This window comes from Oryza glaberrima, chromosome 4 (assembly GCF_000147395.1).
Source record: "Oryza glaberrima chromosome 4, OglaRS2, whole genome shotgun sequence".
Lineage (NCBI taxonomy): Eukaryota > Viridiplantae > Streptophyta > Magnoliopsida > Poales > Poaceae > Oryza > Oryza glaberrima.
Genome location: NC_068329.1, coordinates 6,894,691 through 6,966,313, shown reverse-complemented (window position 1 = coordinate 6,966,313; position 71,623 = coordinate 6,894,691). Strand labels below are relative to the sequence as shown.

At 43.4% G+C, this 71,623-nt stretch overlaps 3 protein-coding genes and 2 long non-coding RNA genes across 27 annotated transcripts; 2 read left to right on the top strand and 3 right to left on the bottom strand.

Moving 5' to 3' along the window:
* The first annotated feature begins 8,026 nt into the window (after positions 1-8,026).
* Positions 8,027-9,900, top strand: LOC127771900 (uncharacterized). The gene is made up of 4 exons (XR_008017231.1): positions 8,027-8,267; positions 8,527-8,738; positions 8,816-8,908; positions 9,127-9,900. It is a non-coding gene; the product is annotated as an uncharacterized LOC127771900 (long non-coding RNA).
* A 13,615-nt stretch (positions 9,901-23,515) lies between these two features.
* LOC127770486 (expansin-A1) lies at positions 23,516-24,838 on the bottom strand. The gene is made up of 2 exons (XM_052296224.1): positions 24,626-24,838; positions 23,516-24,525 (listed from the first exon to the last, which is right to left on the bottom strand). The coding sequence occupies exons 1-2, from the start codon at positions 24,777-24,779 to the stop codon at positions 23,894-23,896; spliced, it is 786 nt and encodes a 261-aa protein (XP_052152184.1). The 5' UTR covers positions 24,780-24,838; the 3' UTR covers positions 23,516-23,893.
* Positions 24,839-29,757: 4,919 nt separating this feature from the next.
* LOC127770487 (uncharacterized) lies at positions 29,758-35,169 on the bottom strand. Of its 22 annotated transcripts, none has more exons than XR_008016999.1 (15): positions 34,737-35,167; positions 34,359-34,630; positions 34,154-34,250; positions 33,902-33,947; positions 33,620-33,756; positions 33,402-33,472; positions 32,791-32,897; positions 32,644-32,695; positions 32,348-32,508; positions 32,020-32,100; positions 31,745-31,854; positions 31,540-31,627; positions 30,709-30,792; positions 30,395-30,520; positions 29,758-30,241 (listed from the first exon to the last, which is right to left on the bottom strand). It is a non-coding gene; the product is annotated as an uncharacterized LOC127770487 (long non-coding RNA). The 22 variants fall into 22 exon arrangements; XR_008016998.1 differs by having other exon boundaries at positions 33,402-33,450; XR_008017001.1 differs by having other exon boundaries at positions 33,402-33,444.
* A 324-nt stretch (positions 35,170-35,493) lies between these two features.
* LOC127770325 (uncharacterized) lies at positions 35,494-37,505 on the top strand. Its single transcript, XM_052295992.1, has 5 exons — positions 35,494-35,728; positions 35,816-35,938; positions 36,053-36,316; positions 36,421-36,585; positions 36,887-37,505. Exons 1-5 carry the CDS (start codon positions 35,609-35,611, stop codon positions 37,169-37,171), a joined length of 957 nt encoding a protein of 318 aa, XP_052151952.1. The 5' UTR covers positions 35,494-35,608; the 3' UTR covers positions 37,172-37,505.
* A 657-nt stretch (positions 37,506-38,162) lies between these two features.
* LOC127770324 (aspartyl protease family protein 1-like) lies at positions 38,163-44,856 on the bottom strand. 2 transcript variants are annotated; one of them, XM_052295991.1, is made up of 10 exons: positions 44,295-44,856; positions 44,066-44,201; positions 41,349-41,572; positions 41,047-41,271; positions 40,488-40,623; positions 40,338-40,411; positions 40,145-40,244; positions 40,001-40,061; positions 38,664-38,735; positions 38,163-38,527 (listed from the first exon to the last, which is right to left on the bottom strand). In XM_052295991.1, the coding sequence occupies exons 1-10, from the start codon at positions 44,636-44,638 to the stop codon at positions 38,358-38,360; spliced, it is 1,542 nt and encodes a 513-aa protein (XP_052151951.1). In that variant the 5' UTR covers positions 44,639-44,856; the 3' UTR covers positions 38,163-38,357. The 2 variants fall into 2 exon arrangements, with proteins under 2 accessions (XP_052151951.1, XP_052151950.1); XM_052295990.1 differs by having other exon boundaries at positions 38,163-38,581; positions 44,295-44,854.
* Positions 44,857-71,623: the final 26,767 nt, after the last annotated feature.

The following is a 71,623-nucleotide window of genomic DNA, read 5'->3' as shown; positions in this document are numbered from 1 at the left end:
CTTGCGTTCGTTGGTCCACCACCGCCGTCGACCGGCCCGAGCCACAATGTCCTCTGCGATGAGCCGGCGCCGGCGACTGGCTAGGGTGCTCGTTGCTGCCGTCAGGACTTGGCCGCTTCCTCCATCGGCACCGCCTCCTGGATTTTGCGGCGCAATTAGAGCCGCTCGCCGCGCTCGCGTCGTGCACCTAGTCGCGCTCGCTGTCTGGAGCCCATCGCCGCGCATGCCTGTTGATTTTGCAAATTGGCCGGGGAAGACAATGAGATTCCAAATGTCTCGCCATCTCGATCACACCCATGTTACATCCATCGATCGCATCGTCATATACTACATCATTAATGCTAATCATCTCTTCAATTCTATCAATGTCCGTCGTCATCGTCATCATCAATTGTCTATTCTGTAACCGTGTCCTAGCTATAGCTAAAGACAAAAGACACGATCGTCCCCTGACGACGCGCTGCCGCCCATCGCCGCCCCCGCAGGTGCTGGGGAGCTTCCAGCCGACCCCCGCCTCACCGCCATGGCCGCCGCCGTGCGCGAAGCTCACTCCTCTTGACCTCCCCTTCCACCTCCATTTCCTCCCCTTCCCCATCCACCTCCGCTCCCCCCTCCCCCATCCTCTCAACCTCTATCACGTCCCAAAACGACCCTAAAATATATCCTTTAAAGTATGCCTAGAATAATTAAAATCCGTGTGAAAGCCTCCAAAAATTAAAATGTGTAAAGTAAAAGTCAAACAAGGCTTAGAGGATTTGTGCATATTTCCTAAAAGCCTAAAATGTGTAAATAAATTTTAGTGGAATTTTCAGAGCACAAATAATAATTAAGAAGAAATAAACAAAGTTGAAAAAGTTTTATAAAAAGAAAAAAAAAACCCTAAAAGTCCCCCTTCCCTCCCTTGGGCCGGCCCGGCCCATCTCCCTCTTCCTCCCCCCCTCTCTCTCTCCTCTCCCCCGCGGCCCATTCGGCCTCCCTCCCCGCGCGCGCCGCTGACGGGCGGGCCCGCCCGCCACCCTCGCTGACGGGTGGGGCCCACCCGTCATCCCCTTCCTCCCGCCGCTCCCGCCGCCTCCCCCGCGCCTTAGCACCGCCGCCGCCGCGAATCCCGCCGCCTCCCGCCGTCCCCGCCTGCAATAAAGTGGGGGGAATCACTCCCCGTGATCCCCTCTCCCTTTCCCCCCACTTTTCCCTCTCTCTCGCGTTCAAACGGGCGGATTTGCCCCCGCAAATCTCGCCGGCGCCATTGATGGCGGCCGGATCTCCCGCGCCTATTCCTTCCCCGCCGGCCGCCCTCTCCCCCTTCCAACCCTACTTAAACCCTCCCCGCACCTCCTTCGCCCGTTTCCACCCTTTGCGCGCTTTCTCCTCGCCGGAATCGGGCTCGCGCCGTCGCTCTCTCTCTCCGCCGTCGCCGCCGAGCTCCGGTCCGCCGCCGCTGTCGCCCCGGACCGTCTTCTGCCCCGGCGTCGCCTCCTCCGGCTTCACCGCATCGCCGCCGTCCCCGTCCACCCCCTCGTCGAGCTCGCCGACCACCGGAGCGCCGCCGTCCCCGTTCACCCGAGAAGCGCCGCCGCCTTCCTCCGCTCCTGTCGCCTTTTCCGTCGTTGCCGTCGACCTAGGGTGAGCCGTGGACCGCCGCCTCGTTTCCCCCTTTCCCTCCCCTCTCTCGGCCGCCGCTCTACCGTGCCTATGGCCGCCGCCGGCGACCATAGGGGCGCAGGCGCGCCGTCTCCCGCCGGCCGCGCCGGCTTGGCCGCCCTCGGGCGCGCCGAGTGGCTGCCGCGTGGGGCCCGGCCGTCAGCCGCCCGCCCCCTTGGGTGCGGCTGACGCGTGGGGCCCACGGCGCCGGCCGGTGTGAGCCCAGGTGCACCCGGTCCACCGTGGACCGTGAAGCTGCCGCGTGGGCCCCACTCCCGTGGACCCGGTCCGCGCGCCCCTCCCCTCGGCTGACGCAATAAATCCCATTTAAAATTAAAATTTAAATGAAGAAATTCGCAAATATTCATTTAAAGAGCATATAAACTTCAAATGGTCATACTTGGCCATTTGAACTCGGAATTGGACCGTTCAAGTCTCTAATTTTTCCTTAAGAAGTCAAGAACCCATTTTTGTGCTTTGTTCCTGCTTGTTATATGGAGTTTATTAGAGTAAAAGCCCTTTTATTTTCCGTTGGTCGTGTAGACGCTGCAGCTTCGGAAGATCCGCTCTACGTGGAGGTTGAAGCCGACGTTTGGGAAAGCGAGCAAGGCAAGTCACATCATCCTTGAACATATTGAATCCCAGTTTATAAAGTTATTTTGATTTAAATTATTGCATTATCGCTTTATTTAAATTCCCGCGTTATCACTATTTTATCTAGCCATGCCTATTTACCTTTGTTATGACCTTATTATTGTAATTGTTATTATTACCTTGTTCACCCTAGGATAAACAAAACCCCAACCAGTGGACATTTGATTCATGGTTCCACTATTATGAATTTAGGTAGATGCTTCGCTGATTAATAGAACAACATTAGGTGGTTTTATAACTCTAGACTTTGGGAATATTCATATCACTTGGACACCATGGAATGGTTGGATTATTGTGGAATTGGATTCACACCTCCCCCTCTATTCAAAACCCTCAAAATGGTTTTAGGCTGGGCTCGGGGTGCATGGTTTTGATGGTAGCACCTCGGCCATATAAGGACCGTTCTTCGGGCCTCTGTTGCAAAGCACTACCGTACTTCCACATGTCTAATGGGTAAGGCTTAGTTTGTGGCTCAGTCTAGTTATAAACAAAAGTACACGGATGGAGATGGACGAAGTCGGGGGTCGATGGACATCTCTAGGGCAAATGAAGGCTACACGAGCTGCGGCCCGGTAGTCGAGATGTCATGGCACAGGGCCGGTGTCCTGCTGCTAGGGGCCTACCTGTCCCGGGGGTTCCGGCCGTAGGTGGGGTTGGGTCGGTACTCTTGTCTATGGCTAGGATGGGTTGGAAACTATGTCACGTCTTCCGTCCGTATGCCGTGGTGGTATGTGGCACGTGGTCCCACGTGAGGAAGAGTGTCTTGTGGGTAAAGATGTACACCTCTGATCAGAGTATAATCTATTCGAATAGCCGCGCCCTCGGTTATGGGCAAGCCGAGCAATGTACCCAAGTTAGTGTTTTAATTCTTAAAACCTGCTTAACAACTAAAATGTGGAATGGTTGGCCTGGGTTGGCTTGGGACGAGCTGGGGCCCAGGGTCGGGTCGCCAGTTCGGTCTAAATCATCGTAGGCCTTGGGTTAAGGTAGGTTCGTGTGGGTTCACGGCCTTGTTTAATAATATTAAATAGTTCTAGGATCGTGTTTTAAATTTAGCTTTGAGCAACTAAGTGTCTTTAAATGCTGTTTACCGCAAAACCCTAACCCCCTATATTATAACTCTATTGTACTCCTTTGCATTTATTCTGTACTTATGGGTGTGTCTTGTTGAATACGGTGGTTGTACTCAGTCTTGCTCAATTTTTCTCAAACCCAGAAGAGGAGCCTCTGGATGATGAAGGCTTTGGTGTTTAGCTCGTGCCTGCCGTTAAGCGCCTGTGGTCGTCGCCCTAGTCTTCCGCTGTTTCCCGTTTGTCTTTGTGTGTGTTGGGCCTCCGCCGCCCATGTAATAAATTAACTATTTACGCTTCCGCTTGATAAACTCTGAAATGTATCAACTTTTGGTGTACCTTGCCTCCTGGGACAAGGAATAATACATGCACGTAAGGAACGCCCGTTGGGTTATTTCCGGTCGTGACAACCTCCCCGCGCGCCACCGGGTGCACCGACGGTCGGGCCGCCCGCGTGCGCCGCTGCACACCGCCCGTCCCTCGCCGCTGCCGTGCGCGCGACGACTGGCCCGCCCCCGCGCACCGTTGGCCACCGGCGCTACCCACCGCCCCTCTCTGCATTGCGTCGTGCGTGCCGTCACCCGTTGACCATGTATGAAAAGAGGAAGAAGGGGTATGACATATGGGTCCAACCATTTTTTTTAGAAAAAAAAGCTGACCGGGTTGCCACGTATACATCACGTAGAACAAAACTGCTCTGCATTGGGTCGAGGGGGGTAATTCGTCTGGTATTGAATGTTTTGGGTGAGTAATGTCTGGTTTTCGGGTCAGGGGGATTTCAGCTGACCGCGATAGTTAGGGGGGTAATTCGTACTTTTTCCAAGGGAGAAACAGAGTGGTGGGCGAAGAGGATTTGACAAACAGAATTAATTATTTCCAAATCATATAGAATTGTTATATGAACATAAATACATGCAGAATAATGAGATATTCAAATCCATTTAATCTAGTCTAATAACATGCCAAATCATAGAATTGTGGTATGAACGTAAATACATGATACGGCATAGATGCAGCGATACTTTATGTAAAAATCAACAAAATGATATGATAAATAAATATTTAGAATAAGAGTATTTGCATCTCACTCTCAAGACATCGGACGGACGAGGGCAGATTCAAGGTACAAGGGTTGGGTTAGGCAGCCTTCAGTACCTTTGTTTAGGACAGGAAATAACATATACCTTTATTTAGGGGAAAAAGTACGAATTACACTCCCGAACTATCGCGGTCGACCGAATTACCCCGTAAACTCGAAAACTAGACATAGCTCACCCTAAACTTTCAATATCGCATGGATTACCCCCCTCAACCCAATCCAGGACGATTTTGTCTTGCGTGGCGTACACGTGGTACTCCAGTCAGCATTTTCTTCTTTTTTTTACTGGTGGGGCCCACCTGTCATATATACTCTTTCACCTCCCCCCCCCCTCTCTCTCTCGGCGTTCTTGCCTTCTCAGCAAAGCAGCGCGCGGCGGCGCCGTGGGACGCGGAGCAGCAGCGTGGCTTTCTCCTCCTCCCCTCTCACTCACTCTCTCTCTCTCTCTCGGGCGCGGGTGTCGGGCGCGGCTGGGCAAGTCCAGCGTTTGAGCTAGCCAACGTAAGCTCGTGTCAGGGCGGCGTTCGTGTAGAACCACACGCGCCGATGAGTGCGCCGCGCGTTCGCTGCAAGATGGAGTAGTTTCTACACATTTCAGAACAAAGCAAACACGTACAATAAGATGGCCGGCTTGTATACTCATTTAGAAGCTGAAAAAATTGTGAGAAATTTACGTGTTTGGTGTGTTCTACCGTTCGAGATCTGCCGATTCTGTTTTCGCATGTATCATTTGTGGCTGCTTGCTAGACGAAACCTCTATCTCGTGTCTTTTCTGCATACAATGGAGGGAGGTTCACTGAACTGGCATGCATACCAACACGCGCCACCGCCTAAAAAATCATGGCTATGATCAAACGAGAAAAAACGAAGACCGAGCCGAGGGACACACGACTAGCTACTAATACCTACTGCCCGTGTGTTATGCTCAAGCTGTGAACAGCATTTGACAATCTTCTGCTTAACTGCTTTCTACCTTTTGGTAGCCATCTATTATCGATCACTTGCAGTGGCGAAGCCAGGATTTAGAGATGGGGGGTGCCATCTACGAGACGTGGTAATTCACTTAAGGTTCAGTGAACAGTGATTTTGTAGTGTTGATGCATGATCGGTAACTCGATATCATACATGTTACAGCGATTAGCTACAAGAGAGAACAAGAACCATATATCATGATTCGCCAATTTAAAATTCAGTAATATTTTTAATATATGGATGATTGAACAGTTTGTTCCATTAATTGGAGTCTTGCAATCACTTCTAAAATGATAAATCAGTTAGCTAAGTCATTTCATAAGTCAGTTATCCTATATCCTATATAGTTAGTCTCATCTGTAACTAATGATATAATTAATAGCTAGATTATAAGTGCTAATCATCCTTGGGAGAAGAGAGGGGAGGAGAGGTCACATAGGGGTTAGGGGGGTGTTGGCCCTCCCTGGCCCCTACGGTGGCTTCGCCACTGATCACTTGCTTTGCTCGACACAGCTCTGAATGGTTCGGCGAGATCGATGGCAACCATGCCTGCTCCTGCTCCTGCAGCGACATGCTTCGTCTTTGCCGCGTCGGGCGTCAGGTGCAGGGCATTCTCTACGCCGATCATCAAGAACGCGCGGTACGTCGTCGCTGATCCCCTGAAGCTGCTGCTACGTCCGGGGAACCCACAGCCGCCTCCGCTCGCCCAGCCGCGCCCGCCACCCGCACCCAACGATGCCCGAGAGAGAGAGAGAGTGAGAGAGAGGGGAAGAGGAGAAAGCGATGCAGCCGCCGGCTCCGCATCCCACGCCGCCGCCGCCTCCGCATCCCACGGCGCCGCCCACCGTCCGCCGCCGCGCGCTGCTTTGCTGAGAAGGCGAGAACGCCAAGAGAAAGGGAAGAGAAGGAGGAGGTGAGAGAGTACATGACAGGTGGGCCCCACCATTAAAAAAAATAAGAAAATGCTGACTGGAGTGCCACGTGTACGCCACGTAAGATAAAACTGCTCTGGATTGGGTTGAGGGGGGTAATTCGTCCGGTATTGAAAGTTTAGGGTGAGTGATGTCTGATTTTCGAGTTTAAGGGGGTAATTCGGTCGACCACGATAGTTCAGATGTGTAATTCGTACTTTTTCCTTTGGCATATAATAATGTGGGGATGTATTATAGTATGTATGGTACCCTAAATGGTTCTGGCTTGAACTGCATCTGTCTTTATAACCTAAATGATGTGGGGATGTATTATAGTCAATGACATGTGGGCCATAGGGAGGAAAATACTCGGAAATTCCATCATTCACATGTGGGCCATAGGGAGGCAAGAGGCGCAAGACACCTGGTAGTTGGGTTCTTCTTCCCAGCATTTGCCTCTTATTTCCATATTTTCCTGATGGGTACCAAGATTGATAGGATTTGTCCAAGGGCTTCAATCCCTTGTTCTCCTTGTTTTGTGCATGAGGTGCTTTATTCCCTTTCTGTTTTTGATAAAGCTAATTATTCCTTTTTTTACTTTTTTTTAGAAAGCCAACTGCATCCATATGAGCTTCAGCAGCTAAGACAATGTATGCAAAATAGTGCAAGGATGCACCAGCTAGGAATTCCCGCATTAGTAAAAGTGCTTGGAAATAAAAGAGTGATCCCGCAAAATGATGCTACAGCTAACCATAGAAAGCACACAGATTGTGATCCTGACTACGAACCTGAGCTTGATGAAACCATTGATGGATAATTGTGTGCTACTAACAACGCTAAGGTGCTAGTTCCATCAATCCTGTGATGATGGTCATGTGTCTTCTTTGCTAAGGCAATATAATACAATCCAAGCCTTTTTGATTGATCTATGTTTGCATTTGTGTTCAGGAAGCATGTAGTAGCAAGAAAAGGCATGCTGACATGGCTCCTGGTGGCTTCAAGGCGCGTAAAAAGACAGCGCTTGCAGTTCGGCCAGTGAATGGAGTCCTTACAAGGGGAAGAAAAAGTTTGCTACCAAGTGAAGTCCCTCGTGCTGGCCCAGCTGATGAAAGTGTTGGCAACTGTGACAAGCACACTCATCCACTTCATGCAGGCAAGTTTTTATGACAACTATAAATTGTTACTTACCATCTGTATGTTTGCTCATGTTAAATGATAGCACATTCTGACTATATCACTATTTCTAGGTGATGGCTTGGAGGAACAAAACATCCATGTTGCCAGCAGAGGTGATGGTATAGACCAGGGTCATGGGGGCAATCAGGTGGCCAGTGGAGGTGATGTTGATGGTATAGCTCAGGGTCATGGGGACAATCAGGTGGCCAGTGGAGGTGAGGTTGATGGTTTAGCCCAGGGTCATGGGGAAAATCAGGTGGGCAGCGGGGGTGATGGTATAGCCCAAACTCATGGGGACAACCTGATGGCCTGTGAAGATGACGGTACTGCCCAGCTTGAAGGTGAAGCTGAAATGGATACAGAGAGTGAAGGCATGTTATTTCACCCTAATCCTCTTAGCCATGTTGTTTCAGTTCAATATAGTTTATTGTATTATTAAATGTGAAATCAAGGTTTCTTTCAGCTCACTAACTATAATTATTTGTACATGTACACCCAGAAGAGGAACCATGGATCAGGGGGAATAATAAAGGAGCAGCTCTGCAGAGGTTGTCCCGATCTCGGCGTGGGAAGCTGCCCGTGGTCATCAAAGAAGGGGACATAAGGCCGCTACAGCCTGTCGTTGCTGCAAAGTTTGCAACTGAATGCAACATTATAGTGAGGAACCATGTGCCTGTGTTTCCCAAATGGAAGGACTACAAGAATTAGTCTGCGATCTGTAGAATGTTTAGGATGAAATTAGCTGTAAGTTCCTATCCAATGCCATTGCAGCTTTAATGCCTACTGATCTATTAATTTATAGACATTCAGAATCATTGTTATTGTAATCCTTATTTACTGCTATCCACCTAAGTACTTCTACAATAGCTGCAACCTTACTATTCTCTTATGTCCCCTTACCAATCTGTTCTTTAATTTGAATAGGCTAGAGGTGCTCCCTTGACATTAACCAATAGGCTAGAGCTTCTTCCTTGCTAATTCTTGTGTTTTTTGATTTGAATAGGCAAAGTTTGATATCGACATAAGAGCTACTCATGTTAAATTTGCTTGTGTCGAAATGATGAAGAAAGCAGTTCGCCAACATCGCTATCACCTGAAGAGGATTTTCTTTAATCCTTTCCCGCTCCATTTGGTGACAAAAAGTTCTCCTATCAAAAGTACGACTGATAAACAGTGGAGTGAACTTGTCAAATCATGGGCATCTGAAAAAAAATGGTATGTTTTGTGCTAAAAGTCTGCCTCCTATATGCTAACTTAGATGCATATTTAACATGATGTTGTTTATGGTGTAGAGAAACTCTGAACTGAACAAAACCAACCGAAGCAAGGTCAAGTACCATCATACAACTGGCTCACGCAGCTACAAGGTGCATTTGGAAAATTTGGTAAGTTACTGCATCTTGCACATATGTCTTGAGAATTATGCTGCATGGTTTCTATTAAAGATTCCATAAGCACATGTAAGTTGCTACAGAAGGGAAAAAATGTAGGATACAAATTGGGTCTAATGGGATGAGTAGTTTTGCCTAGTTAATGTAATGACATTTTGCTTCTATAGGATCTTTACTGTAATACATATTAGTTAATAGTGACCATTCTACAGGGAGACAAGTACAAAGACCAGGAACTTGATGCAGTGGATATGTTCAAGGAGTGCCACTACAGTAAAAAGAAAGGCTACACACCAGATGTCCAGCTTGCTATTATAAGTTAAGTTTTCACAAATAAAGCCCAACCTTAATTTTTGTTGCTGCATCTCATGAACCATGTATTTTTTCTTGCACTACTAGGATGAAATGGAAAACAAGCTGTCTGAACATGCAGAAGATGAAGAGGCCCCTTCCATGACCGAGGTAGTTGCTGGTGTTCTTGCTGAGAAGACCAAGAAACCCACATTTCTGCAGACTGTGGGGATTCAGAGCAGAAAGAAAGGCACACTTAAAGAGCAACTAGCTGCAGAGAAGTTGGCAAAGGATGACCTCAAATCACAAGTGCAAGAGTTGGCGAAGAAGCTACAAGAATCTGAGCAAGCAAGGGTGGCGGAACAACAGGATATGGCATGGAAGCAAGCTGAGACTAATGCAGAGCTTGACCTTCTGTTGAGTAAGATTGGACACCACTAGCCAACTGGGTAAGATGGTCTAGGTCCCTTGGCCACATTGTTGCTTTTTTATTGAATCATTTCTGCTGCTGTTGCTACTGCTGCTGCTGCTTCGCTATGGTGCTGTAGTGGGCAAAGTGACATTTCTGCTCTTGTTGCTGCTGAGCTAGTTATTAGCTCCTTTTGTTGTGATGAAAACTTTGATGCTGGAGTGGCCAATGCCTTGGACATGTGCTGTAGTGGGCAAAGTGACATTTCTGCTCTTGCTGCTGCTGAGATAGTTATTAGCTCCTTTTGTTGTGATGAAAACTTTGATGCTGGAGTGGCCAATGCCTTGGACATGTGCTGGAGTGGCTATTAACTACTGTCATTTGCTTGCGGACACGCTTAATTATGTTGTATGAGATGTGACGACACTTATAATTTGGTGATCTGTACCATTTTTCTTATGGCTACATGTGTTAAGTAATGATGATAAGAACTGGTGTTAATCAATGATAATGACAGATGAAATATTTGTATTTTGCTAAATCTAACAGTAGCCTAATTACAGCTGGGCTGAAATCTAGAAGCAGCCCAATTTGAACTGGGCTGAAATCTCGAAGTAGTCCAATTTGAACCGAGCTGTACTACCACTAAAAGGCAAAACTCGACCAAAAAAAAGGCCTTAGAAAGGCCAACAAAACAATAGATGGGCCAAAACAAAAAACTAAGTTGGGCTATTAATGGGCTGAAAGCTCCTGGAAACCCGAATTGGGCCACATATCAACTAGTCTAAACCCTACATGGCACCGATGACACGTCAGCTTCAACCTTGGCGAACACATGGCAATACGTGGCGAAGCAAATCCGTGATAGAAAATTATCCTACGTGGCAGCCATCCATGACGGATAATTCCGTCACAGCTCACCGGGCTCAGCCCGGCCCAGAGTGAGCTGATTGGTCCAACTGTATGAGTTAGACCCAACACCGTTTCTGGCCATGGGCATCACAGACGGTATCAGAGCCGACTCTTGCAACCCTTGTAGCTATACATGTATATGTGTACGTACACGGGCATATGGTGTATATGGGATGATCCCGAAGTGATTGTATGGCATGATGGATGTGCGCCGAAATCGTACATATATACGTGATGCTAACAGAGGACCATTCTTGGTCAGTTTGAAAAGCCCAGGTATAGATGGAGTTCAACGGGGACGTCAAATCTTCGAGTGTGGGTGTATGTAGCGCCCCGCAATAATTAGAGAAAAAGAGAAAGAAGAGAGAGAGAGAAAAAAAAAAAGAAAAAGAGCAAAGCTAGATAGCAGCCCAGCCCATGCAGCCCAGTAGCTAGCCGGCCCAATAGCAAAAACCAGCCCAAGCATGCAAGCAGCAGTGCAGCTAGAAGTGCAGAGAGAGAGAGAGAGCGCAAAGCAGTAGCAGCGGTACTGTAGCTAGAACAAACCCACCTCGCCAATTCAACCTGAGGGAGACCAGCTTAAATAGGAAGGCAGCCCAGTCACTATTCCTGAATTTTTGCGTTAAAGCGAGGACGAAAAATACAGTGAGTTGCAGTGTTAGGTGTGGTCCAACTGTATGAGATGGACCCAATACCATTTTTAGGCTCTGAGCGTCATAGCAACTAACCACTACTGCAAAAAAAACAAAATATAGAGAGTTATATAGTTGGAGAAGTGGAGGTATGAAGGGGTTGTAATTGGTTGAGAAATGGAGGTAGGTCCCTCCGTTCCAGAATATAGAGAGTTTTATAGTTAACGGAATATAGAGTTTTATAGTTCGAGAATTGGAGGTATGAAGGGTTGTGATTGGTTGAGAAATGGAGGTAGGTCCCTCCGTCCTAGAATATAGAGAGTTCTATAGTTGGAGATCTGGAGCTATGAAGTGGTTATGATTGGTCAAGAAGTGGAGGTAGGTGGGAAAAGTAAATTCTACTGCACGAAAAGCGGAATATAGAGAGTTATATAGTTGGAGAAGTGGAGGTATGAAGGGGTTGTGATTGGTTGAGAGGTGGAGGTAGGTCTCTCCTTCATAGAATATAGAGAATTTTATATTTGGAGAAGTGGAGGTATGAAGGGGTTGTGAATGGTTGAGAAGTAAAGGTAGGTAGGAAAAGTGAATTTTAGAGGGTTGTGATTGGTTGGTGGAGAAGTTATATTTTCGGACAAATCCTAAGTGCTAAAAGTTATTATATTTTGGGACGGAGGGAGTATAGAGCTTGTGATTAGTTAAGCACTCTGGTACTCCCTCCGTCCCAGAACCAGAATATAGAAAGTTTTATACACTGGTGGAGAAACCATCTTTCGTCGGTCGGGCTAATTCCACAATAGTCCCAGTTGCAACAAAAACCGGGACTAAAGATGATCTTTAGTCCCGGTTAAAAAGGGTAACGGGCATATTTGATCTTTAGTCCCGGTTAGTAACACCAACCGGGACTAAAGATCATCTATAGTCCCGGTTCAAATGCTGCCAGGGCCTGTCAGGCCCCCCCGGGATCTTTAGTCCCGGTTAATAACACCAACCGGGACTAAAGATCGTAACTTTAGTCCCGGTTACCAACCGGAACTAAAGATCCCGGCGATCTTTAGCCCCGGTTCATAACACCAACCGGGACAAAAGTCCCACCCCTATATATATGACTTCTTCCTCCTCCAGCTCGAGGAAGCTTCAAAATTTCTTCAAAAAAGAGGGGAGGTCATGCCAAAATTTCTAGTGAATTTATTTTGGTGATTATATACAAATCGGAGGTGCCTAAAAGGTTAGCAACTTCATCCTCCAATGTTTTTTTTTTCATATTACATTTGGAGCTATGTTTTGCACACTTTTTTGTCTCCAAAATTTTGTTGTTAGTTGATGAGAGAGAAAATTTGTGTGGAGAAGAAAGAATATATAGAAATTTAGTTTATTTGCTAAAGAAGGTTTTATAAAATAGTTGAGAAGGAAAATATAGTGAAAGTTAATCTTGATTAATAGAAAACAAAGTAAAATGAAAAATTAAAATAAGTACAACACATTAATATTAGTTTAAAACTTTATAAATAGTAAATATATAATTATTCGGTGTAATATTTCATAATATTTGTATGAATAATGATATGTCATTATTGTGTGACTGTTGAAAGAGTTTGTAATTATTTTATAATTATTGTATGACTGTCATTATTGTACGAATAATTATGTGTGTACGATTTTTTTTCATGTCATGTAGATGGATCGGCAATGGATGTACGCTAACCGGCGGTCCAAAGAGTTTATTGACGGCGTGCATTATTTTTTGAGAGTGGCCGAAGCTAACAGGCAAAAGGGTTTTATTTGTTGTCCATGCAATAAGTGTAAGAATCAGAAGGAGTATTCTGCATCCAGGACTATTCATTTCCACTTGTTTGAGTCAGGGTTCATGCCAAGCTATAATTGTTGGACATCCCACGGAGAGCAAGGTGTTGAAATGGAAAAAGATGAAGTGGAAGACGACAATATTCCGGACTTTGCTCAGTACGCTGGATTTGAAGGAAATCAAACGGGCGAGGAGGAAAGGGATGCTGATGGTAACAACGTTGCGGATGATCTTGGTTAGATGTTGCAGGACGCCAAGGAGGATTGCGAAAGTGAAAAGGAGGCCCATAAATTGGACAAGATGTTAGAGGACCACAGAACGTCGTTGTACCCAGGTTGCGAGCAGGGGCACAAAAAGTTTGATACCACTCTGGAGTTCTTGCAATGGAAGGCAAAAAATGGTGTTAGTGACAAGGCATTTGGCGATTTATTGAAACTCGTCAACAACATTCTTCCGGAGGGAAACAAGTTGCCCGAGACAATGTACGAGGCTAAGAAGATAGTCTGCCCTCTAGGACTGGAAGTTCAGAAGATTCACGCATGTCCGAATGATTGTATCCTATATTGCGGTAAGGAGTACGAAAACCTAGAAGCATGCCCTGTTTGCAAAGCACTACGATACAAGATTAGACGAGATGATCTAGGAGAAGTTGACAGGCAACTAACGAAGAAGAGAATTCCTGCTAAGGTGATGTGGTATTTCCCTATAATACCACGGCTAAGGCGTTTGTTCAGGAACAAGGGGAATGCTAGAATGATGCGATGGCACGCTGAAGAGCGTCAATAGGACGGGATGCTGAGACACCCCACCGATGGTTCGTAGTGGCGAAACATCGATAGAAAATTTAAAGACTTTGGAAAGGACGCACGAAACATACGGTTTGGTTTAAGTACGGATGGCATGAATCCTTTTGAAGAGATGAGCAGCGGCCATAGCACTTGGCCCGTTACGATGTGTATCTACAACCTCCCCCCGTGGCTATGCATGAAGAGGAAGTACATAATGATGCCGATTATAATTCAAGGCCCCAAGCAACCTGGTAATGACATCAATGTGTACCTAAGACCATTGGTCGAAGATCTTAAACTGTTGTGGAAGAAGGAAGGTGTCCCCGTGTGGGATGAGGACAAACAGGAGGAGTTTAAACTACGAGCGCTGCTGTTCGTAACCATCAACGATTGGCCTGCACTTAACAACCTATCCGGGCAGTCTAACAAGGGGTACAAGGCTTGCACTCACTGTATGGATGAAACAGAAAGTACGTATCTTAAGCACTGTAGGAAGGTTGTGTACATGGGTCATCGTCGATTCCTTGCAGCAAACCACCCGATACAGAAGAAAGGCAAGCACTTTGAACATAAGGCGGACCACCGTACAAAGCCTAAACATCGCAGCGAGAAAACAGTGTTTGCTATGGTTAAAGATCTTAAAGTAGTGTTTGGAAAAGGGCTTAGCAGCCAGCCTATAGAGAGCGAAGATGGTCACGCGGCGATGTGGAAAAAGAACTCTATATTTGGGAGTTACCCTATTGGGAATTCTTGGACGTCCGCCACGCAATCAACATGATGCACCTTACTAAGAATCTTTGCGTAAACCTTCTTGGCTTCCTAGGTGTATATGGAAAGTCAAAAGATACACTGGAAGCACGTAATGATCTGAAGCATATGGAACAACGCGGTGACCTTCACCCGGAACCAAAGGAGAAAGGAAGCCATTACTTGAGTCCAGCCAGCTACACTCTTAGCAAGGCAGAGAAGGAAAGTATGTTTGAATGCTTGGAGAGCATCAAGGTACCGTTTGGATACTCCACGAATATAAAGCGAATAATAAGCACGAAGGAGAAGAAGTTCACAAATCTAAAGTTTCATGACTGTCACGTGTTGATGACACAGCTGCTACCAGTTGTAATAAGGGATATCCTCCCAGACAATGTCCGGGCAACAATAACAAAGCTATGTGCTTTCATGAACACAATTTCGCAGAAGGTCATCGATCCTGATAGATTAGAAGCCCTGCAGAATGATGTGGTGCAATGTCTTGACAGCTTTGAGTTGATATTTCCACCTTCATTTTTCAATATAATGACGCATCTGCTTTGTCACCTTGTCAAAGAGATCGGTATTCTCGGTCCTGTGTACCTACACAACATGTTTCCTTTCGAGAGGTACATGGGCATTCTGAAGAAGTATGTTCGTAACCGTGCTTGTCCAGAGGCAAGCATCACCAAGGGGTATGGAACAGAGGAGGTCATTGAATTCTGCGTAAAATTTATCGAAGACCTTCGCCTAATCGGGGTACCTGAATCACGCCATGAAGGGAGACTACGGGGAAAGGGGACTCTCGGAAGGAAAGCAATAATGACAGTAGACAACAATTTATTCTGTAAAGCCCATTTCATGGTGCTGCAACAATCTTCATTGGTGGCTCCCTACATCGAGGAGCACTTGGCTCTAGTTCGCGCCAGAAACATCGGTAAGTCTGATGCATGGATTACAAGGCATCACATTAATACTTTCTCCACGTGGCTGCGACAACATCTCATGGGTAACTAGACGAATAACCAACAACTGGCCTTCCTGGCGAGGGGACCATCTGGCTCGATCGCGACATTCCAGGGATATGAAATCAATGGGTACACATTCTACACGAGGGCCCAAGACATGAAGAGCACAAATCAGATCAGTGCTGTTCGTATCGATGCCATGGGACACGATGGTACAACTGGCACGTATTACGGTGCCATCGAGGACATATGGGAACTTGACTATGGACCTCTCAAGGTCCCTCTGTTCTGGTGCCAATGGGTTAGGTTGACTGGTGGAGGCGTAACGATTGATGACAGTGGGATGACAACAGTTGACCTTAACAAGGTTGGATACTCGGACGAATCTTTTGTCCTTGCCAATGATGTAACCCAAGTTTTTTACGTCAAGGACATGTCTAGCAAAGGAAAAAAGGGCAAATGGCCTGACGAGCCGAAGCGCCACGTGGTTCTCCCAGGAAAAAGAAAAATCGTCGGAGTAGAGGACAAGACTGACGAGGATTACAATCAGTTTGATGGGCAACCCCCTTTCACGGTGATGATTGACCCTAGCATCCTCCTATCAAATGAAGACACCCCTTACTCACGTAGCGATCACAAGGAAGGAACAATAGTGAGGAGAAAGTACGTGCGGTCAACCGTCACCGCCGATGTATTGCCATATTTGTTCTGTACACGATGTAAACTATGTTGGATGTACTGAATATCCATACAAATCAATTGTTGTATGGCATATGTTAAATATGTATGATTATTAGAATTTTTATCAAATTGAAATCATCCATATGCTAGTTATATATGATTATTATATTTTTTTTAATTATGTATGATTATTAGAATTTTAATCAAATTGAAATCATCCATATGCTAGTTATATATGATTATTAGAATTTTTAAAGGTTTTAAATCATGCACGTGGCATTTACATATGTTAATCATAATTTTCAACAATTTAATATCATGATATGCTAGTTATATATGATTATTAGATTTTTTTATTAAAATCATGCATGTGGTATTTACATATGTTAATTAGAATTTTCAACAATTTAATATCATGATATGCTAATTATATATGATTATTAGATTTTGTATTAATTTTAAATCATGCATGTGCTATTTACATATGTTAATTAGAATTTTTAACAATTTAATATCATGATATGCTAATTATATATGATATTAGATTTTGTATTAATTTTAAATCATGCATGTGCTATTTACATATGTTAATTAGAATTTTCAACAATTTAAGATCATGCATATGCTAATTATATATGATTATTAGAATTTTTAACAATTTTAAATCATTCATGTGCTTATTATATATTATCCACGCATTCTACTACGTACAACAAAAACTTTTCGAAGGTTTTATCATTAATTGTTCGACTTTAAATAATTGTAATGCATTAATTACTATTTTAGAAACACATATGCAATGAAATTCAAGACACAGCTTCTATTATCTTTAGTCCCAGTTCCTAACCCTAACCGGGTTTAAAAAGAATTTGGAAATAGCGGAAAAAGATCTTTAGTCTCGGTTGGTGAGAACAACCGGGAGTAAAAATATCTTTACTCCCGGTTGGTAACAACAACCGGGACTAAAGACGGTTGTTGTTACCAACCAGGAGTAAAGATATTTTTATTCCCGGTTGTTCTCACCAACCGAGACTTAAAGATCCGGGGGTATATATATTCTCGGTGCGCCCTCGTCTTCTCCACCAACACTTAGACGTTTTTCGATCTTGGCTTCTCCTTTGCTGCCACCGTGCCTAGGGCAACCCCGCGCCGACACCGCCGTCGTCTCTCGCCGTCGCTTGGCGGTCCTCGCCGCCTCCGCCGCAGATGCTGCCACCGCATCACTTGGGTGAGAGCCGCCGCTGACTCTCTTTCTCTCGATCTCGACCTTGATCTCTCTCTCTCTCCACGGCCGACGACCGACTTTGACGCGGCCGCCGCCGCCGACGACGCCGTCGCCACTACCACGAACGCCGCCCCCGCCTCGAGCTCGCCACGCCGCCGGGCCGCTACGTCACGCCGCCGCGACGCCACGCCGTCGCCCCTGCCACTCCGCCGCCACCGCCTCGAGCTCGCCACGCCGCGGCCGCCGCGCCCCCACGCCGCTGGGCCCCAACACCGCCGCCGCCGCGCCCGCACGCCACCGGGCCGGCCCACGGCGCCCCGACGCCACCGCCGCACCGCCACGCCACTGCCGTGCGCGCCCAACATTGCCGAACGTGATTGAAACGTGACCGAACGTGAACGAACGTGAACGATACGTGGACGACCTTTGAACGAACGCTGAACGAACGTAACGAAACGTTAATGAACGTGGACGAAACGTTAACGAACGCGAACGAACGAAACGTTAACGAACACGAACGAACGTAACGAAACATTAACGAACGCGAACGAACGTGCACGAAACGTTAACGAACGCGAACGAACGTGAACGAAATGTTAACGAACGTGAATGAAACGCTTACGAATGCGAATGAGCGTGAACGAAACGATTACGAAACGTGAACGAACGTGCACGAAACGCTTACGAACGTGAATGCACTTGTACTAAAAGTGTGAGAACGAACGCGTTTATACTAATACGATTTACTGGTAATATATATATATGATTATATATGTAACTTGGCCCGTTTAGACTAATACATTTTCCTGGTAATGTTGCAGAGAAGACGTCGTCGTCGTCCCTCAAGACGAAGTGGTAGCTAGTGATCGAAGGAATTCGTGCAGGCAAGTGATGTAAAGAAGTGATTGTTAGATATTTAATATAAGATTGTTAGACTTAGCATATATGATTATTACAATTTTAATATAAGATTGTTATCGATTTAATATAAGATTAGTAGCGATTTAATATAAGATTGTTATACTTAGCATATATGACTATTACAATTTTAATATAAGATTATTAGAGATTAAATATAAGATTGTTAGAGATTTAATATAAGATTGTTAGACTTAGCATATATATGTATGATTATTACAATTTTAATATGAGATTAGTAGCCATTTAATATAAGATTATTAGACTTAGCATATATGACTATTACAATTTTAATATAAGATTATTAGAGATTAAATATAAGATTGTTAGAGATTTAATATAAGATTGTTAGACTTAGCATATATATATGATTATTACAATTTTAATATGAGATTAGTAGCCATTTAATATAAGATTATTAGACTTAGCATATATATATATATATATATATATGATTATTACAATTTTAATATAAGATTAGTAGCGATTTAATATGAGATTAGTAGAGATTTAATATAAGATTAGTAGCGATTTAATATAAGATTATTAGAGATTTAATATAAGATTAGCAGAGTTTTAATATTACGGTACGCAAATACATCCTATATACCTAACAAATATTTTTTGTATGCACAGATGGCTGATCGCGATGAGGAACAGATACTATACGATACAATCGCAGAGGGAAGCAGCCAGTACTGGAATGAAGGAGAGGGGAACGAGGATCCAAACCAGTACTTGAACGAGGAGGGGAACGTGGAGAGGGATGTGGAGGGGAACGAGGATGGGAACGATGAGGAGGAGGCTAGTGGAAGTCATCCCTCAGCTGGACAGAAGAGGGCACGCGGACAACAAGGTGCCGCGAAGAAGACAGAGGGTCGTCACATCATAACTGAGGTGGACGAAGACGGCCGACCTAGTGCCCCGGCAGAAGCAGCCAAGAATTTTGTACGCCACAGCGGTTGGGTTGTGAGGGACAACGTGCCTGTTAGCACGGTGTACTGGCGCAGAACAAGGGCACGCGGGGATAATGACAGCTTTGTCCCGGACTCAGAGAAAGAGATGCTGTGGACCACAATGCTCGAGACGTTCACGCTACCCGCGGGTACGGAGAACATAGTGAAACAGTGGACTCTGAAGAAAATGGCAGAACAGTTCCAGAGCTTCAAGGGAGATCTCTACAAGAAATACATCCTGAAGGGACTAACACCGAACTTCGACGTATTCCCAAAGCTAAGGGATCATTGGGACGAGTTCGTTGCTTACAAGACAGGGCAACAAGGGCAAGCGATGATGGCCAGAAACAAAGACAATGCCGCCAAGAAGAAGTACCGTTACCACTTGGGGTCAGGCGGATATAGCGTCGCAATGTCGAACTGGGAGGAGATGGAGGCAAGTTTGATTGAGAGGGGTATCGAACCGGCCACCGCTAAATGGCCGGATAGATCGAAGTTTTGGTACTATGCTCATGGTGGAACGCTTAACCCAGTTGATGGCTCTCTTGTCTTCAGTGATCAGATACGCGAGGCTGCCAGTCGACTAACGAACGTAGTGGTAGCCTCTTCTCAGGGTACATTCCGACCCGACAAAGAGAAGGATGAGCTGTCACTCGCCCTACAGACTCCCGAACATCCAGGACGAACATGAGGGAAAGGCGTGATTCCCTGGAAGATTGGATTTAAGGAGGACATCCACACGTACAGGAGTCGGATGAGGAGCAAGAGAGATACCGAGGCGAAGATTGCAGATCTTGAGTACAGGGTATCGAGCTACGAGCTCAGCATGCAAGAGGAGGTGGCAAGGAAGGTGGATGAACGTATGGCCGCACATCGGTCCCAGGATCCCCAGCCATAAATTCATCCTGCAATGGTCAGCCCATCAGGCAATCGTAGCAGCTGCGCCTCAACGGGGCAGGTCGGATCACAGAGCATGGACGCCATGCAAACCCATGACGAAACCACCTGCCCCATTGATGAGATCATGCAACGGACACCATGTGAGCTGCATATTCCCTTCAAGAACTTATCAATCAAGGTATGCTCGTAGTTTGATGATTTTTGACTTGTACATTCCGCAAGTTGCTGCTTAGGTTGATTACTAATAGATAACCTCTCATCACGTGAAGGTGGCGTCGGGAATGGCCATCCCAACGGACCCTTCCGGGACTTACCACTGCAGGCCGATTCCAGCAGGATACTCGAGGGTCGAAGTTGAGCTGGTGGAAGCCACGTACGAGGACCTCGAGTTGGATTACCCAGGAGGAGACGGTGAGACGCATCTACGAGACACAAGCCACGCCATCATACTATGGCGCAAGCGGTACATCATCCTTCCTGGGCGACAAGCGGCGTCTCGTGCACCATCTCCTCCGGCTCCGCCATCTCCTCCTACACCATCTCCTCCGGTTCCTCCGCCACGTCCTCCTGCACCATCTCCTCCGGCTCCTCCGCCACCTCCTGCTGCACCATCTCCTCCGGCTCCTCCGCCTCCTCCACCTCCACCGTGTCCGCCTGCACCTCCAAGACAAGGTCTCGCCAAGCTCCACCGCCTGCTCGCACAAGGGCAACGAAAAAGGTGAAAGTTGACGCCACCAAAAACAAGGAGCCACCGTACGATTGCAGTCAAGAGGAGCTTGATGCTTATGTGGCAGGAGAGGTGAAGAGGCAACTCAAGCCTCGGAGTCCTGAAAAGAAGATACCTATTGACCCGAGCGTGAAGAACTTCTTCAAGGGAATGTCCACAACAAACAAGGAGGCGTTACAGATATCGGACTATGACCGAACACTTCAGAGAGCCTATCACAAGAAGTCCAAACCAGTCCATTAGCTTGGAGAACAACCAAACCAAGAGGTCGAGCCGTTGGTGACCGGCGAAGATTTTGGCATAATGGAATTCATTGCAGACACCGGTCTAACTGTGGATTAGTTGGTTCGAGGCGCACCAATCTCGAAGGCGGAAGTGACATACAAGTTTGAACTCGGTAAACTGCTTGTCAAACCTGAACAGCTGCAGTCCCTACCGACACAGATGTACAAATTCCATGAACGGTGCATGGAAATGAGCGCCAAGTGTAGAGAGATGTTCGGAGCGAGGATCAGAAACCCCAACTTCTTGCAAGGAGAAGATGTTCTCTGGATCCATTTCAAGGATCTCTTCGATCTGTACCAGTTGGACGCCCTCGACGACTCTCTTCTGAGCGCATGGATTTTGTGAGTATCTTTGAGTTCGATTTGATTCGTTCAATAATTAGCTCCTGGCATATATGTAAGCAATAATACTTTCCTTTCATCGTTGTAGAATGGAGATTCAAAGGGCCCGACGGCGGAGGGTCTACGATACTGGGTTCATCGACCCTCGGAAAATCAACACCGAAATTATCGACAAGTACGAGAAAGACACATAGGACAATCTTATCCATCTCCTAACGCAGCAGCATTTCAAGACGTACATACTGCTGCCGTACAACACAGAGTGAGTTTTTATTGTCGTTCGAACAAATTTCGTTCCCATACATATAGCATGTACATTTTCGATCATATATATCTCATCTCACGCATATTCCAGATTCCACTGGGTCCTGTTATTCTTCGACTTGGACACATGCAGAGTCACTGTGTACGACTCAATGAATAAAGAGGAGAAGATTTTTGACAAGGTCTTCAAACTGATAGACAGGTAATATAATGCCATCTATTCCAAAGTCGCGGGGAATCTATTGCTATTATGTTGATCTCAGGTAATAATTAATCATAGCTTGCAACTGCATATGTAGGGCTTGGGATCGGTTCCGTCAATTGGTCCGCAGGACTTGGAAAGAAAAACTTGAACGGAGGTTTCATTTTCCAGTGAGTACATGCATGATCCAAAATTATATTGAATTGAATCTCTAATTACAATTAATATAAAGAGTATATTAAATCTCTCATCGTTTCTCATGTAGTGTGCAAAGCAGGACCAGGGAACTAACTTATGCGGCTACTACGTATGCGAGTATGCCCACTGCCTATCAAACCAAATATGCACAACACGAGAGCTCGATGTACGTATACATAAACCATTCAAAAGTTCATTGCGTATCGATTTGTTAAGTTGTTTATTAATTTCATATATTGATACGTCATTATTTTTCGAATGATAGCGTATTCACATGAGTGATAATCTCCCACACAAGGATTTTATCATGGCTTTTCAAGAACAACTGATGGAATTCATCAACGAAGAAGTCTTTAATCCCGACGGTGAATTCTACTACGACGGATCGACAATTCATAACGTCGGTCCTTCCTCTTTTGACATAATGCCGGCGTCGAAGTCGTAGCTATATATAGCTACCGAGCAAAAGAATTGTACTATATACGCATGTATATATATATTTATATATGTACACATTTACTTTTGTGTTAATATATATTTTGGTAACATATATATATATATGCACATAAAATGTTAAGTGATTTAAATTATATACACACACACATAACCAACCATGCAGCAAACAGGGCCATGCAAAAAAAAATGGTGCACCGATCTTTAGTCCCGGTTGGTAACACAAACCGGGACTAAAGATGGTTTGGCCGGCCACGTGGCTGATCGATCTTTAGTCCCGGTTGTTAACACGAACCGGGACTAAAGATCGATCTTTAGTCCCGGTTATTTCACTCGGGACTAAAGATAGCTATCTTTAGTCCCGGATTCGTAGTCCCGGTTGGACAACCGGGACTAAAGGGGGGTTACCAACCGGGACTACAAACGGTTTCTCCACCAGTGATAGTTGGAGAAATGGAGGTATGAAGGGGTTGTGATTAGTTGAGAAGTGGAGCTAGGTGGGAAAAGTGAATGATGGAGGGTTGTGATTGGTTGATGGAGAAATTGTTATATTTTGGAACAAATTCTAAGTGCTAAAAATTATTATATTTTGGGATGGAGGGAGTATTAGCTAAACTTTTTTTTGAAAATAGATCAATATGATCTTTTTAAGTAACTTTCGTATAGATTTTTTTTTAAAAAAACACCGTTTAGTATTTTGAAAAACGTGTGCGGAAAAATAGGGAAGTGAGTTGGGCACTCTTGCTACCGAACTCAGCCTAAATGCGGTGATAATGGCTTTATCCTCAACCGGTCAGTACTCAACTAATTCCGCGTGAACAAAGTCGGTGATCGTCATGTTTATAAGAATTATCTTCAACAACGTGAACAAAATGAGGTAGCAAGGAAACAAATAACTAAATAAGTAAAAAATATGTGGGGTCATATTTTTAGCCAATCAGATGGACGAAACTATGGACAGTAATAGTTCAGGAAAGTGAAAACTCCTTGTGTGGTCGTTACAGTAAAGAATGCCGATCATCGATTGGCAAGCACCTCGCAAACTGTACATATATATACCGTTTTAATTCGCATTGAAAAAAGCAGGTGTCCTTAGCTTGCAAATCATATATATAGCTCGCCACACCAAACACTTGCGCGCATGCTCCAAACTTGTGGGCAACCCAAACAGCTACTAGTAATATATCTTTAGTCTTTACACGCCGACGCCGATGATAATATACGCTCGGAATTAAACACATATATGAATGGACCAGTAATAACTCATTAATATTTAATTACTTACGAGAACTGCTGTGAGGTCGAGAAGGTCTGGCCGAACGTCCAGCCCGCCGGGGCGACGTCGAGGAAGGTGAGCGTCTGGCCGTCGCTGCTGGTGACCTTGAACGACAGGCTCTGGCCGTCGAGGTAGGCGTTGGACTGCCAGTTGACGCCCCAATTCCTGGACATGGCCATCCACCCGGTCCTCGACCCCTTGATCGACACCGATTGGATGGAGCCGACGCCGCCGACGTTGGAGACGAGCACCAGCTCGAAGTAATCCCTGCCGTTGATGGTGAACCTCACCCCGCCCTGCTTGGCGCACGGCACCCGCTGGTACATCACCGGCACGATGCCGCCGACGTAGACGCCGATCTTGAGCCACGCCGGCTCGGCCATGTCGAAGTGCTGCCGCGGCGGGTTGCACCACCCGCCGGCGTCGTTGGGGAGCGCGTAGTTCGGCGGGCAGAGGTTGGTCGCCGTGATGGTCACCGACGTGCCGGAGATGCAGAACCGCCTGTCCGCCTGGTAGTCGCACATGATCCGGTAGCACTGCCCGCACGACGCCCCGTCGTTGAACAGCACCGTGCTCAGCGCCGCCGTGTTCGTCCCGTACCCCGTCGAGTACAGGTCCCCGTACCCACACGCCCCACCTGCACACACACACGACGACACGCATGCACATGAACCAACGTCACCGATTGCACGATGGATCCATTCCTAGCTACAGTAGCTAGCTAGCTACGAACTTACCCATCGTTCCTGAAGCGTCACTGCCGCCGTAGAAGGTGGCGAACGCCTTGTTCCAGCCGGACGCCGTGAACGATGCGGCCTCGTTCCAGAGGAGGCATGTCGCCAGCAATGCCAGGAACCGAGCACACGACGTTGCGGCTGACGAGCCGGCCATGTGTGCGCGCGTGTGCTGCCGGTGAATGTGCTGCTAATGGCCAAACTCAGAAGGCAGGTAGTGTCGCTTAAATAGGCAGGAGAGCTGTAGATAACACATGCACGCAAGTAGTAGCTAGTTATTTGGTTCGGTGTGAGGTGTGCTGCATGTGGGCAGCTTCTCGGGAGCTGACACGGACACGAGCGAGGGGTGCGTCCAGATCGGTCGGCGCATGGGAGATTCTATCCAGTCGGGGAGGCACCCATGTTCGCGTCAATAAACTGTTGGTGGCGCCTCTGACGTGTGTCGTCTAGGGGTCGCGCGCGCGCGGGTCGGGTCGATCGATGATGCTGCGTTGCAGGTTCCAAACTGTCGGCGCTCGCTCGATTGATCGATCTGGTCCCGGTGTAGATCTGGCCACGCGCGGTAGTACACTGTGTTTTTGCTGTTCGGCATAGTGAAATTCGGCTGCTTCTGATCGAGTGTTTTCTTTTTTTTCTTTTGGCGGTGATTGTGCGTACGTAACGCAACAAAAGTGCTCCTTTGGGAGTATACGTGATGTGCAGGTAATATATGTTCCGACCACGTCCCGGTATATAAATGCGACGGCTAAATAACTGATACGGGATAATATAGTTAGCTCAAATTATCTCGAGAAGAAATTTATATGTTGTCATGTTGGCATGGCTAGGAGATATATAAACATGTTACATGTCGTTCTGTTAAAACATGTCAAGTAGTATTTCTCTAATTTGTCTGTGGAGAACCTATTACGATTTTTATCTAAATTATTGCACATGTGTGGTTTTGTTTTTGTGTAACGATCAATGTTAAAACTTCGCTCTCCCATGGTCCACAAGGCTTCCATTTAGTTGTGTCGGTCACATATATGATAAGATCCGGTTCTTCCAATCCAGATGAACTTCATCATTGGGAGCTTGGGTCATGGAGCTTTCGCAGGAGTTTGATGCTACATCAATCAACAAGTACAAGATTTAACCCAGTCAAATTAATACGACAGAAAAATGGATTACTGTGTTAAAAAATGGAAAATGACCATCTTTCAGCCTTAATTTCATGCTGCGTGGTCATCTTTATCCTGTAATTATGGAATATTCCAAAGTTTTCATTTTAACCCTTTGAAAAAATATCCCTTCAAAATATTGTTTTAAATAATGGAAGAGGAAAACAGTAGCTCCCGACAACTCATCCCCAACTGTAGTTGAGTTAGAACACTATGGGTCTGTCGAATTTAAATGCCTAAAAAGGTCTAAAATATCAGCTTATAAACTAACTAGGAATTCAAATTATGAACTTATAAAAAACTAGCCAATCCATGAAAAATCAACTTTCCAGACGATAACGATGACTGAAAAACAAGCTTGGCTATTTAATTAATTGTCGTTATTATTCCATCTCATCTTTCACTATCTTTCGCAGGTTACCCAACCGCCATCACAATCTTCCCCATTCATTTCCCTCTCACTCTACTGCAGCCACGTTTTTTTTTTGGATATTTAACTATATAGTTGTCACTCTTACAAAAGCTAACTCTTCAAATAAGTTTAGTCCTACAAATTTGCCACCAGAGAGAAGCCACTTTTTCCACTGTGAAGTGATATGTATGCTTGCTAACAAGCTGGATTTTTTACATTTTGATATTTTTTTTACAAACAGACTTCTAGAAAAACTTAATGCAGAAATAGATCTTTTGGTGCGCCAGCGATGCTGGTGCCATGGTCTTATCGTCCTACGTGACGGTGTCAGTGCCGCTAGCGCCATCACCCTACCACCGTGGCACCTCAGTGGAGCCACCGATCAGACTTGGCACCTAGAGGGACAACGTCAATGAGGCTAAGTACCCCCTCCCCTCACACTGGTGTGCTCCCCACACCACGCGCCATCCCCCTAGGGGCAGGGGAGGTGGGGGGACTTAACCTTCCCCCTCTCCCCCTGCTCACCCATTCGCCCCCCAGCCGAGCTTGAACATTTTTCCTCCCCTCTCTCCCCCTTCTCACATCTCCTTCTCGAATCTACTCAATTCGGAGCCGTTTTTTAGGATTTCTTGGGAAAATCGAAGAGCAAGGTATACTCCTCCATTCCACCATTTTTTTTTAAATTGGTTGAATTTGTAGATCAAAGAGTAACCCTAGAAACCATTTTTTGCCCAAATTTTTTATTTTAAGTTTCGCAATTGCGGATTTGAGGCTTGTAGTGTTACATGTGTGCAATGTGCTTGTAGGATCTTTGATATTTGTGAATATATATATATATATATATATATATATATATATATATATATATATTGTATTGTTAATTTTTAGTTAAGATATGAATGGATGGTTATATTGAAAATTTGATTTAGGTAATTTTTATAGCTATTTATTATATGGATGAGAGACAAATTTAGTGGCATGATAGACTAGTTTGGGTGGTATGATTGACTAATTGTATGTTTAGGACACCATTAAAATTTCTTAGTTACCTAGTACTTGTGCTACTTACCCATCATTGGGAGCTTGGGTCATGGAGTTTTCGCAGGAGTTTCATGCTACCTCAATCATTAAGTACAATAACCCAGTCAAAGTACAAGATGGAAAAATGGATTACCGTGTTTAAAACATGGAAAAGGTGCATATTTCAACTTAATTTTGTGTTGTGTTCATCTTTGTCATCCACTAATTATTGAATATTCCAATATTTTATTTTAAGGATAAAAATGTTTTAAATAATGAAGTAGGAAAACACTAGCTCCCGACAAATCTAAATACCAACATGGCATCCCCAACTGTAGTTGAGTCAGAACACCGTGGATAAGTCCAAAATTCTAGTTAGGAATTTGTATTAAGAACTTAAGATCCTAGCCTAGCACGGAAAATTCAGCTTTCCAAACAATAACCAAGATGGAAAATCAAGCCAACTATTACCTATGATCATTCTTATCTTCTTCCTTCTCATCTTTCCCTATATTTTTGTGGTTTGGTCAAATTAAGTTACACTTTATAAAATATATGAGAAATTATTAGTGTTTTAGGCACAACACAAACAATGTGTTGGTAAAAATCGCACAAGATTTTTTTTTAAAGTCGAATTGGTCCTTTCTTCTATTTCTCGTTGTTGATCAAGATTGAATTTAGGTTTGAAATTTCATAGTGTTGTGATAGAACATTATATGATACTGATTTGTTTCTAAAAAAACACTAATAATATGTGGCAAAAGGAGATTGAACTTTAAAGAGATTATTTTTTATGGGTATATATGTTTTGAAATAGGTTGGGAGTGTGGATGAAGCATAAATTAAGCATGATAGCTTTTTCTTTATTAAATGATTTCCTTTTCCGGTCCTTATTTTTTTGGGTTTTCTAGGTATGGAGATTTTTCTCAAGTGCTGGGCACGTGCTACACACAAGGCGTGGAGAGGGGTCGGATGGATGACTCCCAATATTTCGTAAGAACCTTACATATATCTTTTGTTGGTTTGGAATTTTGTAGATGTTACAATCTCAGGTTGTGCCTATTGCATGTTTTAGGAAGCAATGTTATCTGATCGTCCGATCAATCACGATTAATTGTCCTAATTGGTCCCTTGACTCTAATCAAGGACATTCATTCGATCAGCTCGATCAGAAATCTGATCGTCCGATTAATCATCGATAAGGCGCGATTGATCATCTGATCAGAACACCTATCGATCACTTTTAGAACAAGTCTTAGGTTTTAGCACATGTGAATAATGTGCTACTACTGCTGGTTGCTTTATACTATGATTGCTTTCTAAACATATGAGAGAAACTACTTGGTATCTACATACCAAAACAAATAGAAACAATTGCTTATTTGACCCCATTCTAAAGCCTAACTACCAATCTGATCCTGTATTTTCGAGTATGCTCATTTGACCCTCTTTTTCAAAATTGAACATTCCGTCTAACCCTATTTCTATACACCGTTGGGTTTCATTTAGGGAAAAGAAATGAAATATATTTACTATTTGAACTGACCAAAATACCCTCGAAGAGGGTTGAACCCTATCTATTCGACCCTCCAAAAAATCTACTACCTCCGTCCCAAAAAAAACAACCTCGTACTAGGATGGGACTATTTGCACCTTACATAACACTGTTAACTTATCTTAACGGAATAGTCAAACAACATGTTCGATTTTCAAAAGCAGGGTCAAATAAGCAAACTATGAAAAGCATGGTCAAATTGGTAGTTAATTTTCAAAACAAGTTCAAATAAAACAATTGCCCCCAAACAAACAACTATAGTTCTCCAAAAAAACTTGGCAATATGATAGTCAAAGAATAGATGTTGGACAGTTTCATCATGCATAGAAAACAATATTTGGTACAACCATTTCAATTACTTCTTGCTAAATTATGCTCGGTTAGTACTACCCCTTTAAGCAAATATCACATAAAGATTATCATGTTTACGAAATGCGAAATTTATATTAGGAATAGTACTCCTAGTGATATTCCAGAATATCATCACTGAAAATCTATCAATGAACTTCATAGGCCATAGCCTACTTTTGGAGTTGAGTAGAAAAATATATGCTCTAGCTTACAAGAATGTCCATGTTTTAAGGAAAATCAACAATTACTACTTTTGAATAGTAATTAATTTCAAATATATATGTTTAGTTTCACACATATGACATCATTAGATTTATATTTTGAAAATATTTCATATGAATTTAATTGTATATTTATTCATAGAATATTATGCAATAACTCTATAGTTATTGATAATGTATTATGCCATAGCTTATTAGTAACATTTAGAGTATTGGGAACAAAGGGAGTATTGAATTGACTGCAAATCAGGCACACATATTACTCAAAAAATATTTCACTACTTGACCGGAAATGTTTTGGACGATTCAAATGATGAAACAATAATAATTGAAACATTCCACTCATGTAAATGAAACATCAAGCTTCAACTGATGAAACATCAACATATCCCTACAAATCGAAGTAAGAAAAAATATGTAACACCAAAAGAATTTATGCATAAATATTGTGATATAATACAAAGAAACATGTAAAACATATATGGGATGAAACATGGAAAAAATGACAAAAAAATATGCCAATCCAAATCTAGGTCCTTCTTACTCTCCGATGGCTGGATCTAAGATTCCTTCGATGAACTCGTGCCTATGACGTAGTGACCCGGTGCTCCTTACCTTCGATGATCTTGCCTTCCTCATTGTCGGAGTCCATAGCAACGGCCATCTCCTTCATCGCTCATCTCCTTCATCGCTGGTTCGCCACGATGGGGTCATCCCCCTCCTCCTCTCCACTGGCGACCTCCTAGATGTCTTCTTACTCTGCCCGCCACAACAGTCGTTCTCCCCGTCACTATCGCCACCAGGCGGCCATGGAAACAACAATACCATCATCACCGCAACCTTTTCATGTATGTGGTGTGAGGTTTAGAGAGAGAAGAGAGAGAATGAGGGGATAGAGACCTAGAAAGAGAGAAATAAGGACATATAAGTGAGTGGTGCGGGTATTCGATTTTTTAACCAGGATCGGATGCCCAACCCAGTGTTTTTAAGAAAGTGTTCCAATTTTAAGAACTAGTGAGCGTGCACGTGCAAGGCACGTCCATACATACATACTCTCTCAGGAATTCATCTTGGCTCTAGCTGTTGGGCGCGTGGCTCCAGCGACAAGTTGGAGGCAATAGCAACGGTGATTCACGACCCATGGCGCAGCTCACCCTCTGTCGTTGATCATGATCCATCCTGTTCATAAATAATCGCACAGGTTACTAATGCAATGAACAAAGATATCTAAAGGAACAATAGATTCTTGCAGTGTGTGCTATAGTCCTTCCATAATTTGTCCAGCTCATATGGCCCAAAGCAAAGTATTTGTTCAAAATATATGTAGTTCTGTGAAATTTACTTTGAATAAAATTATGTCTGACTACCTTCAAATGTTTTGCATGCCTCTTGTTCAAGCAAAATTGGGTGACGTAATAAGAAAGTAGGTCTCAAGCACCATAGATGCTTGCCTGCAAAATAGCAATTGACATAATATTGGAATATTTCCTGTGCGAAATTTGTTATCTACGGCCAGTAGCCCTTATGTGAAGAAATATCAGATTGATCTTAAATATAAGAAAAGAAAATTATTGATTTTCAGTTGCTTATCCAGTGTGTAGCAGCATGGCAGTTACTGAGGATGACAATATGCATTGGTTGGCAGGAAACTACAAATGCATTGCAAGCAACCAACACAAGTGCTCAATTCATAGCAAATACTGCCCATACATTGAAATGTTAAGAAAAACAGAGTGGTCTGTTAAACCGGCCTGCATTTGTAATAAAATCATTAATGAACAGCTAAAGTTTGGACTATCATAGTACATGTTGAACAGTATGAAATTCATATTTGACACCACACATTTATATAGGCTCCTAGAACACAATTCATATACCGAATAAATCAATCAAAATAGATTATACATGCAAAAGAAATTGCAATTGGCACTAAATTTAGCTGGGTGGCATAATTTTCACAGTACTATATTCACTAATTCCAAGCATTCATATTTGTACAGGACCATCTATAATTTTGTTTTGAACATGTAACAGCTTCGTGGATTGCAAAAAACAGAAAATGTGCAGCACAAAACCACAAAAAGTTCAATGATTAGGAGTAAATGAGAAAACCAATCTTAAAACGTGAATATAATTACACGGAATGAAGTTGTGTATATTGAAAATGCAAGGAAAACACTGATTAACTTGATCATTACCTTTATGTCTTGTTCTAACTCCATCACTAACAGCATCCCCTTCACTGATCAAAACAGTGGATGAGCACTTCCAAGACCCATAGAAGACCTGCTCCAACAGAGAAGAATATAAGCACAATAGAGCTATGTGTTTTTCCTTCAATTCAGTGAGTCCAGGTTTCATCAGTCAAAAAAAATTAATGCAATGCATCACGTAAATTGCTACCTACAACAGTGTCTCGAATCAAAGCTTTGGCACTGCACAGCAGGCAGCATGCATTTTTATCAGGAAGGCTGAAATTAAGGGAAATAAACAGCTCCAAGCCTCCAACCAATCTGAAAATGCATCATTTAGCATAAGTAGTGATCTATGGCCATTTCATGGTTTGTCAACATGATTTCTTTTGGGCAGCATCATAGGAGGCATAACTCTCTTTGTTCTAAATAAACATGATGTCTATTAATGTATATATCCAGAAATTTTAGGAACAAACATGTTACCTTTCAGTATCACGGTTCCTGAATAGGCTTGGGTAGCACCAAAGCCAGCATAATTTGTGATATCTCTTATGGGCACCCTTCCTATTTAGGAAAAAGAATGAAACATTAATAGCATGCCCAAACAATAGTTACTAATGAAGTAAATAGCAGTGGCACCTGAATAGGCTTGGTAGCACCAAAGCCAGCATAATTTGTGATATCTCTTATGGGCACCCTTCCTATTTAGGAAAAAGGATGAAACATTAATAGCATGCCCAAACAATAGTTACTAATTAAGTAAATAGCAGTGGCAAAGAAAGCAGAATCATTACATAGCAGTGATCCCTACCTGTGACGATTGTAGAGGGAGTGCAGCATACCTCTCTGTCACGCTTTCTCCTATCCTTGGCAGCAGTTAAGTTTGTAACATCGACCATGGCAGGTCGTCCTCTAATGTGTGGCAGGAAAGAGTCAAATCAAACCATTTTGTATCAATAACATGTTGTGGCTCTGTTAAAAAAAACATGTGAAAGCCTTTTTAAGATTAAACAGATAAAAAACTTTTTAAATAGAGAAGCTAAATAAATATAGGCACATTAATCTGGAACTGTAAAAATTGAAAATGATAGATAGGCACTGAATTACTGCATGTTAGTAGAGAAGAAAATGTCCAGGCACTTGTGATGTCCCTGCAATGCTGCAACAGAAAAAAAAAATGTTCAGAGAACAAATTGTCCAGCTAATGATAAATCCCTGCAATAGTTGAACAGGCATAAAATTTCAGATAGTTACCCAGCAGAAAATTAAAAATCAAATCAAGTATGCTCAAGCATCAAGTTCTGTTTTAGTTTGTAAGTAGATGAGAAAATGTCCAGGTACTTGTGATGGTCCCTGCAATGCTGCAACAGACAAAAATGTTCAGATGAAAATGTCTAGCTAATTATGATAAATCCCTGCAATAGTTGAACAGGCAAAAAAGTTCAGATAGGTACGCAGGAGCAAATTACAAATCAAATCAAGTATGCTCATGCATCAAAGTTCTGTTTTACTTTGCAAGTCATATCCACATGAGAATGGTAGCTGTTGTAGGTATATGTGTGCGGATGACTGCAGGTCAATGGGAACAGTAACCTGAGAAAGAATTAGATCACAAACTTTTTTGTTTACAGAAAGAGCAAATTATTCCTCGGGCTTGCTAGGCCGAACCATGATACAGTTATTTACACAACCTACACTATTACCTTCAGCAGTTGACATTGCACGACACAAATGTAAATGGAACATATAAAGGACTGGCAGAGATGCTTCTAATTACACTTAGAATCAGAATATGTGTAGTCTAACACCAAAATTTGAAGGTTACTCATGTCCAATCCTTTTGCTCAGTGCTCAAGGAACTGTACCAGTTGTTTGCTCTCTTCCTTTTAAGGTCAGTGCTCTTTGAATCTGTTACTATACGAAGCGAAGGTATAAGCTGCGATGCCAGCAAGTATAAATACTTGAAGCCATATAACAGAGTAGGTAGGGTAATATCTCAATTCATTTCTCAAATTGGATATTTCCTATAATAAAAATAGGAAATTCGACTAAAACAGACTTATCTCAGAAGTAAGACACATACATGGTCAGCAGGGAGAGCCACTGTGTTGATTGCAATAGATCCACTTGGAGTTGAGAAAGCTCAAGAGTGGTTTATACAGAGACCCCTACTACAACTGCAGCACTTTAGAGATATGTCAATTGATCCCAAAGTCAGACCTACAGGAGATAGAAAAGCAGACGAATCAATTCCATTTAATTTCAGTTCATCCTATGTGTAAAGATACTTCTTAATTTTCAAATAGATTTCAGTAAAAAAAATGACTGCCTATACTACCAAATGCAGGGGAATATTTTGTTTTACCGAGGATTGGAATCAGCTCTTCACAACTTCGCCGCCCTTTTCAACCCTTCAATCCAATTTTCATCAAATCAGTCAAAATTATGAATCCAACCAAATAAAAAAATTGAATACTATATATTGACCGAAAGCACCTAACCTAACCTATTGTGCATTCAAATATAGAGGCAAAGTAAAAGGATATACATTTCATTAGAGAATCTGATAATCTATCAATACCAACATAAACATTCAGAATAACATTTATGTTTATACCTCTAATTTACTCGCACATCCCGACATCAGGCATGATCCGCCTCTGCCCCACCTCTCACCTGGAAGGAAGGTCTATGGCAATCAGGGTGGAGAGCAGCTGAAAACGGCAGCCATCGTGAGGAAGACAGACGAATTGATCCGTGGCATTTAACATCTAAAATAATACAGATTGCATCAACGGGGAATTTTACCCCTTTCCCTCTACCTCTTGCGCCTAATTAGCTTCATTAGTACTACATGATTCGGTGCTAACCACCACAGAGCAAGTTGCGCATCAGCCTGCTTGTCTGGAGGCTCCAAATCTGTCATACACTGGAATATATATAAATAGAAATTTAAAAACATAAAAAATGTTCCACCTTATGTAGCAAAAGAACAAAAGTGAATCATTTGGTAACAAAATCAATTGTCTACTGCTTCTTCAGGCTCCATTTCTCGGAGAGACCACTCAAAACTCAACATGATGTTTTCGGTTATCTGGCGTTTAAAGATTAATGGTATGATTATGTGAACCATGTTAACGAATTATGTTTGAGTGAATGGATGCAAATTAACAGACAAATTAACAGAGAGAGAACCACACCTGAGAGGAGAGGTCGGTGCCGGTGATGATGGCGGCGGCGGCCACGACGCCGTTAGTCAGCATGGGAGAAGGTGCAAGCAACCTGAGGCCACGACGGCTGTGCGCGGCGAAGGAGAATCGGCGACGACGACTGAACGGCGGCGGCGCGGAGGAGATCCTGAGGCAGCGGGGAGAGGGGAGGTGGGCGATGCGAGGGAGAGGGGAGTGCGGCGAGGGGAGGTGGGCGACGCGAGGGAGAGGGGAGAGGGGAGTGCGGCGGGTGAGGCGGGCGGCGGAGGTACGACGTGGGGAGGGCGGCGCGGCGCGACGTGGGGATGGCGGAGGTTAGCGGCGCGCTTTTTTTTCTATTTTTCTTGGTGCGTGGTTACTTTTTAGGATGACAGGTGGGTCCCACGCGTTAAAAGGATTGCAGGATTAAGGATGAACTCGTACCTTTTACATTATATATACACACGTTAAGCTACTTGTTTTATGTGGGGATAAAATCCAGAATCAAGAGCTAAAAGAAATTAAACTGATCCTAATAAATGGAGCAGAAGAGAAATTAATTCTTTCCGTAAAATGGACAACCTCTATAATACTAGTACTCACACCTGTGTGTAGCCATCAACGCGGACTCCCCTGACAGAGTGGCCCCACCCAGGCGCGTACCTCCCTAGTAAAAACGCCGCGCCGGAACCCGTGAGAAAATACCGGCGAAACTCGAAGACCAATTAAATTCGACCGTTGCCGTTCCCCCGTTTAAAAATCACTTGCCCACCGCGATCCCTTCCATCGCCTCCCCATCCATCCGAATTCCAGTCAAACCAACAAACCAATCGAAGACATCACGCGAGGAGAGAAAAAACTAGCCGTTGCGCTACTCCTCCGCCATGGACGCGACGGCGCCGCTGCTCAGCCCCGCCTCCGACGACCGCTTCTGGGACCGCCTCCGCACCCGCGTCGACACCATCCTCGAGGACCGCCGCCTCGTCGCTCCCCCCGCCGCCACGGTGAGCCGCTTTTGCTGTCCCCCGTTTGTTTGTTGGTTTTTCTTCTTGCGTGGGGAGTTGGATCTTGATGTGGCGCGATCTTTGCAGTGCGGGGTGGAATCCGAGCGGGGGAAGCGGCTCAGGGAGGACTCGCTGATGCTGGTGCGTGGCCTCGACTCCGTCGCCGCCTCGCTGGCGCAGCTCTCCGACACCCTCACCGCCGCGCAGAAGGTTCGGGATCCACGCCGCCGGCGTCGCTTGCTTCTTCTCCACTGCAATTCGATGTTGTTGTAGGAGTATTAATTTCTGTGGAGATCTGATGTGCCCGGTGGTATTCTTGCTCAGGGAGTGAATGCGCTCGCCACGTGCTCTTCCCAGGCGAGGGAATGCGAGAGAGGTGATGAGGAGGAGGAGCCGAAAGCCAAGCGGCGCTGCAGCTTGGCTGAGACGGTGAGCTTCGACGGCGAGACTCCGGTAGCCGGAGCAGATTCAGGTGAAGGTTCAGAGAAAGAAGAATTAGCTGCGGATGCGAAACTGCGTCAGGAGAACGGCGGCATTCAGGCCACTTCGGAGGTCGCCAAGAGCACCAATCTGAAGCGTGCCAGAAATGTCAGTTGGGAGATTAACAGCTCCTCCACATGATCTTTTTCCGGTTGGTTTGGGTTATTTCAGAAAGCTGATTTGGATCAATTTTGTGCGAACTGTCTATGCAGCTGGCGGTCTCGATGGCCGGAAGAGCGGCTGCTCTGGCGAGGGAGCTGAAGAACATCAAATCGGAGCTGCACTTCATGCAGGAGAGATGCAGTTTGCTTGAGGAGGAGAACAAGAGGCTCAGAGAGGGGTATGACAATGGAGTTCCCCCTGAAGAAGATGACCTGGTAATTATGGCTTCGTGCTGGCCTCAGTTCTTGATTTGTCAGACCACTTGGGTTTCACATCCAACAATTTCAACAGCCTGAAAAAATTTCAGCATCTTGGATCACATAACTTCTCTTGATTTCTGTTTAATGAGATTTGTTAGTCTGTCACACTACTTGGGCAGCCCCCAGCATTTGGCAGTCAAGATTGAGTAAGACAGGCTGAAAAATTCAGCATCTTGGTTGACATTATTTCTGTTGATTTTTGTTTAATGATACTTTATTTGTTAGTATGTTAACAATTTCCGGACAAAATTTTCAGGTGAGGCTGCAATTGGAGGCTCTGCTCGCGGAAAAATCTCGACTGGCGCAGGAGAACGCCAACCTGTCCAGGGAAAACCAGAGCCTGATTCAGCTGGTGGAGTATCATCAGCTGACCTCCCAGGACCTCGCTGAATCTTACGAGGACGTAATGGAGGGGATGCGGCTGGACTTCTCGTCGCCGCTAGGCAAGATCGACAGCGATGAAGAAGGCGAGCGTGAGAACCGAAGAGTTGCTGTCACTCCATCTGATAAGTTGGAAGCCTTGGGGTCATCTGATGAGTAGATAAATCTGAGGAGAATAAGCTGGGTCTTCTTCAGTGGTGGATTTACTGATGAGTAACAGTATGATCTTCTATTTCTGCTGTTGTATGATGCTTCAATTTGGCCACTCTCGGTGGCCATATTTATGTGATCAATTCCACTTCGTAATGTTGATAATAACAAATGTGTGTTCTGAATCTTATTTCTAAATAAAATTTTAGTCTTTGAAAAGCAGATCCCTCTAACTTAACAGCACATGCAGTTGATTCATTGGCATGTGGATCCCGCTTTGCTATGTCTCACATATCAGTGGCTCAATTTAAATGTAGTTAAGCCAGAGGATCCCTTTCTTATGAAAATTCATCAACAATGTGAATGCCACAAAAGCAGGCATGAGTAATTTACAGATTTTTGAACTTGACATCTCCAAGACACTCTGATATTCTATCTCCTGCCTGACTTTGGTGCTAGTTTTTCATTGTTTATAATTATTTATTCATTTCTTGTTTGTAATTATATACACTTCCTAAGACAAAACTATCTTAACTCAGAAATTTGTTCAACTATAAGAGAATGTTCATGAAAATAAGCCAAAAAAAAAAAGAAAAAAGGGGTCAAATTTCATCCCAAAATACCCCTGAAAATTTTCATTTAACAGGCTTTACAATTCCTGCAGTAAATTCATTTTCTGCCCATTATTCTGCTTTAAAGAAAAGAGCTTCATCGGAGTAATCTGGAACTTCAAATAAGTTAGAACAACAACCTTTTCATTTCTACACATAAATCAGAACCATCAAAATTGGGCGTTAATAGTATACACTTTATGACAATGCGATGAGTATTGATAACGAAAACACAAAGGCTGAAAAGGGAACTTGTACAGTGAGCCATCAACAATTGGCATCACAAATTAATTGCTTTCGACACAATATTGTTGATCCAGACAAAGGAGATAATTTTATAAGGAAAGATAGTATAATTGACAAGGAAAAAACGAAGACCGAAAACGGAACTCGTACAGTGTGAGCCATCAAAAATCGGCATCACAAATTAATTGCTTTTGACACAATATTGTCGATCTAGACAAAGGACGGCATTTACAGGACGTGTATACAGTACTGTTCTCTATGCTGTATTCTCTAGTCAGCTTCTAGTGCATCTACAGTAATCGTGATAACTAATTTACATTCAGGTCATCCCGAAACAAATTAGAAGAGGATCAGATAGGCCAAATTGACCAAAAGAAAACTGAAGACTAAACTATCATACCACATTACTGGGTTGGAATTACTAAGGGGTCTCAACTGTGTAACGCTTGCTGGGTTCCCACCCTTTGTTTCCTCGGGGGAGTAATTCTCAGGTGCTGAAGGGGAGAAACCTGAAGAATTCCGTGAATTGATAGAAAGAGGATTTGAACTATCAGTGTCATAACCTGTGTTGATAAAACATATCAACACCAAATTATGAGTAAGCCTTCAAAGTGACAAAAACAATATAATGATCATTTTACTCACAATTGAATTTCTTCCAACCAAGAATTTTCCTTTCTCGATCGAACACAACACGAAGACCAGTCATGAAATTTTCTGCACGATAGTTATACAATTAGTTGTACTGTATGAACACAATTAAACATGAAAAGTGGTCCAATGAAAACATAATGGAAAAGTACTTCAATTTTAGAAATAATCATGTTCTGCAAGCTACAGACTGCTGAATGTCAATGTACTTGGGGGAAGAAGATATTGGACAAATGAGTGGGGAGGCCAGACCTTCCCATTCCAGATTACATCCAGAAGAACCCCCATGCGGTTCAAAAAGTACAGTTGATTAACACATTTACATGACTACATGGCTATCCAACGATTGAAGAATATACATGTTAGCAGTTAAAAACCATATGTGGTGGCAATGCTAAGAAATAATATATCACCGTACTGTTGTGCATGGTAGGAAATAGCTCTTATGTATTGAACCAATTCCTCAGCCATAATCTTTTCAACAAAGTGGTGGCAAGGCATGAAGTCAATGAAGAACCAATTGCAATGAGTCAATCAGAGTCACACGATAGTTGATGCTGGCGGCATCTTACCGAAGTGTTGGCCCGTATGTTCTAGCTATATGCTGCCTTTAGTGCCTTAGTGGATAAGCGGACTAGTCCTTAGAAAACTGTTGGAAAACTATACTCCTGCATGTTCCAGTTTATTTTTTTTGTGATACAGAATAACAATAGAAGTGTAGCTTATGAAACTGATTCTTAAAAGTGTAATTTTTAAAATTGTTATGTTTTTATAAGAAATCTCAAATGGAAATTTGAACCTTCTTGGTTAGTCAAATTTGGACTAGGAGCTAACCAGGTTTAGACATTAGCAAGTCTGCAGCAGACTAGAGGCTGCTTTAACAAATGGAATAGTGGTATACTAATTACCATAAGAGGTGTTATGCCAAGTTGCCAACTAATAACGTGCTCATGAATTATTATGCCTTACATGAAACAGAGAAGAGATTTAGATGTGTGCATTGAGAACATAGAATGCCAACATTTGTAGAGCAGTATTCCGCAGAAAAAAAAAGGTAGTCATCAGTGAAAAGATGACCCTTGGGTGTCCTTAACTAATGAACAGGAACATCATTCAGTATGGTATTCAAAAGCATGAGAAATTTGGTTCTAGGCAATTTTCAGTTTTTCACATGTCCTACTCAAAAAGGAACAACTGAATTGATTTTAGGATGAAACATAACATTTTTATGTTTCATTCTCGCAGAGGATATGTTCAAATAAGTACTAATATTGTGAAATTTGATTTTTCAACAACAAAAAAATGACTGAATAGTTTGGTCGCAAACTTACGCCCAATTATATTGAGTTTTGCACTCTTGACAATCGCCAAGCAATAAACATACTCATGTTGCTGCAAATTTCAAACAAAACCAATATGGTTACATATAGGGTATACAAACTTACATAAATACAGGTATATGGGGCTCATCGTACCTGAATGGAGATAACCTGCCCTTCATCAATAACGGGAAATACACTTCCACCCACTGTTCTCAAACTTATACTAGGAGTTTGAATCCTATCTTCACTGGAGCTGTATAAGTTAAAGTCAGGATTTGTCATTTAACACAGAATGGCAAGTGTACAAATCAAAAGGTCTGAAAAATATTTTTGTATAGAATAAAACCTCAGATCATAGCAATATTCAAAAGGAATTCTTGAGTCAGCGGCATGGCGATTTGCATGAACTTGTGCGTGGAACTGAAAATGAGAAAAAAGTTATGTGAATCACTCCCATCTCAATGAAAGATCAGACCCTCACAGATTATTTACTTACACTCTGTGTTATATATGTATAAGCTGGGTCTGCCAAGTATGTGAACGACGTTCCTGTGTCGAAAATAGTACTAAATTCCAAGTCCGTGAGGCTATTTCCAACTGTAATCTCACTGATGCTGATCGTATATGTAGGACTGGAGAAAAAGATTTTATCCAGACGTGAGATAATAATGGACAAGAAGATAACATAGTACATAGAGTAAACAAAACCCAGGTATTATAGTCCAAATTGCACAAAATCATACGAGTTTTAGCATGTGGCATAACACCATGTACTATGGTTAAAAATGCTTTAGAAAACCTAATAGTTGACCTGTTAATTCTTTGATTTGTATATATGAGTTCTGGAATCACATATCCAAAGTAACATGTTCTTTGATCCCGCCATATAGGAGCTGCATCAATCGAAGTTAGATTGCTTAAGATTGGTCATGGGTGTGGTTTTTTGAAACTCTAGGACCATAACACTAGAGGTTATCTGCCACTGCCACATGCCAAAATCCCTATGGTTTCGAGCAACTTGAAATTTACTCTAGTAAAAAAAAGAAATTGCTCACTGTTGTGGGTTAACATCTAGTGGTGTCTCCTCTTGATCTGAGCTGCCTTGATCTCCAAAGCTAATTCTCCCAATACCATCACGGCTAAAGCACATTGCGAAGGAATTAGATGTCAGACCTTTTTGTGCTAGAATGCTAGGAATTGATATCATATCTATCCCAAGTCCAAATAGACCGTTTGGAGCAGCAGCATCCAGAAATGATCCTGTCTGAACCTGTCCACATCTGATAAATGTAGAGAAGATTTTATCAAAATGCTGAACACAGTCTCCTTCACCCATTATATGAAATGTAAAAATTACCCAAATAGTATTTGCGCCTTGAGAATTTGAGGAATGGCATCCTCTGTTGACAAGTAGAGCACATCCTCTACTAGAAAACCAGAAGAAGATGTGTCTGCAGAAACATAAACCATCTTGTATGGACACTGTGATGTTGTAGAGCATTCCTTTCTCAGCTCACAAAATTGGCTGTTGCAAGGAACTGCTTGGCTTGTTGATGACATACTAGGGATGTAAAAGGAAGCCTGAAACCCAGGGGCAGCCAGTGAGTAACTGAGCAATATAGTTACCCAAATCTTATCTTGAGAGAGAACATACATGTAGCAAAAGTGCCACTTGGAAGAAAAATAAATTGTAATTTTTCAGAGTACCAACACAATCAATGACAATAGAAAATATTACTTTGCTATAAAAGTTTTAAGTGTGAGAAATAAAAAAACAAGCAGGCAAAACTTTTGTCCAAAAAGGAGATAGACTATGTATGTATGAGAAGTTGAGAACAGAAACAAAGGAAATAAAAACAAAAAAAAATCATAGAAAAAGACAATCAGGTACACTCAAGCTACATATATGCACAACAATTATATCAAGTGGTACAGTTATGGTTGGATAAGGCTCAAGCACTTGAGTCTCGGCCTCTACTAGCTTCCGGCAGAGCTCCTTCCAACACGGTAGGAAGTCTTCAGATCATAAGAAGAAAGTGAGACTAGCAACTTTGTTACATCTAGCCAAGGATGACAATGTCATACTATATAGAGCCACTCCCTAAAAGCTCAATCTAATATTTCCAAATAGGCAACTGATAAGAATGATTGCCCTAATTTCTAAATTTCAAAGTACAATCATAAAAATAACTTGGTAGCCAACCAAGCTTATTCTCATGACTTAATTATGCCAGGCAGCAACGAAGCTTCATGGCTGCTGTCTGGCTGGAGGATTACGAACCAGCCCTACTATAGAGGTATTAAATCCATCAGAGGAAGGCCTGAAGTAGAATGGTTTGAGGTGAAAGAATGCACCGGTTTGGTGATGGAAGGATGTAGAAAACTGGTCCAGGATAAGACTTTAGGCCCTATACAGTGTTTATTCATAACATCAAGGACAGACTATCAGTATTTATACTCATTGGCTACAACAAACACACTAGAGTAACATCCAAATAATGAGCATATTATCATTGTGTTTATTTGTTATATGACAGAATAGTGGCCCATGCACACCAGCTATAGTAACCCACCACAAGTTACAGCAAATAACATCAAGGACCCTTGAATGATATTGTTTAAGAGATATAATGTATACCTTCAAATTTTTCCTGATGTAATATTAAAGCATTTCTACTCTTGGAAGCTAAAACAACTAAACAAGTATTCATTTACTGGAAAATTTGAAATCGTGAAAGTACACACACAACACAGGCTTTTAATCTAGAAGGCAACAGCTGCAACAAATGTACAGGTACTGACATATGTTGCACAAATGTACAAGTTCGATGGCATTCTCACAAACCAACATGTTTCATGCCTTGCGTTCCACTTAGTCTGATTTCTGTCTTGCTAAGTTGACTCACCCTTGCAGGATTAAAGAGAGGCCTTGTGATTAAGTATTCTGTACCCACTTGCTGCGTCAGCCCTTGCATCGTAGTCATCGCAAACATGTACAATGAGACACATATATCTCATTGTAGATGCCCCATTCAAGGGCCAGTTGATGGGGGTGATACAGAAATCAAGCTAATACCGCACAAAACATGTAGGTGTGTGAGAATATCCACTGAACTTGTATTTTGTGAAACATGTGTAAAAATGCTTGCAATTTGTGCAATTCACTCAAAAGAATAGAAAAAGAAATGAAGGTCTATGGCATTGTAGTTATAGCGGACATATTTGGCAACCTTCATGCCCGCTATATACTCTGCAAACTTGACTCTTGATGCTACCGAAAGGATAGAAAAAATGGTTTACAGCCTAAAACAATAAATGTCATGTTTCCTTGGTAAATCTCTATATTACTGTTTATGTGAAAAGCATAGCAGTAAGGTGACCACATTTAGGATCTATGAGAACGGCCAACAAGGCTTTAAATGGGTCATTGTTTAGAACAGTGGGAAGAAGAAAATAAAACAGCAGCAAGAAACAACATTGAAGATTGAACTGAAGTCAACAAGATTTCAGAACGGCTGATCTATGCAGTCAATGTTGTTTTATGCGTTATTGAGACCTGTCGATTCATAAGATTAGATGATCACTCAGATATTGTACTTCAATTTACAATTTTACAGGACAATACATACCATTTAAACACCTAATTAGGACTTCATTATGAAAGGTTACACAATTTCCCACAACATTCGACACTAGTTATAGATTATGACCAAGCCCATGCGTTTTTGACAAATAAATCAAGAGCAAACTAAAGGCCAGAAAGATCAGATATTTTCATCCAACTGAACGGCATAATGCCAGACATCTTAGCGAATCGACATCTCATTCAATTTTTACTAAGCTGTGTAATTAGTAGCAACCATCTTCTGGCACCATAAGTCCATTCCCACATGCAGCATATCACCAAATCATACCGTATATCAGCAAAAATCCTAAAAAGCATTGCACAGTTTAAAAGCCACTGAAGCAACATGAAAATTCTTGCAGCATGGATCGTTGTATAGCTCTGAATTATGCACCAACACCTAAATGAACAAAGGATCTATCGAATTGTCAAGAGAATAGTGCTCTTACCGATCCAGAAGCGGCCGAAGCCGGCGGCGTACACCCATCACACTGGCACGGCAGCCAGAAGAGGTCACTCCCGGTGTCCAGCGCCACCATGAACGTCTGGCCCGGCGTGCCGACCGTCACAAGCGCATAGTGCAAGCTTTTACATATCCACAAAAATGCGACTCTTCACTAAAACTCTCAAGCACCAAACCACTACGAAAAGGGAGTGAGAGACGGGGAGAGGCCTTACAATCCGAGGTTGCTGACCTTGAGGGTGGCGTTTCCCTCAGAAAACGTGAGCGGCGGGGGCTTGTCTCCTCCTCCTCCTCCGCCGTCGCCGCCGGCTGCTGAGAGCGCGCGGCGGCGGTCGTGCCCGTTCAGGGCCGCAATGTAATCGGCGCTGCCGTGCTCCGGCCAACCTCCGGGGAGCACGTGCCCGCGCGCCTCCGCCCACCGCTGCACCGGAGAAGAGAACCGGTGGTGGAATTCCAGCGAAGGCGCCCTCAGGCGACCACCTCCGCCGCCGCCGCCCGCGACGCCGCCAACGACGAGAAGCAAGAGCAAGGGGTGGAGGAGAAGCTGGAAGGATGACATCGGGGTAGTGGCCGCATGTGATCCGGGGCCGAATCGGGGAGAGGAGGCGTCGCGTCCGCGGCGGCGGGTGGTCGGCGGCGTGCGCTACCGGCCGGAGGAGGCGGCGGAGGATTTTGCGGTTTTGTGGGCGCTGTGTCGATGAAATGGTTTTGCTTTTTAATTTTGAGTATTTTTTTTCTTTCGGCTTTGGTTTAGTACGGGAAGCTAGTTATTGGGTGTAGCACTGCACTGTAGGGCTTTCGCTTTTTACTCGTGGGTTGTTAAAGACTAGTTGGGACTTTGGTCTGTCCAGTTTCCATCTTTAATCTGCTGCTTTTTTTCTCTCCTTTCGTTAAAGTGGCACGATGTGCATGTGATATCTGAAATTGGACGGAGAAATGAGAATTACTGTTTTTTTTTTCTTTCGGTTCTGGGAATCAATTCCAATCGCTATCGGTCATAATGACCACAATATAACATTTTGATACCTTGGAAACAAATAAAGTACGGTCTAGTAAGCAGAATATTGCTCCGACGTTCATTCTAAATAATTTTGCGGCTTCATCTTTTCGCTTATACTTATACTCATCAGCTAAAATTCAAATTTTCAACCTTAAATTTAAAGTTGATTTTGTGATTTTTTTTATCAAAGTTTATTTTTCAGTCATTGCTTTTAGATAGCTAAGAACACATATTTTATTAACAAATTATTTTTCGTTTGCAAATATACCATTTGGTTTAATCCATGAATAAGCCAAAATAATAGGGCGGTCCATATTATTGTGAAACCACTACAAAGTTGTGATGAAGATGAAGATTTTCTAAAAGTTGCATGCCGAAAATTGGAGACTACGGTTATGCAACTTTGTAGTGGCGTGCACCACGCAAGGCACCTTTGATCAAGCGTCCTTTAAGCTCCAGCATGTGCCGAGTGCCGACGATCACCACCTGTATTAGGCCATTCTCAACCCAATGACTAGGATAGTGTCCATAGCATTAAATAAGCTGTCACCTAGGATGAAAAATGATGTGGCAAGTGAATAAATGAGAAAAGAGAAGGAAACATGTCTTGCATGAGACATGGTTTCTACACAACATATAAGACATCATGTGATATAAGTAGCATTAAATTTAAGTATGGAATAGTAGTATTTGCATTGAAAGAGTAGTATCTAGTACTAGTTTCTTGATGATGTGGAGCTTATGGAAACTATGTCTAGTGTCTTGGATTGGGAATGGCCTGATCTCCACCACGCCGCTGGGGTGTCACGCCCTGAAAATCGTCTAATTTAATAATTCATCTTTTAAATCATTTTTAGAAATTATTTTAAAAGCCTATGAGTTAAACTCGAATAATCTAGGAAAATTTTCAACATAAAATTGAGCTAGGTAAAATTCCATTAAATACTTTGCTTGTTTATCTATTTTCTAGATTTTTCTGGGAATTATTTAAGCAAGAAAAGTATTTTTAATAAATAAAACATCATGGCACGAATTATTTTAATTGAAAAATTCTTTAAATCCTCCTCTAAGTTGTTGGGCCGTTTCCGGCCCAACTCTCCTCTCAGCCGCGCGTGGCCGAGCGGCCCAGCCGGCCCAAGCCGCCGCCCCGCCCCCCCACCTCTCTAGCCGCCGACATGTGGGGCCCACATGTCGGGGCCTTCCCCTACCTCCAGCCGGCCGGCCGAGCCGAGTCCGAGCGCCGCCGCCTTTCCACCAAATTCGCCTCACCCGGTCGCCCCCGAGTCCGATTGCTTGAGGGGAAATCATCTCCTCCTTATCCTCTCCCTTTCCCCTAAAGTCTCGGAGGCCAATTTTTCCCGGATAAACCAAATCGAGTTCGTTTTGAGTTTATCCATCCAAACTAACTTTAGATTTTTCCGTCTTCGATTCCTCTCGGTTGGAGTACGATCTCTCTAATCCGAGCCTATAAATAGCATCCCCTAGTCGTCCTCTTCCGTTTGCCGCAAGTCCCGAGCTCCCTCGTTGCCCGTAGCGCCGCCGCCGCTTTGCCCTAGCCGCCGCCGCCGCCGGCGACCGTCCAGCCGCGCCGCGCCGCCGCAGTAGCCGTCGCCGTTGCCGTCTGTCGCCACCGTCGGGTGAGCACGGAGGTGAGGAACCTCGGCCGCCCCTTTGCCGCCGTCACCAGCCGCCAGAGAGCCGCCGCCGCCGCCGACCCGAGCCGAGCAGCCGTCGGAGCTCGTCACCGGTCGCCGTTCGTCGTCGTCCGTCGTGTTTTCTTGTACCGGTGAGTTCGCGTCGTCGTTCTCTACGTCTAGATGTCCTTAGATAGCCCGGCCGACCCCTCTAGAGCCGATGGTCGCCTCGCCCGTGCCATGGCCGGCGATGATGACGTCATCATGACGTCATAAATCCCTTTTTCTTAGTTTCTTTATTAGATGAAAATCGATTAAACTTCGGAAATTCATAACTAAATCATCGTAACTCGGATTCGAGTGGTTCAAGTTGCTAAATTTTTCTAAAATCAAGATCTATATGTTAAAAATATCCACATGTACTATTTATGCCTGTTTTTGTACTGTTTTGTTCATTTTGTTCTTTTGCTTTAGTTTTCGACGTTCCGGAGGAGAGCGTTTTCGTTGAGGAAGGTTCGGAAGCGTTTGCAGAAGCTCAAGGCAAGTCACACAGATCCCAAACAACCCTTTGAGCATGTTGAACCTGTTTAAAGCTAATGTTTTATTTCAACTTATGCATTATTTTCGAATGTCATCGGGTGGTGAGCCTTTCCCAATTAATTATGGCCAAAGATGACTTTATTTTCCTATAGGTTATAATTTGATTAGCTTGGACCTTATATATTGGATTGGTTTAGCTAAATGCTATATATATAATTGCTTAGCCCTGCTTAGAAACATTAGCTTATTAATGGGATGAATTATATTACATTGTTAATTATGGTTATATTTAATGGTAGCTCACGATGGTTAATCGTGTATGATAATTAATTGATAATTAAAACCTGATTAAAGGTGGGTTGTGAGCATATGGTTTCGATGGTTGTGCTCATGACAATTAAGGACCGGTTCGCGAGCTACTGTTGTGAAACATTTACCGTGCCAACCACAAGCCAGCGTGGGCAACGGCTTTACCTTTTGTATAGCATGATTCATTACGGGGTGCCAGACTGTGAAGCGGCGAGAAGTCCGTGGGGGTCGCTGGGGAGTCCATTGCCTCTGGTTTTGAGGGGGAGATTATGATCCAGGAACGGTGCACTGTGGTGAGTTGTGTTGTGTAAGGGGTATTGTCACAGTTCCTTTCCGAGGTACCGTGGTGGTACTGAGGCGCATGGTGACATGTTGTGGAGCTGTGTCTTGTGGGTACAGTGGTACATCTCTGATCAGAGTAAAACTATTCGAATAGCCGTGCTCGCGGTTATGGGTGAGTTTAACAATGTTTTTCGTGATTAGTCTCACACCACTCATTAATGATAATATTGTGTTAATTAATTTGACTCCTGGTTTGGAATGGTATATTCCTGGTATGGAGGTTTGATTTGTACAACCGGAGGTTGGTTGTTCAGATAAGGTTGGGCCTATGCAACACAGGTGTGTTGTATAGTGTTTATTTAATACTGATTAATTATTCAACTGTTTTATTATTCTCTAAAATGTTTATTAAATGCTGTTTATGCAAATGAGCTTTACTATGCCATCCTTTGTTATCCTGTGCACTTGTATATTTGCTGTGTGGCTTGTTGAATATGTCATATGCTCATTCTTGCAATATTCATTCATCAGAGGAGGGGTATTTCAGTGAAGGTGATGATCTGGAGGACTAGGCTTTGTCCGGGTTAAGTTGCTTTTGAAGTGGAGTCGCCATAGCTGTTCCAAATTCGTTTTATTTCTGCTGCGTAGAATTTTATTCTTTGAGGGGAACTATCCACCTCTGTAATAATTTACTATTTTGCGAATATTAATTAGCTGTTTAAGAGTACTCTATTATCAATTCGTTATTGTGTGTCTCGGCTGATTCCTGGACGAGGATTTAACACACATGTAAGCGTTTGGAATTTTGGATAGAAATTCCGGACGTGACATGGGGCCACGTGCTGGCGTGGCAAAGGCGTGTGATCCAATACGACAATACATATATGGAGACTTCAATAAGCATCATGAACCTGCTAGTATACGCTATGAAATCGCATATGCAGACGAGCTAACCTTACAAAATGAGATAAGTTATCGATTCCATCTATTCTAATTTTTAAGTAATAGCGAGATTAACAAGCTAGATCATGTCTCTAATTATTTTTAATTTGGAAAAAGTACGAATTACCCCCTGAACAATTACGGTCGATCGAATTACCCCCTAAACCACAAAACCGGACATTCTTCACCCCGAACTTTGCAAACCGGACAAATAACCCCCCCGGCTCAATCTACGGTGGTTTTAATCCTACGTGGCAGTCCAGTCAGCAATTTTTCTAATTAAAAAATGGTGGGCCCTACCTGTTAGTTCTCACCCCTCTGTCTCTTTTCCATTCACTTTCTGTCTCTCTCTCTCTCCTCATCTTCTCAGATGAACGACGGCGGAGGCAGCTGGCGACGGAGGGGAGCCGAGGACTCCGACAGCTACGGCGGTCCCAGCTAGGGGTGTCGGAGCGAGGATAGCGACGTGCCTCTGCCTTCGCTGCGGGCCGAACGAGCCAAGTGACCTTCGCCTCTCCCACCGGCGCCCGACCGAGATCCGCCTCGTCGGCGCTCGCGCGACCTTTGGCTCTAACGCTGCTGCCAGCGCCCGAGCGAGCCCGTCCTCCACCGCCGCTGCCAGCGCCCTAGCGAGTTCTGCCTGCCCCCACCCTCACCCGTCGCCATCTGTGAGGTGGTGTTCGTCGGAGATGCGGCGGCCGTTCACGGCGCTGGAGGGGGAGAGTCGCGGGAGGACCTCCACCGCCGGCCGCGGAGAAGAAGGAAGAAGGAGGGTCGCGAGGGAGCTCAAGACGTGGTGGGTTCGTCGATTGACCGCGGAAACGAAGGCGATGCGGTCAAGGATGAGCGGCACACCAGTGGTTGCTTTGCGAGCCTCCTCGCGGCGGACGTGGAGGCAGGGAAGATGGTCGAAGAGCCTTCGTGTCCTCCTCCTCCGTCTCCGGTGCACGTGACAACAGCACGGCGACGACGCACACCACCATGTTGAGGATGACGAATCACGCCGCGGTCGATCGCAGCATCAGCCATGCCGGCAGCGGCCACCACCACCACCATCGCGGAGTGGGCGGTGGCCGGCGCCAGCGGAAGGCGCGACGGATGTTGGCACGGCTCCTCGTGTGCAACTGGTGCTCCCTCCGCCGGCGCCAGAACATAGCTCCAGTCGTCGTCCTCCACGAACTCGCCCGCTGCCACGTTGCTATCCTCCCCCTGGATGGGCCTCGCCGCCGGCGCTATCTGCTCTGCTCACCACGAGAGGTAGAGAAGGGGAGAGAGAAAAAAAGCAGCAGTGGCAAGTGGGGCCCACCGATTTTATTTGTTTTTGCTGACTGTATCGCCACATGTGTGCCACGTAAGCTTGAAACCGCTCCGGATCAAGTTAGGGGGGGGGTAATTAGTCTGGTTTTAAAAGTTTGGGGTGTCAAATATCTGGTATTACAGTTTAGGGGGGTAATTCGTACTTTTTCCTTTTAATTTCACACACGATTAGATGTATTAGTCCAGCATGTTAGCATGCTCTTCTTGTGTTTGTTGTTGGCACGAAGACCGGCATTATGCCATCCCAGAACAATGGTTATAGGTGATTACTACTAGAGAATTGATCTTTTTGGTCGGCCGAAAACCATAATAACCGCGGTTCTAAAATGAACTGGGACTAAAGATTATCGTTAGCCCCGGTTGAAATGCTCATAACCATTTTATGATACCAACCAGGACTAAAGATCATTTTTAGTCCCAGTTGAAAAAGTGTCCGCCCTCCTAATCTTTTTATTCCTGGTTGGAAACACCAACCGGATTTTCAGTCCCAGTTGAAAAAGTGTCCGCCCTCCTAATATTTTTATTCCCGGTTGGAAATACCAACTGGGACTAAAAATCGACGCATATATATAGTATATAATTCCTTGCACTAATCCTCTAGCAACCACCTTTTCCCTTATCCTCCTCCTCTCTTTTTCTTATCCTCTCCCTTTCCTCTCTCTATTCTTATCCTCTCAAGCAAGCACAGCAGAGTGTGAACGAGCGAGTAGGGCGGACTTGCGGTGATAGAGGGAGGCGCAGCGGGCGGCGGCGGGTGGCTAGCACAAGGAGGTAGGAGGCGGCAACGGCATTGCCGGATTGTTTTTGTTCTTTCTCTTTTTTTTTTGAGAATTTATGATTCATTGCATGGATCTGAGATGTATAATCTGTGATGTATTTGATTTGTGTGTGATGTATAATGTATTTGCGATGTTTTTTTTAGAATCTGTGATGTAATTTTTTTAGAATTTGTGATGTATTTAGAGATGATCCTTTTGTTCTGTGATGATCGATTTGGGGATTTCACGATTTGGGGATGTAGTGAAGGATTTCACAATTTGAGAATTATTTGGGGATGTAGTGAAATCAATATTCAAAGTTGAAAACAATGAAAATTCAAAAACCAACTGGACCTAGATTGGCTCCATCTTTAGTCCCATTTGGTAATACCAACCGGGACTTAAAATGGATTTTTAATCCCGGTTATTTTAACCATCTTTAGTCCCAGATTCGTAGTCCCAGTTGCATAACCGGTACTACAGGGGGTTACAAACCGGGGTTAAAAACCCTTTCTCCAGCAGTGGATTGTGTCGCATATAGTGCCTCCGCCTGAATGGAGACACGTTGTTGACACTGCCCTGAACGGCGACATCACTACCTCAGTACTTACGAGATGCCACTCAAAGAATGATCGACATGTACCTGGCCTAAAGCGGTTGCAGACTCCGAACGAATCAGCTCGCACACCCTCCACCGCACGATATGGTCAACGCTAGCATGACCATGACTTGCCAAGCACATCATTTTCCTAAAGTCGATGTTGATGAGACCGAGAACATGACGCCTGTATGCGCCAGAGACTCCTTGCTGCTGCCTCCACACATTGGCACCTCGATGATGCCACACACATTGTTTATGTGACCCACTGGATTTCCATTGTTGGTCTGCCATCTGAAACGCCAAACGATGGGTCCTTCGTGATCACCCGCTCTTACAATCGACAGCTGCAACCTGGAGTGACGACGTGGAGCTCACGCCCGCCTACCCTCGCTGTTGGTACGCCCGACATGCCTCCTATGCTTCTGCACGCGGCCGGGACGCAGGTCAAAGCCGCCGTGAGCACCCGCCGCCGACCGTATGGCGATCCGAGTTTCTTTGGCACGTAGCATGGAGCTACGAACTGCCAGACACCGATCATGGGCTGATGCCAACGAATGCCAATATCGGTGTTGCCCGATGTCGCACCGCCACTCCGCCTTTGACCTCAACACCTTGTCTTTGTTGTCCGTCTCCGCTGGTAGGTTGCTTACATGCTTACCATTGGTTCTATCCTTCGCCTCTACCAAAAAAACGGAATTGGAGCGGATCTTGCTCTCCATTTGTGGAACAAGACCGTAATGGCTCATCGAGCGAGCACATAAGATGGGCCAACTGGTTTTTCAATCTGGTAAGTATAAGGAGGTGGGCTACGAATCGTAATTTGTCCTCACGTTGGCAAATGGCATGAAGATCTACCTCAGTGCCGGGGTGCGGGAACGTACCTTGGAAGTTGGCCACTAATTGGTGGCAATGGTCCTCCTATGAGTACAGAGAGCCCTCAGGTAGGCTCGTCTTCCAGGATCAAGCCTGGGCCTTGAGGATGATGGGGAAATAGTTTGCCATCATATTATCATCGCCTTTGTCTGCCTGGATCGCAATGGTGTAGATCTGGAGGAACTCCACTAGGTTGACAAAGACATCATATTTCTCTGTTAAGCTCGGTAGGAACTTGGCATACCACTGCACTTGATAGAGGCCCAAAGAGAGAGCATGACACCTAGAACCATAAGGGCGACCTCCCAAGGGCACCTCAGCGAGCCCTCGATATTCCTCCTTAGGACAATTCGTGCCTGAGGACGACTAGACCTCCTCGCGTCGTACATTGTTCTCACGCCTCTCGCGTTGGTCCTCGAGGTTGACAGGGGCATCCTTGTGCAGCCACAGTTCGTTGGGGCAAGCACAAATATACCCATGCTCGTTCCACTCTCGGGGCAAACTGCCTCGTACAACGCCCTGATGAGGGGCCGGATGAGCCGCATGCGATCGCGATGAGCTCAGGGCGGCGTGAGACATGGACCCAAAGCGTGAAGCGAGGCCTGCGGCCACCGCCTGGAGGTGGGTAGCACCCATCAAGTCGGTAATCTTCTTGAGCCAACAGCGCTCGGGAGCACCGCTATCAGCTTGACGTTGGGGAAGGCAAAGCAACGCTTCTGTCATGAATAGCGCAGCCCTGGTGTAGTAGAGTCAAAGTTGAGACAACGCCACATCGTAAGACAGCGCGCCTTCTCTCGTCAAATGGTCGAGGCTGCCGCAGAACTAGCTCCTAAACCCCCTTGGTGATAGAGGGAGTAGAGGTTGCACGCTCTGCCCGCCTGTGGTGAAGATCCGCCCATCAAGTGCAAGCAGTGCACCTCGATGGAGATTGTGGAGGGTGCGATGTGGTGTGAATGGGGTCGATAAACTCCTCCGCTAGCAGTTCTGCCACTGCATGGGAATTGGAGTCATCTCGATGGTGACCCGCCAAGCGCGGGAACACAAACTCATAAATGTGCACCCCTACCTAGATCGCCAGCTGTCGGCGTAGGAAACCCCTATAGCAGGAAGGCAAGGTATCCCCACTTTGAAGTTTGGCCAAGGTGTTCAGGCCACTTGGAAGTGTAATACCCTACTCCGGTGTCCTTACTATATGAGATCAAGTGTACAAAGTGGTTTTACAGTTGTTCTAAGTGTTAGATCATGAACACTTCTTCGATGTATGTGGCTAGAGCCTAACTCAGTCCAGAGCATGTGAACTCAAACTTTTCCAACCCTTTTCTCAGTGGCATTGGTCTTCCGTTTAGGTGCCAAGGAAATACCACAGCGCCTATGCACGCACACAATGGTTGGGGCGAGCTAATTGGAGTTGGTAAACTGGTCTTGTCGATGTCCTTCCAAACTTGTTAGCTGGATGTGACAGGCTCACCAATTGGCTAACATGTGGATCAGGGTAGACGAAGTCCTTGTTCTAGCTATCAACGGGGCCACTAGTCAGTCTCTAAAGCCAATAAAGAGGGGGCCCTTGGGTGTCAGCAGAGTACGTGCCACATCACCCACCATTTCTCTAGGGTGACATGGGCAAACAAGGGGTGACATGAACAGCCACATCCCCCACATTGTCCGTGACCTGTCCCTAGTAATCATATCACGCCGCATTTAACGTGGATTGAAAGGGTAAAGCAACATACATGCCCAAGTAAAATAGCCTGAATAAAGCAGATTCGCCCGTTAAGACCTTATGGCATAACGTCTATCTCGAACCCCTGGCCCAAAAGGAGCAATAGTCATAGTCTCGAGCCTGAGCTAGCTCAGTCCCGAGCTAACATTGATGTCAGGTCATCTTCCTCGGCTTCGAGGTAGCATTCGCGACTATTTACTATTCTTGCTTTAACTATCATGGGCCCCATAGTGCACCAAGAACCTGATAAAGAGGGGACCATCATTCCCACTTTACCGACAGCAGCCCCCTACCGCATCATTGTGCCATGGTCCGCCTAAGCGAAAGGAAGAAGACTAAGGGGGAATTTTGGTGAAACAAATTTTGATAATGCTTGGAAGGGGTATGTAGTGGCACATCTCAAATTCCTGTAAAATCATAATGGCATGGTTCCAATTTGAATGAGGGAATGTAATCTTAACACATAGTTTTATGCAACCAGCCCTGTTTCTTAAACAAATATTCTTTTAAGGGATAATTTGAACCATGCCACATAAATTTTGCAAAATTTGTGATATGCCACCCTGACCCACATGAGATTGACTCATGTGGGTCCTACATTTCATTGAGATACGGGTGGCATATCTCAAATTTTGCAAATATAGGGTGGCATGGTTCCAACAAAAGTTTTAAAGCAGAAATTATAACTTTAGGCTATACTAGGAACTATCTCCATAGAGATATGAAAGCATAGCATAAAATTTCAGTTACAGCTTCTAGGATAAGAACACATACATTTGTATTTTATCCGATCATCTTAGCTATGATTACGGTATTGAATTGATGCCTTATCTATACACACCTTAAATTGATTCCAAAATTGTGCTGGCACCAATGCTATAAAAACCCATGTGTTGCCAAGTAAGCATCTTCATCAAACATCAATATTACCCACCAGTCATCTAGTATTTGATGTTTGTAAGGAAAAAGATGAAGACCAATCACCTTGCACTGATTGCAATTTCCCTCCTGGTGCTATGTTTAGGTATTTGAGTACTTCTCAGACATAAGGAAGCAAACTTCCGTGCTTACATTGTCTTTACAATATCTATTTAATTTGTTATGTAAGAGAATTTCATACCTCCTACACATAATAAACCCGTATATTTTCCATCTACATGTCCAGACATATCAGGGAAGGTTTCAGCTACTGAAGAGTGTCATGCTGCACCAATCACAGAAGTACCAAAACCTTGCATTGATGCAACCTGCAAAGCGACATGCTCAGATAAGTACCAAAGCAAAGGCGAGTGCTTCAGTACTGATGGGCTTTGTTACTGCAACTTTTGTGCGAATAGCCCTCCACTTCCACAAATTGGGCTGAATTGAAGTACTGAGTTAGCTATCTCGTTAACACAAAATGGTGTGATGTGCAGCTCATTCCAAGTGCTTAATCAATAATTACAGAAGATTTGTAATTTGTCTTATCAGCGGAACTGTTTGAGGCATATATAAGGGTGATAATTGGTTGCAGTTCATTTTCTTCGATTTCATTGGGACCAGAAATGCACCTATGTGTTCTGACTATTGCCAGATGAATAAACTACAATATCTAAATTGTATGATTCAGAAAATTCTTACTACTGCTTCTAAAAAAACACATGCATCACTATTCTAGGTCAATAAAAAACATACACATTGGAATTTTAAGACACTGCCGTCGTTGGCTTGTCAACGTATAAGCCATCGCCAAGCTTAATTTTAGTGTTGATTTTGAGTTTTGCATCGTAGTTAATTCAGTATTGGTTTTTAAATAGCTAAGGACACATATAAAAAGTTTTACTCGTAATTTTTTTGTCGTTCATAAGCCATTATGGCTTATAATCAGCTTATGCCAAATAAGTATGGCACACATTGGGGAGGTATGTATGGACATATATAATGACCAAGTTGCGGAATAACAACTTCACTCAACAAGATCTAAAACTTAGAATATATGATTTTATATATTGCTATGAAGTTAGTTTGATAATCGATTTATGACAGACCTCCATCTCAAGAACATGTCCCGAGCTGAGTATTGGTATTTCTTAACGACATTAATAAAGATAATAATCCTAGCAATGGCGCTGGAAATGGTCCTAGTATATAGTTTATTGAAGCAATCCGCAAGCGCACAGATATAGCATTCTAGCATTTCACCTGGGAGTATTCCAAGGTATCGTATTTATTTAATCCCAAGAGAAGATTGTAAGAGAGAACTATGCTAATAATTTATACATGCCACTTGTATAATCAAAGTCTGTGCAGGGTTAAGATATTTATATCGGTAGCGTGACACGAAGCACATCACTCATGTATCTCATTTAATCATTCCTAAACTAAGTGGAAGAAGAAATAGAAAAACAATAAATTCCTATAATTCTAATATACACTAAACTTTAGTCTACATCTGCTAGTATACAACCATATAGCCAATACCCCCTAACAGTTCCATCCTGGTGCATCAAGATATTGGGAAAATTGATCTCTCGGTTTGAAAAACCGGGAGGAGATCATGCTTCGAATGCAGATCATTGCTTAGATTGTATTAAGGGAAAATTCACTAAGAAAATTAAGAAATGGGCTAATAGGAGCACGTGTCCATTAGAATAATCCACACGGATATATGTGGACCATTCCCAGTAACATCTGTTGATGGATATGACTCGTTCATTACCTTCACATATGATTTCTCCCGTTATGGATATGTTTTCCCCATTAAAGATATATCTGAATCACTCGATAAGTTTAAAATATTCAAAGCCGATGTTGAAAATCAGCATAATGCAAAAATTAAGGTAGTGAGATCAGATCGAGGAGGAGAATATTATGGGAGAGATACTCCTTATGGGCAATGTCCTAGTCCATTTGTCCAATACCTTCAGATACATGGAATAATTGCCCAATATTCCATGCCTGGAGAACCAAAAAAAAATGGAGTGGCTGAGCGTCGCAACCGTACACTTATGGACATGGTACGGAGTATGCTTAGTCATTCTACTTTGTCTATGAATATTGTTGGTATTTGATACGGTTACAGATAAAATCCGCAAGCGCACGGATATACCGATGTAGCACTTCCCCTACGGAGTATTCCAAGGGTATCGAATCCAAGGGAACGTGTGTGATCAGAGCTTCCTCCAGTTCATCCAAGGACACCAAGCAAATGATAGGCCAGGATAGAGAGGATTTACTAGTCAGAAACAGTGTCTAGGGAAAGCTTAATTTTAATCCTAACGCAATACTTCAGGCACTGGCATTCCGTTATTCCCAGATGTCGCTCTACTACGTACCCGGACAGGGAGGACTTAAGTGATCTCGAGGGCTGTCACCACCTCTACACCCACCTCAAACGTACTATGGGATATGCAGCAATTACTGGATAATAATTACCTAAACACCACGTCTAAGCAATTAATATCTACTTTAGTGTTTATAACTCACCAAAGTAATCACGGATGCCTCCGGCTGGGGTTCATTAGACTGCGTCATGAAGGAAGTGTTTTTCCAGAATGCGATCCAAAATCGTTTTTCCTTCTGACGGCGTTTTGTGCATGAATGATCCTCCAGCGGTTATATCCAGATAGAATGCAGACTCCTTATCCAAACCCGTATAGAAATGTTGGAGGAGTACATACTCGGGTAAGGACAGGGTTGGTCCGGACTGCACTAAATTAGTGAATCTGGACCAAGCTGCACCGATTGATTCGTTTTCGATCTGCTTGAAACTGAGAATTTCTACTCGAAGGGCAGTAATGCGATTAACTGGGAAGAAGGCAAGGCAGAATCTGTCTCGCAGCTTTTCCTAGCTACCGTTTACACATCCAATGGTAGAGGTGCACCATTGCTTTGCTCTCTCTTGAAGAGAGAACGGGAACAATTTCCACCGTACAGTTTCTTGTCTTATGCCACGAATCTTAGGGCATGAGCAGACTTGTTCAAAGTCTTGCAGATGATGGTAGGGATTTTCTAGACCAAAAGCCAGAAAAAGGATTTTACCTAACCATACTAATTAGTTCGGGGCGAATTTCATAGCCAGTTGTATAAATGGGCTCTGATGAAGAAGGCGGCTCATAGAATTCGCCCCGAGGAGCAGACAACTCAAAAAAAGGTTGCTCCATGGTCGAGAAGAGTTTGACAAGAATACTTCTCTAGGATAGCAGGGGTGAAGAAATGATCGGCAACCGTTCCCCGGCAACGGCGCCAGAAATGCTTGTTGGTATTTGATTCGGTTACAGATGAAATCCGCAATTGCACGGATATACCGATGTAGCACTTCCCCTACGAAGTATTCCAAGGGTACCGAATCCAAGGGAACGTGTGTGATCAGAGCTTCCTCCGGTTCATCCAAAGACACCAAGAAAATGATAGGCCAGGATAGAGATGATTTACTAGTGAGAAACAGTGTCTAGGGAAAGCTTAATTTTAATCCTAACGCAATACTTCAGGCACTAGCAACCCGCTGTTCCCAGATGTCCCTCTACTACGTACCCGGACAGGGAGGACTTAAGTGATCTCGAGGGCTGTTACCACCTCTACACCCACCTCAAACGTACTGTGGGATATGCATCAATTATTAGATAATAATTACCTAAACACCACGTCTAAGCAATTAATATCTACTTTAGTGTTCATAACTCACCAAAGCAATCACTATATTTTAGTTGATTATAGTGAACAATAATCCCGTATGCTATTTAGGAACTAACCAAGAGATAATTCTCACACAATAAATCTAAATTACTCAAGAAGAATATTATAATGAATTCAGAGTAATAAACAGAATAAAAGAAATAGGAGAAGATTACTGACAACTCCGGAATTCTTCCGACTCCTTCTACACTACTCTCTTCATATTCTAGTATACAATATAGTACAATAGAGCCTCTTATAATTCAGCTCAAGCTTGGAAGTGTGTGTGTGTGAAGTGAGGGAGTGATGTCTTTATGTAGGGTTGGTATGACGGTTGGCGAAGGGGAAATGTCCGAAGTGCCCTCCAACTGGCATCAGGGATGCATCTGGGACGTCCACGCAAAACCCCACATCCAACGGTGGAGCTGGTGGTTTGGCCGAACCAGGGGGTTCGGCCGAACCTGGGCTGGGTCCTTCCGGCCTGGCCTTTGGCCCATGTCCTCCCCTGGTCCTCCTCTATCTATTTCGCGGAGTTTTGGGCTGAGTCTTTGATATTTTGATGAAGTTCACAACCCATCCTTGTATGGATACATAATTCTCCTCACTTTAGTCTGATTTTCCTCCCAACTTCAGGGTTTATCATCTGCATACAAATATACACCAACACTTGTGGAATATGTGAGATTAAGCACCTATCTCTATGTTGGATGTTTTATTATCTAAACTTTATGCAGATGTTGGCGGTATGGAATCGGCATTTAACAGCCGCCAACAAATATACGGATAGAGGCACTTAAAACAGCTACACACATACTTAATCGAGTTCCAAGTAAGTCGGCACCCAAAACACCTTATGAATTATGGACCGGTAGAAAACCGACATTAAATTATTTATGTGTGTGGGGTTGTCGTGCTGGGGCAAGAATATTTAATCCACAGCTAAAGAAATTAGATCCTAAGACTGTAAGCTGCCATTTTATCGCCTAGACCATGTCACTAAATTTGTGGAAACTAGACACGCCGTATTCTTAGAAAATAATGAAGTCTGGGGAAGCTCACAAGAAAGGGAAATTAATCTTGAGGAAATTCGGGCTAATGTTACACCGGAAATCCAAGAGGATAATATTCCAATAAATTTGGTACCTCATATTGTACCTGTGACTCAAACTGTGGTAGCACCAGATGAAAATTCTGGTGATACCGACTCAGTTGATAATAATAATGAATTAAATAATGACACTCAACAGACTTCTGAGGCACATAATGAAGAAATTCCACAAGAATCTTCTCAACCGCCGGTGATCGAAAATGAACCACTTAGAAGATCACAACAGGAGAGAAGATCTGCTATCCCAAATTATTATGATGTTTATTTAGGTGAAGATATTGGGAAGGTAGATGATCCCACCTCATTTAAAGAAGCAATAACGAGTGAACATTCATCCAAATGGCTTGAAGCTATGGAAGATGAATTAAAATTTATGAGTCATAATGGAGTCTGGGACTTAGTAGAAATTCCTAAAGGAGCCAAAACAGTAGGCTATAAGTGGGTCTACAAAACTAAGCTTGACTCAAAAGGGAAAATCGAAAGGTTCAAGGCGAGGCTTGTAGCAAAGGGTTTTTCACAAAGAGAAGGAATAGATTACAATGAGACATCTTCTCCTATCTCTAAGAAAGACTCATTTAGAATTGTCATGGCGCTTGTTGCTCATTATGATTTAGAGCTCCATCAGATGGATGTAAAGACTGCATTTCTTAATGGTGACCTGCATGAGCATGTATATACATGGCACAACCCGAGGGTTTTGTTATGGAAGGCAAGGACCATTTGGCTTGCAAACTTAAGAAATCTATCTATGGACTTAAACAAGCGTTAAGGCAATGGTACCTTAAATTCGATGAAGTAATTAAGAGATTCAGATTTAAGGAGAATGAGGTGGATAATTGCATTTACATTAAGACTAAGGGTGGAAAATTTATAATACTAGTACTCTATGTGGATGACATACTGTTAGCAAGCAGCGACATTAATATGTTGCATTAGACTAAACATTTTTTATCATCTAATTTTTATATGAAGGATCTTGGTGAGGAATCTTATGTTTTCGGCATTGAAATACACCGAGATAGGTCTAAAGGAGTACTAGGATTATCTCAGAAATCATACATTAGCAGAGTACTAGAAAGATATAATATAAGTAAGTGCTCTGCAACACCTGCTTCAATAGTTAAGGGCGATAAATTTGGATTATTTCAAAGCCTGAAAAATAAATTAAAATCAGATCAGATGAAAATGGTACCATAATCTTCAGCTGTAGGAAGCCTAATGTATGCTCCAGTCTGTACGCGTCCAGACTTAGCATTTGTTACCGGGATGCTTGGCAGATTTCAGTCCAATCTAGGAGTAGACCACTGGAAGGCTGTTAAAAAGGTCTTTCGTTATTTGCAAGACACTAAGGATTACATGCTCACATATAAGAAGTCTGAAGAACTTGAAGTCCTAGGCTATTCTGATGAAGACTTTGCGGGATGTGTATACACTAAGAAATCCACATCAGGTCATGTATTCTCTCTCGCAAAAAGAGCTATTTCATGGAAAAGCTCTAAACAAACCTTGACTGCATCGTGGACAATGTAGGCTGAATTTGTGGCATGTTATGAAGCAACGGGGCAGGCCGTATGGCTTAAGAATTTTATCCCGAGTGTAAGAGTGGTCGACAGCATTTCTAGACCAATTACATTATACTGCGATAATAAAGCTGCAATATTCTATTCAAGTAACAACAAGTCGAGTAGTGCTGCTAATCCAGGATCAAACCATTAAGATTGAGCATATTAGTACTAAGTCAATGCTCGCGGATCCGCTTACCAAAGGCTTACCTCCCGACTTAATTAAAGATCATATAGCCGGCATGGTAATAACTGACTGCCTTTGATTAAGACTAAGATCCTGGAAATAGGGACATTAGTCTCAACTAACTCCCACTAAGATTAGATAGAGTTCTTTCGAAATTTTATAGTAAACTATAGATACTATAGTTAGGTCTTGGTAGGATATGATAACTGCAATGACACGTTGCCTTACTGAACTATTTTATTAAGAATGAATTCATTAACCACTTTTCAAGATCAAAGGGGAAAATTGTCACGCCCTAAAAATCGCCTAAATTAATAATCCATATTTTAAATCATTTCTAGAAATTATTTTAAAAAGCCTACAAGTTAAACTCTAATAATTTAGGAGAAATTGTAACATAAAACTGAGTTAGATAAAATCTCGTTAAATACTTTGCTTGTTTATCTATTTTCTAGATTTTTCTGGGAATTATTTGAGCAAGGAAAGTATTTTTAAATAATGAAACATCATTTCACGAATTATTTTAATTGGAAAAGTTTTTAAAATCCTCTCCTAAGCCATTGGGCTGATTTCAGCCCAACTCTCTTCCCTCGCGCGCGGCTGTGCAGCCCAAGCTGGCCCAAGCCGAGCTGCCCCTTCTCCTTCTCTTTCCTTTCCTTGTTCTGGTCTCAGCCCAGCCGAAAGTCTAATTTGCCTCCCTCGGCACTGTTCATCTTCTACCTCTAGCAACCGAACTGAGACCGAATTGGCTCGGTTTTTCTCCTCCAAATCCAACCTTTTCTCTTGTGTTTTCCTAAAATTAGTTGAGGGGAAATATTTCCCTCATCTCCCTCTTTCGTTTCCCCCAAGAATCGGAACCTAATTCTTTGTATTTTATCCGTATTAAATTCGTTTTGAGTTTATCTCTCCAAACTAACCCGAAGATGTTCCCGGCTCGATTCCTCTCGTTAGGAGTCCGATCTCTTCAATCCAAGCCTATAAATAGGACCCCCTAGTCGTCCTCTTTCGTTTGCCCCCTTTCCCGAGCTCTCTAGTGCGCCGTAGAGTCACCGCCGCGTCGCTTTAGCCGCCGCCGTCGCCGGCCAACCACCAGCCACACCGCGCCGTCGCCCTAGCCGTCACCACTGCCTCCTCTCGCCGCCGTCGGGTGCGCGTGACCGAGGGCTAGTCCGGCCGCCCCCTCCCCGTCGCCGCCGGCCATCGGAGGACCGCCGTCGGCGAGGTCCAAGCCGCCGCCGCCGCCACCTCTCGTCGCCGGCCGTCGTCGGTCGTCGTTTGACGCATAGGTGAGCACCTTTGGGTTCGCGTCGTCGCCCTCTACAGCAGGTGTCCTCCAAAACCCCGGCCGACCACCCTAGCTTCGGCGAGGTCGCCATCCGAGCCTGCCGCCATTAATGACATCATGCTGACGTCATCATCTCCTCTTTTTCAGTTTTTTTAATAGATTAAATAGATTAAAACTTCGGAAAATCATAAGTAATTAACCGTAGCTCCGATTCGAGTGGTTCAAGTTGCTAAATTTTTCTAAAATCGAGATCTACATGTTAAAAATATCCACATGTACTGTTTATGCTTGTTTTTGTACTGTTTTGTTGATTTTGTTTATTTTCTTTAGTTTCCGACGTTCCGGAGGAGAGCGTTTCAGTTGAGGAAGGTTCAGAGGTTTTTGTGGAAGCTCAAGGCAAGTCACACAGATCCCAAACAACCCTTTGAGCATGTTGAACCCGTTTAAAGCTAATGTTTTATTTCAACTTATGCATTATTTTCGAATGTCATCGGGTGGTGAGCCTTTTCCCATTTAATTATGGCCGAAGATGACTTTATTTTCCTATGGGTTATAATTTGATTAGCTAGAACCTTATATATTGGTTTGGTTCAGCTAAATGCTATATATGTATAATTGCTTAGCCATGCTTAGAAACATAAGCTCATTAATGGGATGAATCATACTACATTATTATTCACGATTATATTTAATGGTAGCTCACGATGGTTAATCGTGTTATGTTAATTAATTGATAATTTAAACCTGATTAAGGTGGGTTGTGAGCATATGGTTTTGATGGTCGTGCTCATGACAATTAAGGACCGGTTCGCGAGCTACTGTTGTAAAACATTTACCGTGCCAACCACAAGCCAGCGTGGGCAACGGCTTTACCTTTTGTATAGCATGATTCATTATGGGGTGCCAGACTGAGAAGTGGCGAGAAGTCCGTGGGGGTCGCTGGGGAGTCCATGCCTCTGGTTGTAGAGGGGGTGATTATGATCCAGGTATGGTGCACTGTGGTGAGTTGTGTTGTGCGAGGGGTATTGTCACAGTTCCTTTCCGAGGTACCGTGGTGGTATTGAGGTGCATGGTAACATGTTGTGGAACTGTGTCTTGTGGGTACAGTGGTACATCTCTGGCCAGAGTAAAACTATTCGAATAGCCGTGCCCGCTGTTATGGGCGGGTCTAACAATGTTTTTCGTGATTAGTCTCACATTATTCATGGATGGTAATTGTGATAATTAATTTGACTCCTGGTTTGGAATGGTATATTCCTGGTATGGAGGTTTGATTTGTAAAACCGGGGTTGGTTGTTTAGATGAGGTTAGGCCTATGCAACACGGGTGTGTTGTATAGTGTTTACTTAATACTAATTAATTATTCAACTGTTTTACTACTCTCTTAAATATTTATTAAATGCTGTTTATGCAAATGAGCTATATTATGCCATCCTTTGTTATCCTGGGCACTTGCATATTTGCTGTGTGGCTTGTTGAGTATGTCATATGCTCATTCTTGCAATATTCAATCATCAGAGGAAGAGTACTTCAGTGAAGGTGACGATCTGGAGGACTAGGCTTGGTCCGGGTTAAGTTGCCTGTGGAGTGGAGTCGCCATAGCTGTTCCGTAGTTTGTTTTATTTTCCGCTGCGTAGAATCTTATTTTTTTGAGAGGAACTATCCACCTCTGTAATAATTTGCTATTTTGCGAATATTAATTAGTTGTTTAAGAGTACTCTATTATCAATTTGTTATTGTGTGCCTCGGTTGATTCCTGGACGAGGATTTAACACACATGTAAGTGTTTGGAATTTTGGATAGAAATTCCGTGAGTGACAAAAATGTTGGGAAAATTGATCTCTCGGTTTGAAAAAACCGGGAGGAGATCACGCTAGACCGTTCCACCCATTGTCTCCGCGCAATCACAGCGATTCAATCTGTTAATTCCCGATTAACTACGCGCCATGATCGGTGGCGCCCAATTTTTTTCTTTTTAGTCACCCCCGATTCCCTACAGCGCAAAATATAAAAGGAGAGGCTGGCCCAAGAATAGATGACGATCTCTCTCTGTCTCAATCTCCCCGACAACAAAACCCTAAACCTTGATCAACATTGGCGCTGGAGGGGAAACATGTGGTGGTTCTGGAACAGTGTAGGTGGCGACCGGAAGGGCGTTGCTACCCTGCAAGTGATCTCCGGCGAGCCCTTCAGGATCAAGCCGGCGTCCTCACTACTATGACTACATCCCCTACACCGACAAGCGAGGTGGTCCGAGGTTCTCCATCCTCTACTTCCACTTTGGTTGACAACAAAAGGAGAACCGCATCAATGGCTTCAAACAACGGTAAGTGAAACCTAGGAATTCTGCATTAAGGGTGATCATGTTTAGGCGTAGCACTTGCTACCTCCATTTCCGGTTATAAGACTTTCTAGCATTGCCCACATTTATGTAGATGTTAATATATCTAGGCACACATATATGTCTAGATTCATTAACATCTATATGAATATGGGCAATGCTAGAAAGTATTATAATATGAAATGGAGGAAATATGTTTTAGTTGATCGCAAAATCTACACGAGAGACCACCCCGGGTTACCGAGTTTCTTACGACAACCTTTCATGGCCGTCCAACCGGGGATAAATACGGAGGAGTACCCTCCCCAGGAAAGTTTCTTAGGAACATATACTATCATGGAGGAATACCCATACTGAGCTGTCACCATCAGCGGCCCACCTCGACTGACCCGTAGCATATATGCACAGATAGTGATACTTAATAATCTAGATACCACATACACATTATTAAATACTACTCTACATCCCCCGAGATGACATAGAGCAACCGAATAATCGGACACTAAACCTACACCACTGCACCTCTCTGGTAGGCTAGCTATAAGACTGTACCGATACAGGTATAAAGTAAAGACAATACTTAGATATACTAAAGTATCGAGAGTATATTACAAATAGTAATTTATTAATTCCGAAAGTCTTACAAAAGGAAGAAGGAAAGCTACTACAACCATACCAAAATTCCTCTGAAGACTTCCGAGGACTCCGAGAGCTATTCTATTCTACTCCAATTAACACTAGAAAACTAAACTAAAATGTAGAAGATATATTTGAGCTTGGTTGAGTGTGTTGAGAGAGTGAATGAGCTCCTCCTTTAGCAAGTGATGACGGTTGTAGAGCATGCGAAATGTCGGAAAATGCCCCGCAACCGCCTTCAGCAAGTGATCCTGGACGTCCATGTGTAAGGCCAGCCTGAGCCGGCGTTGCCAGGGTGGTTCGGCCGAACCTGGGCCAGCCCAGCAGGCCTCCAAATTCTCCTGGGTCTCTATCAGGTGGGTCCCTATGACGGTTGTGACAGTTATGATGGTTTCCGAGACGGTTACTCCTGACATGTGGGCCCAACTTATCCATAAGCTTGCTTAGGATTGAGGTTTCCTCATTTTCTCTTTATTTTATTTGCTCAATTCCTGCACTCAAATAAAATCCAAGTACAAGTGGAAGTATATTATTCTAAAATAAATATGCATTGTAAGCATAGCTAGCTCTCCTTTATTTTAGTCATATTGACGGTCGAAATTGGTCTATAACGACCGTCAACACTGACACTGACGTCGGGTAGGGGTGAAACCGGAGCGAATAGTTATCGTCCGCTTCGGAGAAAAATGAATACGAATACCTTTCGGATGGGATAAGTTTCGGATAGTTCGAATATGGATATTTTCTCCCAGATACGAATACGAATATGGTACTGGGGTTTCCGTTGGATACGGATAATAATTCGAATATCCGGTGAACAGTGCTATTCGGATATTCGCAGAAGCCATGAGACATACCCCATTTCTTTATTACTCTATGACCTTCAATATACCTTTTTAGATTTTAATAGTAGTTCATCTCTTAACACTAGTCCACACTATTAATATTATTTAAATTTTTTAATAATATTTATAAATTATACTACATTTTATAGAAATTGAGCTAATTATATATGTTGATACTTGTTTCTATTAGAAGTTGAGTTGTTTTTCGTGTTCCAAGAAAAAGATGTTTCCTTATTCATGTCCGATCATTTTTTATTCTTATTTGTATTCGAGATAATCTGTACTTGTTTCAATATTCAGGCTATTCGTATTCGTTTCTGTATCCGGCAAAAAATATGAAAACAAATATGGTATGTGCTTTATCTGTTTGTATCCGCTCCATTTTCATCCCTAACGTTGGGTCATCTTCCTCGGCTTCGAGGTAGCATTTGCGACTATTTACTATTCTTGCTTTAACTATCATGGGCCTCACAGTGCCCCAAGAACCCAATAAAGAGGGGGCAATCATTCACACTTTAGCGACAGTAGCCCCCAACCCCATCATCAGGCCATGGTCCGGTTGAGGGAAAGGAAGAAGATGAAGGTGGATTTTTGGTGAAATTTTTTTTGATAATGCTTGGAAGGGGTTTGTAGTGGCACATCTCGAATTCCTGTAAAATCGTAATGGCATGGTTCCAATTTGAAAATTGAGGGAATGTAATCTTAACTCATAGTTTTAAGCAACCAACCCTGTTTCTTAAACAAGTATTGTTTTAAAGCAGAAATTATAAGTTTATGCTATACTAGGAACTATCTCCATAGGGATATGAAAGCACATCCTAAAATTTCAGTTACAACTTCCAGGGTAAGGACACGCCTTTAGATGTACATATGTATTTTATCCGATCATTTTAGCCATGATTACGGTATTGAATTGATGCCTTATCTATACACACCTTAAATTGATTCCAAAATTGTGCTAGCACCAATGCTATAAAAACTCATGTGTTGCCAAGTAAGCATCTTCATCAAACATCAATATTACCCACCAGTCATCTAGTATTTGACGTTTGTAAGGAAAAAGATGAAGACCAATCAGCTTGCCCTGGTTGCAATTTCCCTCATGGTGCTATGTTTAGGTATTTGAATACTTCTCAGACATAAGGAAGCAAACTTGCATGCTTACATTGTCTTTATGAGATCTATTTACTTTGTTATGTAAGAGAATTTCATACCTCCTACACATAGTAAACCCGTATATTTTCCATCTACATGTACAGACATATCAGGGAAGGTTTCAGCTACTGAAGAGTGTCATGCTGCACCAATCACAGAAGTACCAAAACCATGCGTTGATGCAACCTGCAAAGTGATATACTCAGATAAGTACCAAAGCAAAGGCGAGTGCTTCAGTACTGATGGGCTTTGTTACTGCAACTTTTGTGCGAATAGCCCTCCACTTCCACAAATTGGGCTGAATTGAAGTACTGAGTTAGCTATCTCGTTAACACAAAATGGTGTGATGTGCAGCTCATTCCATGTGCTTAATTAATAATTACAAAAGATTTGTAATTTGTCTTATCAGCGGAACTGTGTTTGAGGCATATATAAGGGTGATAATTGGTTGCAGTTCATTTTCTTCAATTTCATTGGGACCAGAAATGCATCTATGTGTTCTGACTGTTGCCAGATGAATAAACTACAATATCTAAATTGAATGATTCAGAAAATTGGCTATGTGTTCTGACTGTTGCCAGAAATGCACCTCTACTGATGGTTTTTCGTGGCTAACACAAAATCACTTAACGGTTTATGGTATAATCAATGGAGTCGCCAAAATCGTTAGATCAAAATTGGCTAGCGGTGCCAATTTCGAGATTAGTTCACTTTTGTGGAATCAAATGACTAATTTGTGAACAAATTAGCAAAAAAGATAAATATCGTATTTACGTGACAACGAATGACTAGTTTCCAACCAAATTAGCAAAGGATAACTTACTTGCTTTATTAAGGAAATTTTATGGTTGCTAGGACTCAGCCATGAAAACAAAATAGAAAACACATAAAAGTAAAAGAATGAGAAAATAGTAGATTGATAATTTGTTCGGGGCTTAGACGGCCATATATCCGTGTATATACCGGCAGTCTTGGTGGAGCAGACGTATCCGACTAGCGTACGCACACTGCTGGGGAATGCATCAATACTTCCGGTTCGCAACCCCCTTTCATCCCGGGTATGCAACCGGGACCCCTAATATGGGACTAAAGATGCCAATCTTTAGTCCTGGTCGGTAACACCAACCGGGACTAAAGTTTTTTCTTTTATTTTCATTGTTTTCTTTGTTGTCTGCACATTGTTTTCTAACCAAACTCAACAATAAAATCATCAATATTCACATAAGCATCACAAAATCATCCACATCAACATTCACAATTCACATCACAAATTTACAGATCCAAAAACATCACAAATCAACAAATTCACAGATAAATCAACAACTAAATAAACTTTCCTCGCCGCTGCTCGCTCCCACGCCAAGCTGCCACCTCCCACCATGTGGGCTGCCGCTGCCGCTCGCCACGCGCAGAACGCCGCCGCTCTCTGCTGGCTGCTGCAAGAAAAAGAAAAAGGAGAGGATAAGAGAGAGCAGCGAGAAAAAGAAAACGAGAGGATAAGAGATAGGAAAGGGAGAGAGGACAGAGGAGGAAGTTAAAAGATGAGGAGGAAGAGTTTGGGATCTAGGAGAAGAGGATAAGTGCAAGGGATTATATACGACGCGTTGAATTTTAGTCCCGGTTGGTAATACCAACATGGACGAAAGATAGTAAGGGACCGGACGCTTTTTAAACCGAAACTAAAAATGATCTTCATAAAAGTGGCGTTGTGCTTTTCAACCAGGACAAAAAATGATGTTTTGTCCCGTGTCCTAAGGGAATATATTGGATCCAGGACTAATGTGGTTTTTGGCCAACCCAGCAAAGGTGGTTTCTCCAGTAGTGGTATGTATACAAATCCAAACTACTCATGGTTTCCTTATCCGACCGAATACAGAAACAAATCAATCAAATGATCATATCTTATTTTAAACCTCTGTTCGTCTGCAAGTGCAACTGGGCTCAGCCTCCTCGCCACGAATGCATTGCAAACCAAGCTATTCGAAACCTCTTGCACGATCATGCATGGGCCAATGTATGGCCATGTAGAAGTAGAATGACCACCATATATCCTTGTACTGCGTATGCGTTTGGCCTCATGAAAATGACCTGCTGCCGACGCTGGTTCTGCACTGAACTCCATCCAATGCCCCTGCATGCCACCTCCTTGACTGCAAGGCTAAAATAATCAACTCTCAAGCAAACCACTCTGAAACATAAAGACTAATCTAAATAATCTGGTCTACTCAATAAACTACCTATTGCAAACTATGGTACAAACACCCTCTTCCATACAAGTTCCTTTGCCTCTCTTTGAGTAAACCCTTTTGCCACAAGTCGTGCTTTATCTCTTTCTACATTCCCTTTGGAGTCACATTTTGTTTTGTAGACCCATTTGCAGCCTACTGTTTTGGCTCCTTTAGGAATTTCTTCTAAGTCCCAAACTTTATTGGCACTCATTTATCTCATTTCATCTTCCATGGCTTCAAGCCACTTCGATGAATGATCACTTCTCATGGCTTCTTCAAACGATGTGGGATCACCCTCTGTTTGAACTTCTTCACTAGCATAGACTTGATAGTCACTAGGAATAACTGTCTTTCTTTCTCTTTGAGATCTTCTGAGTTGTGGTACATCTTCTACTTGGGGCTGATGTTGCTCTTCCTTTTGTGTGACAACTTGTTGTGTAGGATGCTGAATCTTAGGTTCCTCTTGCTCATTCGTTGTTGTCACAGGAGAACTAACAACAGGTGCTTGCATCGCAGCGTTCTGTGTTGTCGGTGCAGCAGCAACAGGTATCGAGAAAGAAGGTTCTTGAATCATCGGAGTAGGTGCACATACCCGCTTCTCTTCAAGACTAATTTCTCGGGATACCATGCTCCCCTTTACTCAGGGTAGCTAATGAAATGGCAACTGACTGTCTTGGGATCTAGCTTCCCAATATTTGGGTTAAATAACTTTGCCTCAGCTGGACAGCCCCACACCCGTACGTAATTTAGCGTGGGTTTCTTTCCTGTCCATAGCTCATACGGTGTTTTGGACACCGACTTACTTGGTACTCGATTAAGAATATGGGCAGCGGTTTTTTATGCCTCCATCCATAGACTTATCGGTAAAGTGGAGTGGCTTAGCACACTTCGCACCATATCCATTAGAGTGCGGTTGCGTCTTTTTGCTACTCCGTTCTGCTGAGGCTCGCCCGGTATTGAGTACTGGGCTACTATACCATTTTCCCTGTAGAAACCTTGTAAAAGGTCAGGTATTTGGCCATAAGGGGTATGCCGACCGTAGTACTCTCCTCCACGGTCAGACTTTACTACTTTAATCTTTAGATCATTCTGACTTTCTACCTCAGCCATAACGCAAATGATCATCCGTGAATGTTATAAATGAATCATAACCATCCACTGTCTTAATTGGAAAAGAACCACAGATATCTGTGTGTATGATTTCCAATTTTCCTAAACTTCGTATGGCTCGTTTCTTTATTTGTTTAACATACTTTTCTTTATTGCAATCGATGCGATATTTTGTATCCGCAAAGTCTAACGAATGCAAAATTACTTCTTTAATCAATCGTTCAATTCTCCCCCTCGAAATGTGGCCCAAACGACAGTGCCACAATTTCGCTGAGATTTCCTCATTGCATCGTTTGCGCTCACTTCTTACATTGTTACACGAGGAAGACACACTATTGCACGCAACATTCACTTCATTGCATACAACATTCACATTACTATTGCGTCTTTCTACTCTTTGAAGAGTCCTCCTCGTACGGAATCCCTTTCTTTAAGAGATGCCTTAGGAATTCAGGGCA

What these genes read in the sequence shown, in the direction of transcription:
- LOC127770486 (XM_052296224.1), bottom strand. Translation starts at nt 24,779, where the DNA reads ATGGCCGGCTCGTCAGCCGCAACGTCGTGTGCTCGGTTCCTGGCATTG. An exon ending in TGACGCTTCAGGAACGATGG is followed by an intron (nt 24,526 to 24,625) that starts GTAAGTTCGTAG and finishes GTGTGTGTGCAG; the next exon opens with GTGGGGCGTGTGGGTACGGG.
- LOC127770325 (XM_052295992.1), top strand. Translation starts at nt 35,609, where the DNA reads ATGGACGCGACGGCGCCGCTGCTCAGCCCCGCCTCCGACGACCGCTTC. An exon ending in TCGCTCCCCCCGCCGCCACG is followed by an intron (nt 35,729 to 35,815) that starts GTGAGCCGCTTT and finishes CGATCTTTGCAG; the next exon opens with TGCGGGGTGGAATCCGAGCG. An exon ending in CCCTCACCGCCGCGCAGAAG is followed by an intron (nt 35,939 to 36,052) that starts GTTCGGGATCCA and finishes ATTCTTGCTCAG; the next exon opens with GGAGTGAATGCGCTCGCCAC.
- LOC127770324 (XM_052295990.1), bottom strand. Translation starts at nt 44,638, where the DNA reads ATGTCATCCTTCCAGCTTCTCCTCCACCCCTTGCTCTTGCTTCTCGTC. An exon ending in AAGGTCAGCAACCTCGGATT is followed by an intron (nt 44,202 to 44,294) that starts GTAAGGCCTCTC and finishes GATATGTAAAAG; the next exon opens with CTTGCACTATGCGCTTGTGA. An exon ending in CTAGATGTTAACCCACAACA is followed by an intron (nt 40,624 to 41,046) that starts GTGAGCAATTTC and finishes CTTTTTCTCCAG; the next exon opens with TCCTACATATACGATCAGCA.